Raw genomic sequence first — 72089 nt, 5'->3', positions numbered from 1 at the left:
ATTTTTGATATAAAACAATAACTGAAATCGGAAGACTTCGTTTTGTTGAATTTAAATATCAGTTAAAATTAAAGAATTATAATTTACTAGGAACACAACTCATGCCTGACAAATTCACAAGAATACACTACACGTTGATATAAGCTCTAACATCAGATCACTCTCGACAAAGACAATAGAGGAAGTATACAAAGATACATATTTCAACAATAAGTCACTTCTAATGAAGAGATTAATAAACACAAGTTTCTTTCTGTTCCAACATCTTTTTTAACCATAAATAACAACAGGTTTAGCAGTTGATGTTGCCATTGCTACGATGTTGTGAATATCTGTTGTAACAAAGCAGTTAAACTTAGGTGGAGGTTATTTTATGTTGGTGTACATCAACAAAAAAATAATAAAAATGCTACCTTTGATAACGCTCGAGAGAAGGCTCCAGGCGCAAAAAAAATTGACCAATTATGTAGAAAATATACAACTGTTTTATGATTTCGTTTTAATGGATGATGATATATATAGAACTTGTGTCTGTTTAAGATGAAATGAAAAAACAACAGATAACTTCATAAAGTAAATGGTTTGAGCCAGGAGTATCCTTACATGTTTGTAAATGTAGAACGTCCAGATTGGTATAATCCTAAGAAGGACTGTTTTTGTTGTTGTTGAATGACGTTTTGACAACCTTAGTGGTAGTCATCTTTACAGTCAAATGAGGAGTAAACGTCAGGTTAGCCGTATTCGTTATCTGGTTCTTACGTCAATGCATTGTGTCTTTGCAGCCGTGGTTAAACCAGAGTTGTTGACATACGCGTCTGACGTTGCTTGCAAAACATATGTAGTCGTTAGCAAGTTGTTCGCTCTGTCATCCAAATAATCGTAATAAAGTAAATGGTTTGAAATCGAGAGTATCGTTACATGTTTGTAAATGTAGATCGTCCATTGTTGGCATAGTACAATCACACTAATTCACAATGACAATATACTGTTCACATTCCATTTATATCAGACTTTTCCGACTTGGAAGGTATTTCCTGGAAAGCTTCCTCATAATTTGTAATTATATTATTTTTGAAAAATAATCCATTGAAATGGAAAACTTCCTTTGAAGAATTTAAATATCAGTTATATGTAAAGAATTATAATTTACTAGGAACACAAGTCAAATTTGAAAGATTTATAAAAATACTAAATAGCGGGATGGCTATAGATGACTTTTCAGTAAAGGAAAAACATCTAACAATAACTACAGCCTAACCAGCTGAAAAGAGACCTGCAGACCTTCACTAAATGATATTGTTTGTTTTCCATTAAAAAATTGCAAATATCTAGAAACAATTTATGTGTTTTTAAAGTGGACCATCCATATTTAATTCTGCTTGTTTAACATTTGCCACAGTTACGCGATCTACACCTTGAAGACTGTGAACAAGTTACGGATGTCACTATTCAAGAACTGACAAAAACTGTGGAAAGCTAAGTGAACTTTTCTACGGGCTGACCAAACTATTGACATTGCCATTTAGAAATAATGGCAACAAAACACCATATCCACCGGTCTCAAACCATACAGAACATACAAACTCATCCTCTTCAACAAACAAGGATTCGGAGGTCGAACATGATGGTGTACCAAATGTTATATTGCTCATGTTGAGACCATTTCCAATCTTTCTTCTCCAATCGTTTGTGCGCAAAGTTAGAAATCTTGGTCCACAGAGTGGCATAGCTAATCTCTGTGTTTTTTCTTGGATGTTTTTTCTGTCCTTGGATTTATCTTAAACGGTATTGTTAATCAATTTCGCATAGTTGAAACCATGATGTCTAATTTTGTTATCTCTGTCTTCCGCTTTTAGGAATAAACTTTGGCAATATGCATAAGATCGGCTTGTGGAAGTTCAAAACTTTTCCAATTTTCTTTGCTCAAACATTTGGTGCATTTGAAGGCATTGGAACAGTTTAGTATTTCAAACTTGTTCTTTAAAAAGCCATCGTTGTGCTTTTTGCAGGAAGAAAAGAACCCGCAAGAGTTGGGTTAATTTCGCATTAATACTTTCTTCTCCTTTAGACAAGAAAACACAGAAAACCAAGAACAATAGACTTAGTGGATAACCATATTATAACAGCTGTATTAGTAAAAGACAGTGGGTCAAAACTCTTTTTTCTAGAGCAGAGTATATGTGAATATTTGTATATATTCAAATTTGCTTAACTCGTAAATTCAAATCACGCAAAAACGATCGCACGTAGTGCTCTGTGCAATATTTCCTTACACTGAAGCTCGGTAGATAGAACTTTTATTTTCTCGGCACGAGGAAAAGAAATCTACAAACGACTCTTATGCCGATCATTCAGAGACTGAAACAGTTTATCCCAGAGTTTTTTTGAAACTTAGTAGGTCACTCCTCTTAATTAAAAATCAAACGTTTATAACTTTCACGTTCCATTTGCAGCTACAGATCTGTTCATTTGTTTCAGCATGTGGGTTAATCTTAATTGGTTTCTGCAGTCATTCTAAAACTGACATTTACCACTTCGACGAGTGCCCCGTGGTACTAATATTACTGATTACGAGCAATAAAAAAAAATAATGGATGAAATGAGTAGAAAAATGGAAAAAAATATGGCTGAAATAAATCGAAAGTTTAGTTTGAACGTTGTCAGTATCAGGAAATAAGTTATGAGATGACGGAATTAAAAAAAGAAACAAAAGCTTTTCAACAAAATACTTCTACAGTGAACAAAGAAACAAAAGTCATGATGTATCAATATAATATTGGAAAAGATAAGTGGAAAAGAACTATAAATCCAAAATTTTTCAAAACTGAAGAAGTACTGAACACACTAAGATGTGATATTATGATTTCTAAAGGTATCCCAGCTAATGCTCGGAATGAAAAAAATGGATTGAGGTAAGAACAAGGGAAGTGAAACTCTACTATGCTTCGTCGTTTATTTTTAACGATAAGTTCTTTGATGTCAGAGGTTGTGGATATAATGCAATAGAGAAATTGCACTTAAATCAGATTTCTCTGACTTGGATGGTACTTCCTGGAAAGCTTCCTTATAATTTGTAATTAAATTATTTTTGATATAAAACAATAACTGAAATCGGAAGACTTCGTTTTGTTGAATTTAAATATCAGTTAAAATTAAAGAATTATAATTTACTAGGAACACAACTCATGCCTGACAAATTCACAAGAATACACTACACGTTGATATAAGCTCTAACATCAGATCACTCTCGACAAAGACAATAGAGGAAGTATACAAAGATACATATTTCAACAATAAGTCACTTCTAATGAAGAGATTAATAAACACAAGTTTCTTTCTGTTCCAACATCTTTTTAACCATAAATAACAACAGGTTTAGCAGTTGATGTTGCCATTGCTACGATGTTGTGAATATCTGTTGTAACAAAGCAGTTAAACTTAGGTGGAGGTTATTTTATGTTGGTGTACATCAACAAAAAATAATAAAATGCTACCTTTGATAACGCTCGAGAGAAGGCTCCAGGCGCAAAAAATTGACCAATTATGTAGAAAATATACAACTGTTTTATGATTTCGTTTTAATGGATGATGATATATATAGAACTTGTGTCTGTTTAAGATGAAATGAAAAACAACAGATAACTTCATAAAGTAAATGGTTTGAGCCAGGAGTATCCTTACATGTTTGTAAATGTAGAACGTCCAGATTGGTATAATCCTAAGAAGGACTGTTTTTGTTGTTGTTGAATGACGTTTTGACAACCTTAGTGGTAGTCATCTTTACAGTCAAATGAGGAGTAAACGTCAGGTTAGCCGTATTCGTTATCTGGTTCTTACGTCAATGCATTGTGTCTTTGCAGCCGTGGTTAAACCAGAGTTGTTGACATACGCGTCTGACGTTGCTTGCAAAACATATGTAGTCGTTAGCAAGTTGTTCGCTCTGTCATCCAAATAATCGTAATAAAGTAAATGGTTTGAAATCGAGAGTATCGTTACATGTTTGTAAATGTAGATCGTCCATTGTTGGCATAGTACAATCACACTAATTCACAATGACAATATACTGTTCACATTCCATTTATATCAGACTTTTCCGACTTGGAAGGTATTTCCTGGAAAGCTTCCTCATAATTTGTAATTATATTATTTTTGAAAAAAATAATCCATTGAAATGGAAAACTTCCTTTGAAGAATTTAAATATCAGTTATATGTAAAGAATTATAATTTACTAGGAACACAAGTCAAATTTGAAAGATTTATGTAAAAATACTAAATAGCGGGATGGCTATAGATGACTTTTTCAGTAAAGGAAAAACATCTAACAATAACTACAGCCTAACCAGCTGAAAAGAGACCTGCAGACCTTCACTAAATGATATTGTTTGTTTTCCATTAAAAAAATTGCAAATATCTAGAAACAATTTATGTGTTTTTTTAAAGTGGACCATCCATATTTAATTCTGCTTGTTTAACATTTGCCACAGTTACGCGATCTACACCTTGAAGACTGTGAACAAGTTACGGATGTCACTATTCAAGAACTGACAAAAAACTGTGGAAAGCTAAGTGAACTTTTCTACAGGGCTGACCAAACTATTGACATTGCCATTTAGAAATAATGGCAACAAAACACCATATCCACCGGTCTCAAACCATACAGAACATACAAACTCATCCTCTTCAACAAACAAGGATTCGGAGGTCGAACATGATGGTGTACCAAATGTTATATTGCTCATGTTGAGACCATTTCCAATCTTTCTTCTCCAATCGTTTGTGCGCAAAGTTAGAAATCTTGGTCCACAGAGTGGCATAGCTAATCTCTGTGTTTTTTCTTGGATGTTTTTTTCTGTCCTTGGATTTATCTTAAACGGTATTGTTAATCAATTTCGCATAGTTGCAACCATGATGTCTAATTTTGTTATCTCTGTCTTCCGCTTTTAGGAATAAACTTTGGCAATATGCATAAGATCGGCTTGTGGAAGTTCAAAACTTTTCCAATTTTCTTTGCTCAAACATTTGGTGCATTTGAAGGCATTGAAACAGTTTAGTATTTCAAACTTGTTCTTTAAAAAGCCATCGTTGTGCTTTTTGCAGAAAAAAAAGAACCAGCAAGAGTTGGGTTAATTTCGCATTAATACTTTCTTCTCCTTTAGACAAGAAAACACAGAAAACCAAGAACAATAGACTTAGTGGATAACCATATTATAACAGCTGTATTAGTAAAAGACAGTGGGTCAAAACTCTTTTTTCTAGAGCAGAGTATATGTGAATATTTGTATATATTCAAATTTGCTTAACTCGTAAATTCAAATCACGCAAAACGATCGCACGTAGTGCTCTGTGCAATATTTCCTTACACTGAAGCTCGGTAGATAGAACTTTCATTTCCTCGGCACGAGGAAAAGAAATCTACAAACGACTCTTATGCCGATCATTCAGAGACTGAAACAGTTTATCCCAGAGTTTTTTTTTGAAACTTAGTAGGTCACTCCTCTTAATTAAAAATCAAACGTTTATAACTTTCACGTTCCATTTGCAGCTACAGATCTGTTCATTTGTTTCAGCATGTGGGTTAATCTTAATTGGTTTCTGCAGTCATTCTAAAACTGCCATTTACCACTTCGACGAGTGCCCCGTGGTACTAATATTACTGATTACGAGCAATTAAAAAAAAATAATGGATGAAATGAGTAGAAAAATGGAAAAAAATATGGCTGAAATAAATCAAAAGTTTAGTTTGAACGTTGTCAGTATCAGGAAATAAGTTATGAGATGACGGAATTAAAAAGAAACAAAAGCTTTTCAACAAAATACTTCTACAGTGAACAAAGAAACAAAAGTCATGATGTATCAATATAATATTGGAAAAGATAAGTGGAAAAGAACTATAAATCCAAAATTTTTCAAAACTGAAGAAGTACTGAACACACTAAGATGTGATATTATGATTTCTAAAGGTATCCCAGCTAATGCTCGGAATGAAAAAAATGGATTGAGGTAAGAACAAGGGAAGTGAAACTCTACTATGCTTCGTCGTTTATTTTTAACGATAAGTTCTTTGATGTCAGAGGTTGTGGATATAATGCAATAGAGAAATTGCACTTAAATCAGATTTCTCTGACTTGGATGGTACTTCCTGGAAAGCTTCCTTATAATTTGTAATTAAATTATTTTTGATATAAAACAATAACTGAAATCGGAAGACTTCGTTTTGTTGAATTTAAATATCAGTTAAAATTAAAGAATTATAATTTACTAGGAACACAACTCATGCCTGACAAATTCACAAGAATACACTACACGTTGATATAAGCTCTAACATCAGATCACTCTCGACAAAGACAATAGAGGAAGTATACAAAGATACATATTTCAACAATAAGTCACTTCTAATGAAGAGATTAATAAACACAAGTTTCTTTCTGTTCCAACATCTTTTTAACCATAAATAACAACAGGTTTAGCAGTTGATGTTGCCATTGCTACGATGTTGTGAATATCTGTTGTAACAAAGCAGTTAAACTTAGGTGGAGGTTATTTTATGTTGGTGTACATCAACAAAAAATAATAAAATGCTACCTTTGATAACGCTCGAGAGAAGGCTCCAGGCGCAAAAAAATTGACCAATTATGTAGAAAATATACAACTGTTTTATGATTTCGTTTTAATGGATGATGATATATATAGAACTTGTGTCTGTTTAAGATGAAATGAAAAACAACAGATAACTTCATAAAGTAAATGGTTTGAGCCAGGAGTATCCTTACATGTTTGTAAATGTAGAACGTCCAGATTGGTATAATCCTAAGAAGGACTGTTTTTGTTGTTGTTGAATGACGTTTTGACAACCTTAGTGGTAGTCATCTTTACAGTCAAATGAGGAGTAAACGTCAGGTTAGCCGTATTCGTTATCTGGTTCTTACGTCAATGCATTGTGTCTTTGCAGCCGTGGTTAAACCAGAGTTGTTGACATACGCGTCTGACGTTGCTTGCAAAACATATGTAGTCGTTAGCAAGTTGTTCGCTCTGTCATCCAAATAATCGTAATAAAGTAAATGGTTTGAAATCGAGAGTATCGTTACATGTTTGTAAATGTAGATCGTCCATTGTTGGCATAGTACAATCACACTAATTCACAATGACAATATACTGTTCACATTCCATTTATATCAGACTTTTCCGACTTGGAAGGTATTTCCTGGAAAGCTTCCTCATAATTTGTAATTATATTATTTTGAAAAAATAATCCATTGAAATGGAAAACTTCCTTTTGAAGAATTTAAATATCAGTTATATGTAAAGAATTATAATTTACTAGGAACACAAGTCAAATTTGAAAGATTTATGTAAAAATACTAAATAGCGGGATGGCTATAGATGACTTTTTCAGTAAAGGAAAAACATCTAACAATAACTACAGCCTAACCAGCTGAAAAGAGACCTGCAGACCTTCACTAAATGATATTGTTTGTTTTCCATTAAAAAAATTGCAAATATCTAGAAACAATTTATGTGTTTTTTTAAAGTGGACCATCCATATTTAATTCTGCTTGTTTAACATTTGCCACAGTTACGCGATCTACACCTTGAAGACTGTGAACAAGTTACGGATGTCACTATTCAAGAACTGACAAAAAACTGTGGAAAGCTAAGTGAACTTTTCTACAGGGCTGACCAAACTATTGACATTGCCATTTAGAAATAATGGCAACAAAACACCATATCCACCGGTCTCAAACCATACAGAACATACAAACTCATCCTCTTCAACAAACAAGGATTCGGAGGTCGAACATGATGGTGTACCAAATGTTATATTGCTCATGTTGAGACCATTTCCAATCTTTCTTCTCCAATCGTTTGTGCGCAAAGTTAGAAATCTTGGTCCACAGAGTGGCATAGCTAATCTCTGTGTTTTTCTTGGATGTTTTTCTGTCCTTGGATTTATCTTAAACGGTATTGTTAATCAATTTCGCATAGTTGCAACCATGATGTCTAATTTTGTTATCTCTGTCTTCCGCTTTTAGGAATAAACTTTGGCAATATGCATAAGATCGGCTTGTGGAAGTTCAAAACTTTTCCAATTTTCTTTGCTCAAACATTTGGTGCATTTGAAGGCATTGAAACAGTTTAGTATTTCAAACTTGTTCTTTAAAAGCCATCGTTGTGCTTTTGCAGAAAAAAGAACCAGCAAGAGTTGGGTTAATTTCGCATTAATACTTTCTTCTCCTTTAGACAAGAAAACACAGAAAACCAAGAACAATAGACTTAGTGGATAACCATATTATAACAGCTGTATTAGTAAAAGACAGTGGGTCAAAACTCTTTTTTCTAGAGCAGAGTATATGTGAATATTTGTATATATTCAAATTTGCTTAACTCGTAAATTCAAATCACGCAAAACGATCGCACGTAGTGCTCTGTGCAATATTTCCTTACACTGAAGCTCGGTAGATAGAACTTTCATTTCCTCGGCACGAGGAAAAGAAATCTACAAACGACTCTTATGCCGATCATTCAGAGACTGAAACAGTTTATCCCAGAGTTTTTTTTTGAAACTTAGTAGGTCACTCCTCTTAATTAAAAATCAAACGTTTATAACTTTCACGTTCCATTTGCAGCTACAGATCTGTTCATTTGTTTCAGCATGTGGGTTAATCTTAATTGGTTTCTGCAGTCATTCTAAAACTGCCATTTACCACTTCGACGAGTGCCCCGTGGTACTAATATTACTGATTACGAGCAATTAAAAAAAAATAATGGATGAAATGAGTAGAAAAATGGAAAAAAATATGGCTGAAATAAATCGAAAGTTTAGTTTGAACGTTGTCAGTATCAGGAAATAAGTTATGAGATGACGGAATTAAAAAAAGAAACAAAAGCTTTTCAACAAAATACTTCTACAGTGAACAAAGAAACAAAAGTCATGATGTATCAATATAATATTGGAAAAGATAAGTGGAAAAGAACTATAAATCCAAAATTTTCAAAACTGAAGAAGTACTGAACACACTAAGATGTGATATTATGATTTCTAAAGGTATCCCAGCTAATGCTCGGAATGAAAAAAATCGATTGAGGTAAGAACAAGGGAAGTGAAACTCTACTATGCTTCGTCGTTTATTTTTAACGATAAGTTCTTTGATGTCAGAGGTTGTGGATATAATGCAATAGAGAAATTGCACTTAAATCAGATTTCTCTGACTTGGATGGTACTTCATGGAAAGCTTCCTTATAATTTGTAATGAAATTATTTTTGATATAAAACAATAACTGAAATCGGAAGACTTCGTTTTGTTGAATTTAAATATCAGTTAAAATTAAAGAATTATAATTTACTAGGAACACAACTCATGCCTGACAAATTCACAAGAATACACTACACGTTGATATAAGCTCTAACATCAGATCACTCTCGACAAAGACAATAGAGGAAGTATACAAAGATACATATTTCAACAATAAGTCACTTCTAATGAAGAGATTAATGAACACAAGTTTCTTTCTGTTCCAACATCTTTTTAACCATAAATAACAACAGGTTTAGCAGTTGATGTTGCCATTGCTACGATGTTGTGAATATCTGTTGTAACAAAGCAGTTAAACTTAGGTGGAGGTTATTTTATGTTGGTGTACATCAACAAAAAATAATAAAATGCTACTTTGATAACGCTCGAGAGAAGGCTCCAGGCGCAAAAAAATTGACCAATTATGTAGAAAATATACAACTGTTTTATGATTTCGTTTTAATGGATGATGATATATATAGAACTTGTGTCTGTTTAAGATGAAATGAAAAACAACAGATAACTTCATAAAGTAAATGGTTTGAGCCAGGAGTATCCTTACATGTTTGTAAATGTAGAACGTCCAGATTGGTATAATCCTAAGAAGGACTGTTTTTGTTGTTGTTGAATGACGTTTTGACAACCTTAGTGGTAGTCATCTTTACAGTCAAATGAGGAGTAAACGTCAGGTTAGCCGTATTCGTTATCTGGTTCTTACGTCAATGCATTGTGTCTTTGCAGCCGTGGTTAAACCAGAGTTGTTGACATACGCGTCTGACGTTGCTTGCAAAACATATGTAGTCGTTAGCAAGTTGTTCGCTCTGTCATCCAAATAATCGTAATAAAGTAAATGGTTTGAAACAAAGAGTATCGTTACATGTTTGTAAATGTAGATCGTCCATTGTTGGCATAGTACAATCACACTAATTTACAATGACAATATACTGTTCACATTCCATTTATATCAGACTTTTCCGACTTGGAAGGTATTTCCTGGAAAGCTTCCTCATAATTTGTAATTATATTATTTTTGAAAAAAATAATCTATTGAAATGGAAAACTTCCTTTTGAAGAATTTAAATATCAGTTATATGTAAAGAATTATAATTTACTAGGAACACAAGTCAAATTTGAAAGATTTATGTAAAAATACTAAATAGCGGGATGGCTATAGATGACTTTTTCAGTAAAGGAAAAACATCTAACAATAACTACAGCCTAACCAGCTGAAAAGAGACCTGCAGACCTTCACTAAATGATATTGTTTGTTTTCCATTAAAAAAATTGCAAATATCTAGAAACAATTTATGTGTTTTTTTAAAGTGGACCATCCATATTTAATTCTGCTTGTTTAACATTTGCCACAGTTACGCGATCTACACCTTGAAGACTGTGAACAAGTTACGGATGTCACTATTCAAGAACTGACAAAAAACTGTGGAAAGCTAAGTGAACTTTTCTACAGGGCTGACCAAACTATTGACATTGCCATTTAGAAATAATGGCGACAAAACACCATATCCACCGGTCTCAAACCATACAGAACATACAAACTCATCCTCTTCAACAAACAAGGATTCGGAGGTCGAACATGATGGTGTACCAAATGTTATATTGCTCATGTTGAGACCATTTCCAATCTTTCTTCTCCAATCGTTTGTGCGCAAAGTTAGAAATCTTGGTCCACAGAGTGGCATAGCTAATCTCTGTGTTTTTTCTTGGATGTTTTTTTCTGTCCTTGGATTTATCTTAAACGGTATTGTTAATCAATTTCGCATAGTTGCAACCATGATGTCTAATTTTGTTATCTCTGTCTTCCGCTTTTAGGAATAAACTTTGGCAATATGCATAAGATCGGCTTGTGGAAGTTCAAAACTTTTCCAATTTTCTTTGCTCAAACATTTGGTGCATTTGAAGGCATTGAAACAGTTTAGTATTTCAAACTTGTTCTTTAAAAGCCATCGTTGTGCTTTTGCAGAAAAAAGAACCAGCAAGAGTTGGGTTAATTTCGCATTAATACTTTCTTCTCCTTTAGACAAGAAAACACAGAAAACCAAGAACAATAGACTTAGTGGATAACCATATTATAACAGCTGTATTAGTAAAAGACAGTGGGTCAAAACTCTTTCTAGAGCAGAGTATATGAATATTTGTATATATTCAAATTTGCTTAACTCGTAAATTCAAATCACGCAAAAACGATCGCACGTAGTGCTCTGTGCAATATTTCCTTACACTGAAGCTCGGTAGATAGAACTTTCATTTCCTCGGCACGAGGAAAAGAAATCTACAAACGACTCTTATGCCGATCATTCAGAGACTGAAACAGTTTATCCCAGAGTTTTTTTGAAACTTAGTAGGTCACACCTCTTAATTAAAAATCAAACGTTTATAACTTTCACGTTCCATTTGCTGCTACAGATCTATTCATTTGTTTCAGCATGTGGGTTAATCTTAATTGGTTTCTGCAGTCATTCTAAAACTGCCATTTACCACTTCGACGAGTGCCCCGTGGTACTAATATTACTGATTACGAGCAATTAAAAAAAAATAATGGATGAAATGAGTAGAAAAATGGAAAAAAATATGGCTGAAATAAATCGAAAGTTTAGTTTGAACGTTGTCAGTATCAGGAAATAAGTTATGAGATGACGGAATTAAAAAAAGAAACAAAAGCTTTTCAACAAAATACTTCTACAGTGAACAAACAAACAAAAGTCATGATGTATCAATATAATATTGGAAAAGATAAGTGGAAAAGAACTATAAATCCAAAATTTTTCAAAAACTGAAGAAGTACTGAACACACTAAGATGTGATATTATGATTTCTAAAGGTATCCCAGCTAATGCTCGGAATGAAAAAAATCGATTGAGGTAAGAACAAGGGAAGTGAAACTCTACTATGCTTCGTCGTTTATTTTTAACGATAAGTTCTTTGATGTCAGAGGTTGTGGATATAATGCAATAGAGAAATTGCACTTAAATCAAATTTCTCTGACTTGGATGGTACTTCCTGGAAAGCTTCCTCATAATTTGTAATGAAATTATTTTTGATATAAAACAATAACTGAAATCGGAAGACTTCGTTTTGTTGAATTTAAATATCAGTTAAAATTAAAGAATTATAATTTACTAGGAACACAACTCATGCCTGACAAATTCACAAGAATACACTACACGTTGATATAAGCTCTAACATCAGATCACTCTCGACAAAGACAATAGAGGAAGTATACAAAGATACATATTTCAACAATAAGTCACTTCTAATGAAGAGATTAATGAACACAAGTTTCTTTCTGTTCCAACATCTTTTTTAACCATAAATAACAACAGGTTTAGCAGTTGATGTTGCCATTGCTACGATGTTGTGAATATCTGTTGTAACAAAGCAGTTAAACTTAGGTGGAGGTTATTTTATGTTGGTGTACATCAACAAAAATAATAAAATGCTACCTTTGATAACGCTCGAGAGAAGGCTCCAGGCGCAAAAAATTGACCAATTATGTAGAAAATATACAACTGTTTTATGATTTCGTTTTAATGGATGATGATATATATAGAACTGTGTCTGTTTAAGATGAAATGAAAAACAACAGATAACTTCATAAAGTAAATGGTTTGAGCCAGGAGTATCCTTACATGTTTGTAAATGTAGAACGTCCAGATTGGTATAATCCTAAGAAGGACTGTTTTTGTTGTTGTTGAATGACGTTTTGACAACCTTAGTGGTAGTCATCTTTACAGTCAAATGAGGAGTAAACGTCAGGTTAGCCGTATTCGTTATCTGGTTCTTACGTCAATGCATTGTGTCTTTGCAGCCGTGGTTAAACCAGAGTTGTTGACATACGCGTCTGACGTTGCTTGCAAAACATATGTAGTCGTTAGCAAGTTGTTCGCTCTGTCATCCAAATAATCGTAATAAAGTAAATGGTTTGAAACAAAGAGTATCGTTACATGTTTGTAAATGTAGATCGTCCATTGTTGGCATAGTACAATCACACTAATTTACAATGACAATATACTGTTCACATTCCATTTATATCAGACTTTTCCGACTTGAAGGTATTTCCTGGAAAGCTTCCTCATAATTTGTAATTATATTATTTTTGAAAAAATAATCTATTGAAATGGAAAACTTCCTTTGAAGAATTTAAATATCAGTTATATGTAAAGAATTATAATTTACTAGGAACACAAGTCAAATTTGAAAGATTTATGTAAAAATACTAAATAGCGGGATGGCTATAGATGACTTTTTCAGTAAAGGAAAACATCTAACAATAACTACAGCCTAACCAGCTGAAAAGAGACCTGCAGACCTTCACTAAATGATATTGTTTGTTTTCCATTAAAAATTGCAAATATCTAGAAACAATTTATGTGTTTTTTTAAAGTGGACCATCCATATTTAATTCTGCTTGTTTAACATTTGCCACAGTTACGCGATCTACACCTTGAAGACTGTGAACAAGTTACGGATGTCACTATTCAAGAACTGACAAAAAACTGTGGAAAGCTAAGTGAACTTTTCTACAGGGCTGACCAAACTATTGACATTGCCATTTAGAAATAATGGCGACAAAAACACCATATCCACCGGTCTCAAACCATACAGAACATACAAACTCATCCTCTTCAACAAACAAGGATTCGGAGGTCGAACATGATGGTGTACCAAATGTTATATTGCTCATGTTGAGACCATTTCCAATCTTTCTTCTCCAATCGTTTGTGCGCAAAGTTAGAAATCTTGGTCCACAGAGTGGCATAGCTAATCTCTGTGTTTTTTCTTGGATGTTTTTTCTGTCCTTGGATTTATCTTAAACGGTATTGTTAATCAATTTCGCATAGTTGAAACCATGATGTCTAATTTTGTTATCTCTGTCTTCCGCTTTTAGGAATAAACTTTGGCAATATGCATAAGATCGGCTTGTGGAAGTTCAAAACTTTTCCAATTTTCTTTGCTCAAACATTTGGTGCATTTGAAGGCATTGGAACAGTTTAGTATTTCAAACTTGTTCTTTAAAAGCCATCGTTGTGCTTTTGCAGGAAGAAAAGAACCCGCAAGAGTTGGGTTAATTTCGCATTAATACTTTCTTCTCCTTTAGACAAGAAAACACAGAAAACCAAGAACAATAGACTTAGTGGATAACCATATTATAACAGCTGTATTAGTAAAAGACAGTGGGTCAAAACTCTTTTTTCTAGAGCAGAGTATATGTGAATATTTGTATATATTCAAATTTGCTTAACTCGTAAATTCAAATCACGCAAAAACGATCGCACGTAGTGCTCTGTGCAATATTTCCTTACACTGAAGCTCGGTAGATAGAACTTTTATTTTCTCGGCACGAGGAAAAGAAATCTACAAACGACTCTTATGCCGATCATTCAGAGACTGAAACAGTTTATCCCAGAGTTTTTTTGAAACTTAGTAGGTCACTCCTCTTAATTAAAAATCAAACGTTTATAACTTTCACGTTCCATTTGCAGCTACAGATCTGTTCATTTGTTTCAGCATGTGGGTTAATCTTAATTGGTTTCTGCAGTCATTCTAAAACTGCCATTTACCACTTCGACGAGTGCCCCGTGGTACTAATATTACTGATTACGAGCAATTAAAAAAAAAAATAATGGATGAAATGAGAAGAAAAATGGAAAAAAATATGGCTGAAATAAATCGAAAGTTTAGTTTGAACGTTGTCAGTATCAGGAAATAAGTTATGAGATGACGGAATTAAAAAAAGAAACAAAAGCTTTTCAACAAAATACTTCTACAGTGAACAAAGAAACAAAAGTCATGATGTATCAATATAATATTGGAAAAGATAAGTGGAAAAGAACTATAAATCCAAAATTTTTCAAAAACTGAAGAAGTACTGAACACACTAAGATGTGATATTATGATTTCTAAAGGTATCCCAGCTAATGCTCGGAATGAAAAAAATCGATTGAGGTAAGAACAAGGGAAGTGAAACTCTACTATGCTTCGTCGTTTATTTTTAACGATAAGTTCTTTGATGTCAGAGGTTGTGGATATAATGCAATAGAGAAATTGCACTTAAATCAGATTTCTCTGACTTGGATGGTATTTCCTGGAAAGCTTCCTTATAATTTGTAATTAAATTATTTTTGATATAAAACAATAACTGAAATCGGAAGACTTCGTTTTGTTGAATTTAAATATCAGTTAAAATTAAAGAATTATAATTTACTAGGAACACAACTCATGCCTGACAAATTCACAAGAATACACTACACGTTGATATAAGCTCTAACATCAGATCACTCTCGACAAAGACAATAGAGGAAGTATACAAAGATACATATTTCAACAATAAGTCACTTCTAATGAAGAGATTAATGAACACAAGTTTCTTTCTGTTCCAACCTCTTTTTTAACCATAAATAACAACAGGTTTAGCAGTTGATGTTGCCATTGCTACGATGTTGTGAATATCTGTTGTAACAAAGCAGTTAAACTTAGGTGGAGGTTATTTTATGTTGGTGTACATCAACAAAAAAATAATAAAAATGCTACCTTTGATAACGCTCGAGAGAAGGCTCCAGGCGCAAAAAAAATTGACCAATTATGTAGAAAATATACAACTGTTTTATGATTTCGTTTTAATGGATGATGATATATATAGAATTTGTGTCTGTGTAAGATGAAATGAAAAAACAACAGATAACTTCATAAAGTAAATGGTTTGAGCCAGGGAGTATCCTTACATGTTTGTAAATGTAGAACGTCCAGATTGGTATAATCCTAAGAAGGACTGTTTTTGTTGTTGTTGAATGACGTTTTGACAAACTTAGTGGTAGTCATCTTTACAGTCAAATGAGGAGTAAACGTCAGGTTAGCCGTATTCGTTATCTGGTTCTTACGTCAATGCATTGTGTCTTTGCAGCCGTGGTTAAACCAGAGTTGTTGACATACGCGTCTGACGTTGCTTGCAAAACATATGTAGTCGTTAGCAAGTTGTTCGCTCTGTCATCCAAATAATCGTAATAAAGTAAATGGTTTGAAACCGAGAGTATCGTTACATGTTTGTAAATGTAGATCGTCCATTGTTGGCATAGTACAATCACACTAATTCACAATGACAATACACAGTTCACATTCCATTTATATCAGACTTTTCCGACTTGGAAGGTATTTCCTGGAAAGCTTCCTCATAATTTGTAATTATATTATTTTTGAAAAAAATAATCCATTGAAATTGGAAAACTTCCTTTTGAAGAATTTAAATATCAGTTATATGTAAAGAATTATAATTTACTAGGAACACAAGTCAAATTTGAAAGATTTATGTAAAAATACTAAATAGCGGGATGGCTATAGATGACTTTTTCAGTAAAGGAAAAACATCTAACAATAACTACAGCCTAACCAGCTGAAAAGAGACCTGCAGACCTTCACTAAATGATATTGTTTGTTTTCCATTAAAAAAATTGCAAATATCTAGAAACAATTTATGTGTTTTTTTAAAGTGGACCATCCATATTTAATTCTGCTTGTTTAACATTTGCCACAGTTACGCGATCTACACCTTGAAGACTGTGAACAAGTTACGGATGTCACTATTCAAGAAGTGACAAAAAACTGTGGAAAGCTAAGTGAACTTTTCTACGGGGCTGACCAAACTATTGACATTGCCATTTAGAAATAATGACAACAAAAACACCATATCCACCGGTCTCAAACCATACAGAACATACAAACTCATCCTCTTCAACAAACAAGGATTCGGAGGTCGAACTTGATGGTGTACCAAATGTTATATTGCTCATGTTGAGACCATTTCCAATCTTTCTTCTCCAATCGTTTGTGCGCAAAGTTAGAAATCTTGGTCCACAGAGTGGCATAGCTAATCTCTGTGTTTTTTCTTGGATGTTTTTTTCTGTCCTTGGATTTATCTTAAACGGTATTGTTAATCAATTTCGCATAGTTGCAACCATGATGTCTAATTTTGTTATCTCTGTCTTCCGCTTTTAGGAATAAACTTTGGCAATATGCATAAGATCGGCTTGTGGAAGTTCAAAACTTTTCCAATTTTCTTTGCTCAAACATTTGGTGCATTTGAAGGCATTGGAACAGTTTAGTATTTCAAACTTGTTCTTTAAAAAGCCATCGTTGTGCTTTTTGCAGGAAGAAAAGAACCAGCAAGAGTTGGGTTAATTTCGCATTAATACTTTCTTCTCCTTTAGAAGAAAACACAGAAAACCAAGAACAATAGACTTAGTGGATAACGATATTATAACAGCTGTATTAGTAAAGACAGTGGGTCAAAACTCTTTTTCTAGAGCAGAGTATATGTGAATGTTTGTATATATTCAAATTTGCTTAACTCGTAAATTCAAATCGCAAAAACGATCGCACGTAGTGCTCTGTGCAATATTTCCTTACACTGAAGCTCGGTAGATAGAACTTTCATTTCCTCGGCACAAGGAAAAGAAATCTACAAACGACTCTTATGCCGATCATTCAGCTACTGAAACAGTTTATCCCAGAGTTTTTTTGAAACTTAGTAGGTCACTCCTCTTAATTAAAAATTAAACGTTTATAACTTTCACGTTCCATTTGCAGCTACAGATCTGTTCATTTGTTTCAGCATGTGGGTTAATCCTAATTGGTTTCTGCAGTCATTCTAAAACTGCCATTTACCACTTCGACCAGTGCCCCGTGGTACTAATATTACTGATTACGAACAAGTAAAAAAAAATAATGGATGAAATGAGTAGAAAAATGGAAAAAAATATGGCTGAAATAAATGGAAAGTTTAGTTTGAACGTTGTCAGTATCAGGAAATAAGTTATGAGATGACGGAATTAAAAAAAGAAACAAAAGCTTTTCAACAAAATACTTCTACAGTGAACAAAGAAACAAAAGTCATGATGTATCAATATAATATTGGAAAAGATAAGTGGAAAAGAACTATAACTCCAAAATTTTTCAAAAACTGAAGAAGTACTGAACACACTAAGATGTGATATTATGATTTCTAAAGGTATCCCAGCTAATGCTCGGAATGAAAAAAATGGATTGAGGTAAGAACAAGGGAAATTAAACTCTACTATGCTTCGTCGTTTATTTTAACGATAAGTTCTTTGATGTCAGAGGTTGTGGATATAATGCAATAGAGAAATTGCACTTAAATCAGATTTCTCTGACTTCGATGGTACTTCCTGGAAAGCTTCCTTATAATTTGTAATTAAATTATTTTTGATATAAAACAATAACTGAAATCGGAAGACTTCGTTTTGTTGAATTTAAATATCAGTTAAAATTAAAGAATTATAATTTACTAGGAACACAACTCATGCCTGACGAATTCACAAGAATACACTACACGTTGATATAAGCTCTAACATCAGATCACTCTCGACAAAGACAATAGAGGAAGTATACAAAGATACATATTTCAACAATAAGTCACTTCTAATGAAGAGATTAATGAACACCAGTTTCTTTCTGTTCCAACATCTTTTTTAACCATAAATAACAACAGGTTTAGCAGTTGATGTTGCCATTGCTACGATGCTGTGAATATCTGTTGTAACAAAGCAGTTAAACTTAGGTGGAGGTTATTTTATGTTGGTGTACATCAACAAAAAAATAATAAAAATGCTACCTTTGATAAGGTAGCATTTGCCCCTCAGTTCCATATCGTTTTGGGAAGCGGTGAATATGCACGGATAAAAACTCGCACGAATCCACTAGTGGGAACTGAGGGGCAACCAATTGCAGAAAAAACAAAACTCGGATGGTTTGCCATGAGCCCTGGTGTGGAACCAAACAGTAAAAGGATGTTGCTTACCCAAGTTTCGCAGAAGGATTATGAAGATCTCTGCAGGTTGGATGTGCTGGGCCTAGCAGACACTGCTGAACACGACCAATCAATGGTGTATAACGAATTCAAAGAGCAATTAACGCGATCACCGGAGGGCTGGTACGAGACCGGTCTTCCATGGCGTGGAAATCATCCACCTCTCCCATCAAACAAAACAGGAAGCATCAGAAGGTTGGAATCTTTAGAGCGACGATTACAGCGAAAGAAATTAACTGAAGATTACAACGCAGTAATCCAAGACCAAAAGCACAATGGCATAGTTGAACCAGCAACTAACGTAGCAAAAGGTAATGAATTCTACATACCTCACAAAGAAGTCGTACGCGAGTCAGTGCAGTCCACTAAACGGAGAGTGGTGTACGATGCATCAGCAAAAGCTTCACCAGAAAGTCCTTCTTTAAACGAATGCCTGTACGCGGGACCTTCGCTAAATAACAAGCTGTGGGAAGTCCTGGTAAGAGCGAGAAGTTTTCCTGTTGCAATCACTGGGGATATTCAAAAGGCATTTCTCCAAATTCGTGTACGCGAAAGTGAACGGGATTCTTTAAGATTTCACTGGCGACCAAATCCACAGGCTGATGTAGAAGTACTACGGTTCACGAGAGTATTGTTTGGATTGGTTTCTTCTCCATTCCTACTTGGGGGAGTTCTCGAAACACATTTGGATCACTGGAAAATCAAAGCTCCAGACGCAGTTGAGGCTCTGAGAAGGTGTCTGTACGTTGATGACATCATTTCAGGAGGATGCACTGTGGAGGAAGCACGAAAAAGGAAATTGGAAGCTATTGACATTCTGGGTGACGCAACCTTTACCCTTCATAAGCGGGCATCAAATGCAAAGGAGTTGGATGAAGGTAGTGTTAACAAAAATCATAAAGAGCAAACAGCGGCCAAACAACAATTTGGGGTGCAGCCAACTGAGACGAAGATCCTGGGTACAACGTGGAATAAAGAGAAAGATACGTTAAGTGTACAAATAGGACATTGTGGGAAATCGCCAACGAAGCGCAGCATTTTAAGTCGACTGTCGAAGATCTATGATCCAATAGGAATTGCATCACCTCTGCTTTTGCAAGGCAAACAAATCTATCGAGAGGTGTGTGACCTGAAATTACCCTGGGACGCAGAATTGATTGGTAAATTGAAGCAGAGTCGGAGAAGTGGGAAAACACCTTACCAAGCGAAGTGACCGTGCCAAGAGCGGTTCTGTCGTTCCAAGAACCCGTCTGTAGCTTAGAGATTCATGGATTTGGGGATGCCAACGGTGAAGGTTTGTGCGCAGTCGTCTACACAGTCGCTAAACAACCATCTGGAGTTACTCAGGAATTACTGGCAGCGAAATCAAGACTTGCCAAGAGAGGACTGACTATCCCGAGGTTAGAGCTTTTTGCAAGTCATATGGCCGCAAATTTGGTCTCGAATGGTAGCAATGCGCTGAGACACATTCCACACAGAAAACACTGCTGGTCAGATAGTACTGTAGCTTTATGGTGGATTAAAGGAGAGGGTGATTATAAACAATTCGTGTCGCATCGAGTGGCAAAAAATCCGAGCTTCTAATGAGATCGTGTGGCATCATGTGCCAACAACCGACAATCCGGCCGACCTCGGAAGCAGAGGTGGCAAACTGACCGAGATGTGGATGAAAGGTCCTGCCTGGCTATCAGAGCGTAGTCTTTGGCCACCAGATCTTATAGTCAAACCGTCGACTGACTCCCAAAGTGAAGCAAAGGCGACGAGAGTAGTTTTGAGCACGGCTATCCAGCGGTCAGACTTGGCAATATTCAGTGATATTCTTGGAAAACATCCATTGCGGAAGGCGATTCGTATTGGGGCGTGGGTGAAACGATTTATTGATAATGCTCGACAAAACAGAGATAATAGAAAGCACGGGCCACTGACATCTGAAGAAGTGGAAGAGCAACACATGTCATGGATAAAATGGTACAAGCCGGAGTCGCAGAAAACCCAAAGTCTCAAACGGATCTGATTCAGTTAAATGTACAACCCGACGATGACAAGATTTTAAGATGTCACGGTCGTATACAAGGAGAGTTCCCTATTTACTTGCCTGATGACGCTCTATTCAACGTGAAGTTAGTGGAAGATGCACACTTGGAAACACTCCATGGGGGAGTTATACTTACGATGGCAAAGGTCCGAGAAAGGTATTGGGTTCCTCGGCTTCGTCGATTAGTCAAAAAGCAAAGGAAGAGATGCTACAGATGCAAGAGATTCACGACCAAACCGTATCAAGCTCCAATACCTGCTCCTTTACCAAAGACTCGAACAGAAGGAACCACACCGTATAAAGTCATTGGTGTCGATTTCCCCGGTCCGATTAAGTATAAAGTCAAGAAAAATCAAGAAGGAAAAGCTTATCTAGTGCTCTTTTCCTGTAGTTTGACGCGAGGAGTATATCTTGAATTGTTGAAGAGTCTTGAGACAACTTCTTTCCTGCAAAGTCTAAAGCGGCTCATAGCAAGGCGAGGTCGTCCTTCGCTGATCTATTCGGACAATGCAAAACGTTCCAAGCTGCAGCAGCATGGTTAAAGAGAGCAATGCAAGACGAGAGGTTTCACAGCGAGCTCAGTAAACATAGCATTAAATGGAGATTCAATCTGTCCCGCGCACCCTGGTGGGGAGGCCAATTTGAGCGATTGATCGGTGTATTCAAATCATCATTTTACAAAGTCGTTGGTAAAGGACTTCTGAAATTCGATGAACTGGCAGAAGTTGTTCTGGACGTAGAAATTTGTATAAACAATCGACCATTGAGCTATGTAGAGGATGATGTTGAACTACCCGTACTGACGCCGTCTTCGTTCGTACTGCAACAGACGAACGTCATCCCTGAGGTGGAGAGTCATCACATTAAGGACGGTGAATTACGGAAGCGAGCAAAGTATTTGCACAAAATCAAAACCCAATTGTGGAACAGATGGCAGCGAGAATATTTAACAAGTCTACGCCAACGCAATCAAGTTAACAAATCAGCAACCGAATCTCATCCGAAAGAGGGAGATATCGTTTTAATTAAGGGTGACGAGAAAAACAGAAATATGTGGAAGATCGGAAAGGTAACGATGTTGATCCGTGGAAGGGATGGAGTTGTGAGAGGAGTCAAACTTCAGTGTGGAAAAATATCTCTTGAGAGACTAATCCAACTGATCTATTCTTTAGAACTACAATGCGACGTCAGCAACCATCAAAAGAAGTTGCAAGTGAACGCCGAAGAATTCAGACCAAGACGACAAGCTGCTGTGCATGCAGAGGCGATAAATCAGGAGCTAATGGAACAGGAATGAAATAAACTTCGAGACAAAGTGATATAACATGTGACTCATTCGTAGTCACATGTGGGGGAGGGTGTTGCAAATTATGTTAAAGTCGTGTTGGGTTTTAATTGTACATTCGGGTACGTTGGGGACGATAAAGAACAATATAGGAAACATGAGTGGAACGGAAGTAGAGAGAGCAGAGAACGGAAGTGAGAAGTGAGGCATGCGAGACAAGCGAGACGAAAGAGACAAGGGAGGGAAGCGAGATACTTTAAGAAGTAATAATAAAAATTGTTTATGAAACCAAGTTGTGATAGTGATTATTCTTCGTGTTCCGAATACATTGGGACGGAGGTAAATTTTCGGAATAAAGCTTCAAAATACCATATCATTAGCTTTCCATCGAAATTTCCAGTTGCCAAATGTCGTTGTTCTAAGCTGCTTGCTCCACACTTAAACGACGTTTTTTCTTAATCTATAAATTTTAACACAAGAGAGATTTAAGAAAATTATAACTTGAAATGGTTGAATTTAAACTACTTACATCTGATAAGAGATTCGCATTGCCACGACACACATCATACACCTGAATGGCTCCTGCTCCTCTGGGATGTGAACCAAGAACAACTTTGTACTACAAAGAATCCATTTGATGTCGAATGCAGTGTAATTCAAGCTTTTTGAAATATGTACAACTACTTGAGGCTTTTATAGTGCCTCCATATCAAATATAATAAGTAGAAGTTACTCGTCAAAATAAGCAAATTAAATTTAATTTTAAATAATCTACAAAACTCAAAATTTTCGCCATAGGACTTTCTCTGATATTTTCATTCGCTGTCATACGATGACTGCTACAGCAATCTGGATGATGATTATGAAAGGTTCATGAAAGATTCGAAGGTAAACCGTACTGACAGTGAAATGTCAATAAACCATATTACATGATCGAATCAGACGCTATACCATTGACCATACGGTAATATGACACACTCTACAGACATATATCGTGTAATATGTCTTAAACTCCACAAAAATCATAAAATAAGGGGAGAAACATATCTTGCAACACTGGATACTGCAAATTAAGTGTCAGAATTTGAACTCCTTGTACTTTTTGGCAGATTTCCCGCTATCAGTAGTTTTCTTGCGTTTCTAAAAGTTTAGAAACAAAAATATGTATGCATAAAAAACAACAGACAAAAAATTCATCCTCAAAGTAGGATGTACGATAAGTACCTTCTGCTGTCTGGCAGCATGTTCAGCAACCATGTCACTAAAATCTTCTTTCTGGATATTTTGTTGTTCTCGTAACGTTTCATCATATCTGAAAAAAATATATCAATGCACTGATCAAACATTCAATCTAACCTTGAATTTGTGATTTTAATCTTAAGTCAATGTGTGTATCAAAATATTATTAATGAACTTTTACCTGGCTTGCATTGCGGCTGGATCAAGCTCCAGTTCGCTCGGGTCCAATGCCACCTCAACGCCTTCAGACAAACCTCCCGACTAAATTTAAGCAATATTTATTAAATGTAAAAAATGTCTATTAGTTACGTAAATGTCATAAAATCTGTTTCGAAATTACCCGCTTGGTGCCAGATGGAGCTGCAGCAGCCTAAATTTATGGGAGAAAAGAAACTTTTTACGTTGTAATAACAACAGTAAAGACTGCACAGTTACAGATGTTTCTACATTTTTCACAAACAACTTCTTTAAAAAGGTGACCTCCCAACGTGAATTTTAGGGTAAGTATTCCTTTTTACACGCCAAAATATTAACTCGTAATTAACATGGATGTAAGAAAATCTTACCGTCGCTAGATCATAAACATGTGATGTTCCAATCATCATTACACCAACACCAGCTCTCTTCTCTGGTAACACTGTGTACAATGTCTGCTGTTCATTGCCACTCTCCATAGCATCTTCGATATTCTTCCTTTTACGTAACTCTATCATATCCGAAGTCTCCATTCCAGCTGGTATTGATGTCAAACCGCTGGGCGTGATAAGACCCCTTGAAAATGAAAATAGTATACCAGCTCACTGTGTTATTGCATTGATTTAATTCAATCTACAATAATAAAACTGTATAAGCAAATAAACTAACGTTTCAGCAGGAGTAACAAGACCAGATTGATCCGGAGCTTCCTCTTCAGATTCCTCCTAATTATAAAACATTGATTTCAACAACATGTGAAGCGGCTTGATTTTCAAATTTTGCATAAAAACATTTTCTTGCAAGTTAAACAAAGCAGACAAACCTCAGATTCCTCGGATTCTTCCGACTCAGACTCAAGTTCTCCCCAAAGATTAGAGTTTACCTGTTCATCATGAACAATGTTTATGTCTGTTTGCTGTACACCGAAGACGTCACCATATAAGGGACGTCCATGTTCGTCAACAGGAGGCTTGCCCCAGCCTCCAGCGTGGTAGCCAAATGACGCTCCCTACAATATTACAAAAACAAGATAAACTTAAGAATTTTAGAACATTTGGAGCGGAAATAATTCGACGTACCTCAGGGATTAGTGCGTTGAGTCCTGGTATTTTGAGGTTAGGATAGGATGGTGGTGGACCATAACGTTGCATGGCAATTAACCAAGGTGGTGGTACGAGATTGCTCCCCTGAAATGTACGGTAAAATTACCATCTAAATGTTTGTTTATAGAACTAAGTCAACAAGAACAACAGATTTCTTTTATGACATCTGTAACATTTACATACCTGACGAGTAGGCATGCCTAAAGCTGTTCTTAATTCTTCTGATAGATCACCAGGTTTCTTTTGCTTTAATTTCGTCTCGAACTCTTTGCCCTGTAATCAAATAAGCAGCTACGGATGGTTCTCTTTGTCGCAGTTGATTTCAATAAGTATTTTTTTATTTCTATGAATAAGCGAACATTAGAGAAGTGCAGACGAACGAACCTCGTAGTACAGATCGCCATGAATTGTCATTTTTGGTTTTGTTTGCCATCTTTGAAAAGAAAAATAAGATATCTATTGGTTAGTTGCACAATGAATATGCAAGTCAAAAGTAGCAATTAAACCAACGGGACATCCATGGATGATGAAAAAACACTGACTTTAGACTCTTTTTTTTTCTAAATTAATTCCTATTTAATTTTGATTTATGCAATACGAGTCCACTGACTTCATGGCAAATTGAAGCATTTTTATAGTGTGCAGCAAATATTTAAATCTACTTAGTGTTTACACCTGTTCCTGAGTAGCTGGTTTGCTCGATTTTCCAATTAATTAGAGCAGTTAACTGCGCATAAGCAGCTTACATTAGCATGCGCAGTCCACTCAACCAACTGTTCAAGTTCATAGTCCTGTGAACAGCAAACTGAATCTACTTGCACAACTTTCAGAGGGAATAGCTTGCTCAGTTATTAAAGAAATCATCTAAGCATGCAAAAACGCGAGAAAATCCAAGATCTTTTGCCACATCTATAAAATTTTGCTGCATGTTCTGTGAAAGTTGTATTTATGTAGAAACATCATTGCATTAACAAGAAAATGAATGTCAAAATCCACAACTACTGTTTTCTTCTTATTAATCCTAATATTTTATATAATCAGATCTAATCTGTAATGGGTATTGATACACACGTCTAAATATTTAGCATCAAAGAGTATCACAATTTTGTTTTGTTCACTTACTTGAAAAATGCATCGTGAAGTTTTTGATAATCAATATCAATCTTCCCCATTTTAGGTCGAATCTACAAAAAATATATAAAACTGAGTCCATCTATTCTGTTCAAGATTTAAGTGCATCACTAACGCCGCCGCTCCCCCCCCGCCAAAAAATGAAGGACGTTTTGGTAAAGTATGGAGGAGAATGAGAAAAGCAAGCACCTTTTCTCGCATTTTGGCTTTCATGTTTTTTGCATCTTCTTTCTCTTGCAAAGCCTCTCTCATCTCCATTATTCCCGTTTTCTGTAGGAAAAATAAGATTCATCATTACAACAATTTCTTTCAAAGACAAAAACATCAAAAATGGTCGCAAGTACACGAAAGTGAAACAATTTACCTGTATGAAATCAGGAAGTTGAAATGGTGGTTTAATGATACCACGTTTCCCCTTAAAAAATATACAACATAATAAAGTAAAACGAAAAACTACCAAACACGTTTTAAGGTAAACAATCAAACCTGTAGAAATTTTCTTTTGAAACACCAATGACGTGGGACAGGAACTGTATTTCGACATGCCTGGCGAACAAATGAAAACAGAATCTTTTTTAAAGGGTTTCGTTAACTCAAAATCACATAAAAAAAGATCAAACATACCTTAAGAAAAACAAGTAACTTTGGATCAGGTGCTGTGACGTCATGCATTTCAACAACGTCCGGGCGATGGATTGTCTAAAATAATACCATAGAAATGATATAGATAAAACTAAATATGGCAATAAATTGTTATTCAAACCTGTTTTAATTCAGCAACACTCATTCTGTTTTTCAATTTCAATTTCTTTTTTGACATTTTCTCAACTTTATCTCCTGATTCTTCTTCCTGAAGATTAAACACGTTGTGAAACATGCATTGTCCATCATTATCCTCGTTTCAAATCCATCATTGAACCTAATGTTTCTATTTTGCCTTACACATTACCTTTTTTCTGGTCTTCTTCATCACTGCCCATATCCATTTCATCATCATCATCCTTTTGCATAGTTTCAGCCTGGATTCAATGATGTTTTGAAGTAAAGAACACAAGACAGAAACAAAATTCACTTGTAAAATTTTGTAGCTTTATAAATATAGTATTATATTTTTATTATATATTTTATTTTTAGAATATTCTATCTGAGGATGACTTTGAAATAAAGTCGAAAATGTACAGTTTACTTCTCGTCTTGTTTTGATTCATATTTTGCAATCTCAAGATGTCTTGCTTCTTTGGAATTTCTTTTATATTATATTTTTATTGTTAAGTTTAATTTTTAATCTGAAGATATTCAACATAAAAAAGAGGACAATCTTTTCATGCATAAGAATAACTCTCACACTTTGTAGAATAAACTAATGAAGACATAACTGTTTTTAAAACTAGTGTAGTGCTAGCATGACAATGATTAATAGCCATAAACACTCATTAATAATAAATTTCCAGTACACAACAATAGCAAAAATCAAACTTACATTCTTTGCTTCAGTCTTATTCTTTCTTTCATCTTTTCCAGATTCTGACTTCTCAGTTAACTATAAAAATCATATTAAGTGTACAATTTTTGTCTTCATTAATCAATCCAGCAACATGTAGGGTAACTTATGGGAAAGGCATTTAATTCACTCAAACTAAAACCATGTTTAGTAAAACAGATTATCGGTTTCTAATTTACTGTAAATTATCATAATTAGGGATGCGCATGATGCAAAACAACACATGGCATCACAACTATATAATTCATATCCCTATAGGCACTTGCTGAATCCGAAGTATGATAGAAATCATGAATATTTTTATTTATAACATTTTTAGGGCAATTTAAGAATGGTAAAACTACGTAGGAGGCATTCTAATTTTACAAATACAACTTTTAAGAAAACCATAAGCAACAAGTTTTCTACTAACCTGTAACAAAACAACATTGTCACACTTTTCAACTGGCAGCTGGAAAAGAAAGAACACTGACTATATCTAGAACTACATATAAATCTGACAAAATAGACAAAAAATGAATTTAAACATTGCAATATCACACTGACTGGCATAGCCAGCCCGTAAATTTGGCCTAGCTATGCCAACTATTGTGTGTTTACTCATTGGAAAACAACAAATTTCTAAAGAAATAATGCTGTGAAAATTGCACAGCAGGAGAAAACTGTGAAGGCTGGCTACACTACTGATTATACCACAGAGCATAATTACATAAAAAAGTTTAACATTGAATGAGATAATTTAAAAACCTTTGGTGGAGAGAGAATTGAACCTTACAAAAGAGTATGTCAACATTGGACCTATGCCCATGGGCTTCGCCAAAAAACATAAATTTTCAAACCTTCCAGATGCAATTCAAAAGAAATTGCGTGTTGTCACAAGCATTGTCACGTAGAATTTCATCTTTCTTCTTTCTACGTTCAGTAATAAATACAATGAAAAGTTTATAAGGAAAGACTGTACTACGAGATGGTGTTATTGCTATAAATGTCACAATAAATCAATAGGATTGTGAAGAAGGAAAAACTCACTTGAAGCTACTTTTTTCCACAATATTTATGTCAGTTAATAAAAGGTTTCTAACATCAAATTGAGGTTCGATCAATTTATTTACTTCTGTTGATTTAAATTTCTGTTCATCTTTTGCTTCTGCGGCCGAGATTATGTCCTCTATATTCACAATTGGTGTTTCATTAGATATATGTGTCGCATCCATTTTCTGGCATTTCAACCACGGGGAATCATTGAGTTCTATAAGACCTGGAGGGGAAACGTCAACAAAATTAGTATAAATTATTAGCGCGCGGCCGCGTGGTCAAAAACATGGCGGATTTTGGTTGTCAAAGTCAGCGGAAGACGCGGGCTCATAAAATAAAATTTTTTCGCCCACCCGGATTTGACAACCACAATTGCGATTATATAAAATATCAATGCCAAGCACAAAAACTTTTAGAAATTTTATCTTTAAAACATGCTGCAAACTTGTTTGGTATACGGATGCTGAAGTAATGCCAGAAAAGGAAACATTTCATGATACCGGTAAGCAACGTAAGATTGTTTACTATTTAAAGTGTTCAGTGTTTTGTTTTAAGTCAATACTTGAAGTGTGATGGCATATATTTTGTGAATGTTTTTACTCCTAAGTTGTAATTTAAGTTATGTTTATCCATTCTTATTTGTTCTTTACTTAATCGATTGCTAGACGAGGCAAAGCAACCAGTTCTTCTCGAGATATGCATATCTTAAATCTCCTTGTTTCAACTGAGTTGAAATGGAGGATTTTTTCATGATATTTTTCTGAAAATATGAAGCAAATATTAAGGACAGAGCTGTATTGAAATCAAATGCAGTGCAGGATTAATTAATGAGCTCTTTGGTACATGTCGTACAATAAAAATTACCTGTATTAAACAGCTAGCCTGGACAATTTGACAGATTTGGACAATCATGATGATGGTATGTAAAGGTTTGCTTTATGCTAAAAGTTTTATAAATGCCATATGGTGTTTCTGTAAATGAATTGTTTGTTACACAGTGTACTAAACAGGTTAGTACATCAAAATCAAGATAAAAACTACTTTGTTCAATAATGTGCCAAATTTTGCTCCTACCTTGAAATATTTGCTCAAGAAAAGCTTATCATGACATGCATGAAACATTAAATACAGTACTGCATCATCTGACAAAATCCATACATTTTTCAATTCCAGGTGATTAAAAATTCACATAAGATGCATTGGTTGCAATGAAGTTGAATGTGGAAGAAGCAAAAATTGATGGCAAAGAACTTTTTATGTCTTTTGAAGAATTACAATATAGTCCTCACTCATATTAAATAATTACTACATAGCAAATATAAATACTACACTGAAATGTTACTACCCCCCTCTCATCATTGCACAAATATTTTTTGAAAATTTTTCTCCATTCAATATTTCTCTATTGCTATGTGCTTGTACCTGCTTGAATTGCTTTTTTCATTCTCCTGGTTTTGCACATTAGTGGACACCTATGAAAATAAAAAGACTACTTTCAAAAAATACTCGTGACGAGATGTAATCTAAAGAATTACGAACAACTTTTTCAAACGTTGTTTTCGAGTATGGCAAAAATGAGTGCGACTTAAAAGACATAAACCCACAATTTTGGTGGTGTCCTTCGTATCGTATATCTAATGGCTGGTGAAAATTACTTTTGAAACAACACTTTAATAAGATATTGGAAAGTAAGATAAGTGCTTTTGTCTTTTTACTCTTTTCGGACGGATAAGAAATTTTTTAAACATAAAAGTAATAATTTGAGAGAAGCTTTTTTAAGAAATGACAAGAAAGCAATTCAATAACTTGTCTTACTTGTGCCATTTCATCGCCCACATTAGTAAGATCTATTGTAAATGGTGTAGATTTTTTTGTCTTGCGTCGTCTGGGAGGAGGTAGGGCCTTATGAAAGATTTGATGGTATTTTGTCTCGGTAACCTTTATTTTTTTCACAGGACTCAATCGAAGAGGCAAACCATTTTCTGTGGGAAAGTTTTGTTCAAGAAACTGTTTCAAGCTTTCAGCTCTTTGCACTGCTTCTTGTAGAGTGGTCTCGTTGTCGATCAGGAAGGTCATACTGTGTATTTGGCCCAGTTGTTCTTGCAAGATCTTTCTGAGCCTTTTGGAACTTTTGTTTGAGGTAGTTTCAAACTTAACTGTTTCTTCGTGGGGTATGTCGTGGATATATTTTTGTTATCAGAAGACAACGATTCTTGCAAAACAACGTCTCTTTTGATGGTGCTCCATGATGACGTATTGGCTTCCTCTAGTTCTTCTGGCGTAGTATCTTGTGGCAATCCAAGAGGCTCATTGTCGAGAGTGATGAAAACGCTATTTCGGTAGTCTTCTGGAAGACTTTCGAAATCCCACTCGTCATAGAAAGAAAAAACTGCGTAAAAATGTTTGCAAGGGAAATGGGTAGTGTGCCATATGTTGCAGGTACAACTTGGTTCTCGGAAGTCTATGAAATGTTTCTTTCCAACATTGCTCTCGCTCTTGACATTGAACGTGCCCTTCTTTAAATTAACCGGAGTTATGTTGTCCTGTTTGAAAATGGCTGAAGCGTATCGATTTTGAAGGCAACATTTCAAAAAGTGCGGAGGTCTGTTGTTCAAGTATTCTGGGATTGATGGGTTGTACTTGCAGTAGGCGCTGCTCAGTCGCAGGTTTGCATCCAAATAGTGCTGAAGAACATCGGGAATGAAAGATTCAACCAACATCACCGCAATACCAAACACAGATTTGTCAATACTTTGGGGTAAGTATTCGTATTTAAAGACTCTGTTTTGATCCTCAACGCCATTGTTAGTATTAACAATGTTGGTGACTTGCTGTTTTCGAAAAGCGTGTGCCCATCTGACAGCGCAAGAAAACCACGTACGGTCAACATATTCTCTCATCTTGCTGCATTCTTTATACACTTCGGATTTGCGAGAATCTTTTATTGCCTTGTCGTACTCCTGTTTGGTACTGACATTAGCAATCTTCTTCATTTGCAAAGGAAGTGTTGTTGCTGTTCATATGACAATCCATTCTTGCTTGCTGTAGCCCACCGTTTTAGCGCTTGCAACCTGTGAAATTCGCAAACATAAACCTGTACATCGGGAAAACTTTTTTCTATCGCGCCTATTTCTGCTAATGAGTAATCCACCATAAAATATTTTGGGTTCCATACTGGATTCCATCCTTTTATAATAGCCAGAGCCTCTTCTATGGCTTCTTCGGTCTCCGTCTGGCACTTAAATTCAGCCACAACTTTGTAGCCAACGTTTGAATGAACGCACACAAAGAAAAGCGGTATTGCGTACTTTGTTGTTTTGTACGTGGCGTCCATGAGACACAATTGTTCGCCATAACGAATCAACATTCTTTGTTGCCAATGCTCTTGATGCACAAACAAAAACTTTTTATCCTCCTTTGGAGGAATATCGTTTCTGGAAGCGTTATCTCTTGTGCGGTAGAAAAACTTGCTGCTTGGAGAATTCTGTTTCCAGGTTTCTACCTTCCTGCGCAGGGACTCTTGATCGTCTTTGCAGTCCTTAAGGGACTCTATTGCTTTTGCTACGTGGTTTCGAACATCCTTTTTATTTGGATAGTACCGTTTATTTGTCTTGCGCGGTATAGCCTTTTGTTTGTCTTGTGGAAATAAAGTCTCTTCAACGTATCGATCAAGACACTTTTTGGCTTCTGAGATTTTGATTACATTGCGTTTTACCAAACTATAAACTTTCGTGACCAGTCGGTAATCCATTCGCTGCCCAACTGTTGCCGTGGCACCAAAGGCGTGACTTGAATGAGCACTACTAAGAGGTATTTTTATGTAAAAACGACTGCTGGCGCAAAGCTGTGAGGAGGAATCGTTATCCATTTTTTCCTTAATCTCTCTAAATACTCTCCATTTTGCCATAACCAAGCTGTTTTCTGATGTAAATTGTTTTCGATCGATGTAGTAGTCGAGAAATACTCTGACTTATCTTATTTGCACTTGTGCTGGGCAATCCAGTTTTCTACTGTTCTGTAATCGAATCCGTCCCTTTTCTTCATAATCATGGTCACTTTTTACGTCGTGTCTGCGAGTGCCTCTGCTGTCCTGAGAAGTTTGTTAAAATAAAACAGTGTGGTGTCAAGACAAATTGTGCACAAATAAATCTTAAATATCATAACGAAAAATACATACTTTCGCGCTCTCATGTAAACAATGTCTTGTTTCGTTGCTCACAATCAAAAACGGATTTCCAAAAAACTCAATTGGAATATTTCCCTTCTTGCTTTCAAACACTGGCGGTGCTAGAAAAAATAAATGATATGTTTTTTCAGCATTTTGTTTGTCTTCAAGTAAAACATTCTTATTATGCTAAGCTATGCAGATGTGTTAGATAATAAAATGTATTTAAAAGAGATAGCAAAATAATTGGCGAGTCATTGAACGGTTTTTTCCTAATGAGTTTTTTGCTAATATAGATAGAAATGACTGTTAGATTCGATTCTTCTAACTCCATAATGGAATGTCTTTGCGACTATAAAATGTTAATTGGTCGTGCAATATTAAAGAAGGGGGGGGGGTGTAGCAGGCTTGGCTGCCCAATTTATGCGTTGGTTGAAAATTTCTTGGTGTTTTCTCGCTTTAATTTGGGGTAAGATGCTTGATGCGGTTGAGTTGATTACCTGTAAGTGAAAAACATTTATTGCCCATTGTTTTTGAGTGGTTATCAGCTTTCACAAACGAGATAGAATCAATTACCTAAATTCAAAAACCTCTTTCACTTTTCAAGTATATTAACGCGTGAAATCAATTTATCAAGGTTTATGTATTACGGCCTTTGAAAGTTAACTGTTCAACAATTACAAAAACCTTTTCAAGCCGACAATTTGAAGAAATAAATTATAAAACATACTTCAAAAAACATGATCTTGTTAACTTAGCTATATTAGCTTTATAATGACTATGAAATAATGTCAAAATATTGCTTTTAGATTTTGTTTCTTGCTATTATAACTGAAATTTTGAGTTAACATAATGTTTTTCGGAATATGTTACAAATTGTTTGCAATATGGTGCAACAATTGAAAACAAACTACGAGACCTAAAACTGTTCAAGAAGTTCTTCCATTTGCTCCACCGTTCCATCAATTTATTCTGTGCAGTAATTTTCCAGAATTTGCACACTTGCGAGTTTTTCTCTAAGGAAGTTTACTTGTTTATTTGAGCATTCTGCAGATTCACGCTGAAGAATTGTCTGCGCCATATACTGAGTATGAAACACGAAATTTGTTCCTTAATATATTTTATTCTGTTGAAATGTTTAATAATGAGTTAGAGCAAATACTCGAACGCTTATACGTCTTTATATGAATTTCATTCCACGAGCCAGTAATGTGCCCACTATTTTTTTCACTTTTGATGCGAGGTTTTTATATTTTTTCTTAACTAGTTGGAGTTAAGGCGAGCATTATAAAGCACTTGAAAAACGCAAGTACCTATACGTAAGAATGAAAAGTGCGCAAATATTGAACATATAAATTAAAGACAGGCTATCTAGGTGCAGTTAAGGCGAGACCGATAAAGCACTTGAAAAACGCAAGTACATATACGTAAGAATGAAAAGTGCGTGAATATTCAGCATAATGAGTATAGGCATTGAGGATAGGCCATTTCCTATGATCTAAGTAGTAGCTTCTAGATTTAATCTCTACGTAAATTTAACGTCACAATGCGCGTCTGAAGCAACATTTGTTATAAAAATGACGACAGGTTTTGAGCAGAATACTTAGGATTAGAATACTATTGAGCATCATCAATATCTTATAGAACATATTACAAGCAAGCTCAATAACAAAGAATAATATACTTCACAATGCGCGTTTGCAGTAACATTCGTTATAAAAAGACCGCATATTTTGTAAAAGCCAAATGAACATACAATACAATGTGGGCGCTGTGCTGTATACTTTGTGTTGATTTGTGTTATGAAATTTTATACAAGAAACATATTGTACTTATAGCGATTATTATGTCAAGGCTTTTGCCGCTGACCAGGAATTTAATAGGCGCGTCCCCGATCATTGGGTTATAGCATTCCCTTTCAACCACAAATACCACCATCTAAATGAGGGTCTCCGCTGACCAAAAACGTGCCTACCTCTGACCAAACGACAACTGGACTACTCAAGTAGAAAAGACTCCTAGCTAGACATTGCGCAGTTGTGACACATGACAGAAGTGGCGTTTTATGTACTTACTATAATCATATAACACCATGGTCGAAAAACGCTTTATTACAGAGACACTGTTAGTCTTAGTTTAAACGAGTGACGAGAATGCTAACAGTGTTAAAGTATTTAGAAGAATGTGGTAGAACTATAAAGTATGCCAGTTTGGGGAATATATAACCATGGTCGTAAAAATGTTTTATTACAGAGACACTGTTAGTTTGAGTTTAAACGAGTGACGAGAATGCTAACAGTGTTAGAGTGTTTATAACAATGTGGTAGAAATATAAAGTATGCCAGTTTTCGGCATATATAACCATGGTCGTAAAAACGTATTGTTACTGAGACATTGTTAGTTTAAGTGTAAACGAGTGATGAGAATGCTAACAGTGTTTGAGTGTTTAGAAGAATGTGGTAGAAATATAAAGTATGCCAGTTTTCGGCATATAACCATGGTCGTAAAAACATTTTATTACAGAGACACTGTTAGTTAAAGTTTAAACGAGTGACGAGAATGCTAACAGTGTTAATGTGTTTAGAAGATTGTGGTAGAAATATAAAGTATGCCAGTTTTCGGCCTATATAACCATGGTCGTAAAAACGTTTCATTACAGAGACACTGTTAGTTTGAGTTTAAACGAGTGATTACAATGCTAAGAGTGTTAAAGTATTAGAAGAATGTGATAGAAATATAAAGAGTACCTGTTTTCGGCCTATATAACCATGGTCGAAAAAACGTTTCAGTACAGAGACACTGTTAGTTTGTGTTTAAACGAGTGATTACAATGCTAAGAGTGTTAAAGTATTTAGAAGAATGTGATAGAAATATAAAGTATGCCAGTTTTCGGCATATATAACCTGATAGGTTATGTTCTCATGTGATGTGTATATGTGTATCTTGTAAAGTGTGTGTTAACTTCCTACATGTTTAATTATAGAAATGATTGTAGACGTAATCGATATTATTTGTAACAAGAGCTGAGGAAATAAACTGACCAATCATAGTTTAGCGTCACGTATGTAAATTGCTGTATTATTATGTATATCAGTTAATTGTCGTATGCTAGTCTTTCTTCTATGTGTGGGAATAAATGTAATAAAACCTCCAGACATCAGTGTGATTATTAATCATGGCCACTGCATCAAACCCAACAGGTTATGGGCCCAGGAGAGCAATAATGTTCAACGGAGATGAAAATAAGTATGAGCTTTGGGAAGTAAAGTTCTTGGCGCAAATGAGACTACAAAATTGTATGATGTGTTCGTTCTTGAGAACAGTGAATCCTCACCGAGCGCAGCGAAGAAAGCAGATGCTTGCGCAGAACTAGTCCAGTGTTTAGACGACAGAAGTTTATCCTAGGTGATACGGGAAGCTCGAGATGACGGACCTGAAGCACTCAGAATTCTGCGACAACATTACTAAGGAAAAGGAAATGAAGTAACATTTTGTACAGATAAAACTATTCATAAAAACAAGTTTAAATTTTTCGAAAAACGAAACTATAACACGTTACTAATGAATAACGCGACTAAGAGTGAGAAAATAGTGTTTGTAGGCTATTTCTCTCTCAGGATTGTATTTAACAATGCGCAACATATTCCTGTGCCAAATATGAAGTTTTATAAAAAGAAAAAAGTTATCGTATTCCATGTAAGAAACCATGGAGGCAAGAGGCTTAATACACGAATTGCACTGTTCAGCAGCTTGACTATTGTACATATTGAGCATGGGGTACAATTTCATGTTATATCCTTCGCAGCATCCTACACATAAAGGACAGTTATAAATCAACAAATTTTGTGAGAACATAAAAACGGCCATTTTTGGATCAATAAGTTCGCTTCAAGTAAAATAGGAAGAGTATGGCAGTTTACCTGAATGATTTTTTCCAATGAAACTTATCAACAACAAATTTTGTTTTCTTAAAAAATGCTGGATCTCGGTTCAAACAATACTCGTGCAATCTGCAGGCATTATCGTAAATGACCAACTCTGGCGCTAAAGAAATAAAAATACATATGCATATCATCAGGCACATTCGGTTATGTTACTGCACTGAAAACTCTGTCAGGCGACTAAACCGTCATGCAAGCTGTCTGATTCACTGATAATACTCTGTAGCACCATAAAAGGTACACACATACGTAACTTACCATCAGGAAAACATGTTCGTAAAATGGTAAATGGGATATTTGGTGATTCGTGATCCCTCATTATTTCGAATCCAAAACATATACCTGGAAACAAAAACGAAGGCGCAATGTCACTTACTGCAATAGTAAAACAAATTTTCGTTGGCGCTGTTCATCATGTAAATACCGTGGGGACAAAGAATGCAAAACATTCCAGGGATCAAAGTGCCATGCTTCTTCTTGGGTCTAGTGATTTTGGCACAATCTCCCAGCTGTGTCTTCCTATTGTCAAGAACATAATTCCCTCGATGAACCAGTTCTGGCAGACAAGGTATATATCCAATGGACGAATTTTGAGACACCGCAGGTAAGTTGTGTGGAAAACCCCACTGACCGTCCTTGACCTCGAACGGACTTATAGCCTTTTGTACCAATTCCTTTAGCAGCGGTTGAATAGTAATAGGAATTTCTTCGCTAGTCTCAATGACGTTAAACAGTAGGGGCACTTCTTCATGAAGAAGTTTTAAATCAGTCGAAGGATTGTCTTTGGATTGGCTCCATCAGACATCCTTATCAAGAGGTCCAAAACTTATCCTTTGGGGGCACAATTGCGCATACTGGTTTGTCAGAAGTGAATGCTGCCAATAATCTTCTGCACGAGTTTGGACAACTAGTGATAAATCCTTGTTTCTCTAACCATTCAAGTAGAGTCCTAAGCCCCTTTGAAGATATCTATAAATACGAGAAATTGTAGTATAAAATGAGCTCTGGAGTGGTCATGCAAAATTTTGTACTCGTGGGGTAATAAATTCTTCTTACTTCAGATTTTAATTCTTGAAATTCGTCCCAACTTAGCTTTGAATCACTGTACTTCTTCAATAAAGCTCGCACATTTCTCCTGTTGACGAAATTGCGCATTTCAAACCTAGTATTGGACAAAAGAAAACAGGTTGTTATTTTTATAACTATAAGCTGTGTACAAAAAAAAAGTGAGAGAAGTCACTATCATGCATAAAATGCTTTCTGATACGTAGATGAACACTCGTATTTACTAATTAGCAGACCTGTATATACTATATATTACAGATAAACTTCAAAAATACTTATCTTCCATCTAGCAATCCATTATCAGACTCTCTTAAATTATTTGGTAAGAAATTTTTCTGTATTCCAAGAGTTGTTCCATCCATCACCACCTTTTGGGGAATTCTTCCACATAATTCACAAAAAAACCCATTGTCAAAATCAATATCAAGCAACCTTAAAGTGCTTATATTACGAATTTTAGCCCCCATTTTTTAGGAGCTTAATTGAAAATTTGGATTATTTGAAGAACTATGACATGTCGCTGGACTTAAACAGATAAATATAAGTTCCTTAATTTTGCCTCCAAAGTCGGGTACTATTTGCGAATTTTTTACGACGCCATATTGATACTTGTGACGTAGATAGTTGAACACGTCTTTTTCCGTCAATATAATATTATATTATAGGAGGTGACTTTATTGTCGTTTTTCTTGTCTTAAAAACAAATAATGACAGTATTTTCAATAAAATATTAAAAAACAAGTTTTCCGGAAAGTACGGCCTCAAATCAGTGCTCAGATAATTCGAATTCGATGTCTGAATGCGTATCTGATTCGAGTTCGGAATCCGTGGGTTATGTTGAGCATTTAAACGACTTCGCATATGACGATGAAGCGCTCGCAGGAGATGGTGATGAAGTGCATACTCCAGATGATCCCGATGGAATTCTCCCTGCGACATTAGAACAACGAAGTGATGGCGTAATTCCACTCGGTGAATGGTAAGTTGTTGTATTCTCCTGTTTGTAATAAACATAAAGTTACTTTATAAACCACAATGCTCCCACGTTTCAGGTGTAATTGTCAATGCTGTTATACCGATTTGTTAGAAGGCGCATTAGAGTACAGATGCTGTAAAGAAATAGGACTTGCTATGCAGAAAATGACATTCGATGGCAGCATTGAGAAAATATCATTGGGCCTTTAGTTCATGAGGCTGTCCTTGAAAACGTCAGGCCATTATTGAGAGATAGGAATGGACGTGCTTATCGCCGCCAAGCATTACAATCATTAAATATGTAAGATTGTAAATTGTATGAGAAACAATTTATCATCAACATTGTTTCATCAACAATAATTAGTCCAACCTTTTTATTTACTTCAGATACTTGAGAGCTGTGGCATACAGATGGTTGATGCAATGGTTTTGTGGGTCTATGGGATGGGAGAATACTCAGCCTATACTTGCTTGTGTTTACCACATAAAGTTCTTTTCAACACATTTACCACAATTTTGCTCTACAATGGCCATCGAACCAATGTTTTTAATGTGTACTTTTGGATTTTCAGCCTTGCAGTTAAAGCAAAATTTTTCAAATAACTCAACCAATGAGATGTAAAATACCATAAACATAGGTTGTTCATGCGAGCTTTCTCCTCCATCAATTCTGTAACACGATTAAGAAAATTCATTATTATGAAATACAACAGAGATCTAATTCTTTATAAGATAAAATACCTGACTGTATTACCTGTGGTATCTTCATCTAAATCTTCACTCCGACTAGACTCTTCAAAAGAGGAGTAGTCCATGTATGATTCTCCTTCAAAAAGCTCTTCAGCACTCTCCTGCATTCCATCGTCTATATTAATGCTGGTCACCACGGATGTATTACGATTTTCCCTGATTTCGCTTTGATATTCATTTTGCAACTTCTGGGCCTTTTTCTTCAAAGATGCTTTTGTCTTTTTATACCAGCTTAAAGTCTTTTGTAAAGATGTAAGTTTTTTCTTAAGACGATGGCACGATTCACATGGAGACTGGGATTCACAAATATCTTCACCAACTGCATGCAGTTCTTCTTCAAATGGCGAATCGTTTGCTTCCCCAGTACATACTTCAACATGCTCAGCTCCATCACTAGTAGATGGTACTTCCTCATCGTGAAAACATGTTTCCTTCAGCGATGGCTTATGGAGAGTATGTCGAATAATCTACAAAACTTATATCGAATTTACATATGACAAAAGAAAAATTTACATAAACAAGCGTAAACTTACTTGTCTTCGCTTTCGATCGGTTATTTCGTCCTGTAATGGTTCAGGAATCCCAGCCACGTCAATGGTTGGGATAGCATCTTCTTTCAACCTTCTTTTGAGCTTGACTTGCACGCTCAAATTAAGGTCAAAACAGGAATATTCAAAATGCGCAGAACACAGACACGAGGTAGAGGAAGCCTCAAAGCCCGGTCTATGTTTACGCACAAAATTTACCCATTTTCTATGTCTTTGCGGCTCTGTTTCTTTTTTAGGAAACAGATGCATCGACATTCCTTCGGGTTTTTGAATCATTGGCGCAACTAATTTGATTAGGTCCGCCAGCAACAAAGCGTTTTCCTCTGCGTTTCTTATTAAGATTACAAGTAGAATACGCCATGTTGATATATGTGTTCAACTTTCTACGTCACAAGTCATTAGCATACCGATCAAAAAGTTCGCAAAAAAAATGCTGAAAATCGTGACTTTGAACGTCCGTAAAATCACTTTCACCAATCCAATTTCAATTATAATTGCAGATTTAAAATCACTGAAACAAGTTCGTTCAATTAAGCTCATAAAAAAGGGGGGCTAAAATTCGTAATATAAGCACTTTAATAAGAGAAAATTCAATAACTTAATAAAACAAGCGATCACTATCTCAATGGAATATTCATATTTTACAGCTGAAAATGAAACGATGCTTACCGTATCATGGCAATGCTAGCGAGACGAAACTTGACGTAAGTTATTTCCTTTGGGAAACTAAAATTACCCGAAGACACTTGCCTTTGTACATATGCAACATAATATTTGTACATAGGTAAACTGAACAAGAATAAAAAAGAAAAAACATTCAAAAGAGATAGGGCGAGAAAATTAAATAATGGACAAACGTAGCTACTAATGTTTTGGCAAATTTTCATTAAAAAGTACCTCGACGTTATGAAAAGCCGAATGTAATCTTTTAGCACGGAATGAGATATTGCATATGATCCAAACCATACAATCCTGTTTTAAATGCCATCATAATGCTTTTTCGTAGCACAAGAGGAGCAAGGTCTACAATACACTAAATAATCTATTTAAGTCAAAAAATTATGAAGTGAAGCGTAACCTATAACAAATCAGAACTTACCCTTCACATCATGGATTGAATAAAAGTACGCAACTGAACACAAGTCTACCTACAACCATTCATCTTGAATAGAACGTTTATCCCACTCTGCACCACAAGAACAAATACCACTTTCAGATGGCGCCAAAATATTATGACTATTTTTTTCAGGAAGATCAGTAAAATCGCTTGCATCATTCTCATTGCCTAAAATAATTAAATTGTAATATTTACAAACTGCTAGAAAGTGCTAAATACCATACCGATAGAGGAAATAGTATATGTAAAGCTAAAAGGATGTTCACCATTGCAGATTATCTTGCATACCTGTTTCAAATAAAGAAACCTTTTCTTTGCTAAGTGTAGCCATTTGAAAATGATCTGGCATCTCTGGTGTAATTCCAAAGGAAAACTTAAAAAGTGCTAATGGAGAATCCATTTCATCCTCTTCAACGATTTGCATGGCTTTTGCAAGGGTTGTCACATGAATGCAATAATATGACGAACAGCTGCAACATTTTAACTCGGGCTGGGGCGGCGTTACTTTTGAATACACAAAAGTACAAACCCCCCCCATGTTCTATTCACTGGTTTTACTGCAATCCACTGAGCCTCCCTGCACACTACACTAAACAAGTCCTAAAATATGTAAAATACACACAATCCACTTAATATTGTAGAATTCACTGGTCTATTCTAATGGGGGTTTGCTATAACCCGGGCGATGATCGGGGACGCGCCTATTAACTTCCTGGTCAGCGGCAAATTCCTTGACATAATAATCGCTATAAGTACAATATGTTTCTTGTATAAAATTTCATAACACAAATCAACACAAAGTATACAGCACGGCGCCCACATTGTATTATATGTTCATTTGGCTTTTACAAAATATGCGGTCTTTTTTATAACGAATGTTACTGCAAACGCGCATTGTGAAGTATATTGTTCTTTGTTATTGAGCTTGCTTGTAATATGTTCTATAAGATATTGATGATGCTCAATAGTATTCTAATCCTAAGTATTCTGCTCAAAACCTGTCGTCATTTTATAACAAATGTTGCTTCAGACGCGCATTGTGACGTTAAATTTACGTAGAGATTAAATCTAGAAGCTACTACTTAGATCATAGGAAATGGCCTATCCTCAATGCCTATACTCATTATGCTGAATATTCACGCACTTTTCATTCTTACGTATATGTACTTGCGTTTTCAAGTGCTTTATCGGTCTCGCCTTAACTGCACCTAGATAGCCTATCCTTAATTTATATGTTCAATATTCACGCACTTTTCATTCTTACGTATATGTACTTGCGTTTTCAAGTGCTTTATCGGTCTCGCCTTAACTGCACCTAGATAGCCTATCTTTAATTTATATGTTCAATATTCGCGCACTTTTCATTCTTACGTATAGGTACTTGCGTTTTTCAAGTGCTTTATCGGTCTCGCCTTAACTCCAACTAGTTAAGAAAAAATATAAAAAACTCGCATCAAAAGTGAAAAAAATAGTGGGCACATTACTGGCTCGTGGAATGAAATTCATATAAAGACGTATAAGCGTTCGAGTATTTGCTCTAACTCATTATTAAACATTTCAACAGAATAAAATATATTAAGGAACAAATTTCGTGTTTCATACTCAGTATATGGCGCAGACAATTCTTCAGCGTGAATCTGCAGAATGCTCAAATAAACAAGTAAACTTCCTTAGAGAAAAACTCGCAAGTGTGCAAATTCTGGAAAATTACTGCACAGGATACATTGATGGAACGGTGGAGCAAATGGAAGAACTTCTTGAACAGTTTCAGCTCGTAGTTTGTTTTCAATTGTTGCACCATACTGCAAACAATTTGTAACATATTCCGAAAAACATCATCATGTAAACTCAAAGTTATAATAGCAAGAAACAAAATCTAAAAGCAATATTTTGACATTATTTCAAAGTCATTATAAAGCTAATATAGCTAAGTTTACAAGATCATGTTTTTTGAAGTATGTTTTATAATTTATTTCTTCAAATTGTCGGCTTGAAAAGGTTTTTGTAATTGTTGAACAGTTAACTTTCAAAGGCCGTAATACGTAAACCTTGATAAATTGATTTCACGCGTTAATATATTTGAAAAGTGAAAGAGGTTTTGAATTTAGGTAATTGATTCTATCTCGTTTGTGAAAGCTGACAACCACTCAAAAACAAGGGCAATAAACGTTTTTCAGTCACAGGTAATCAACTCAACCGCATCAAGCATCTTACCCCAAACTAAAGCGAGAAAACACCAAGAAATTTTCAACCGACGCATGAATTGGGCAGCCAAGCCTACTACATTCCCTCCCCTTCTTTAATATTGCATGACCAATTAACATTTTATAGTCGCAAAGACATTCCATTATGGAGTTAGAAGAATCGAATCTAACAGTCATTTCTATCTATATTAGCAAAAACTCATTAGGAAAAACCGTTCAATGACTCGCCAATTATTTTGCTATCTTTTTAAATACATTTTATTATCTAACACATCTGCATAGCTTAGCATAATAAGAATGTTTTACTTGAAGACAAACAAAATGCTGAAAAACATATCATTTATTTTTCTAGCACCGCCAGTGTTTGAAAGCAAGAAGAAATATTCCAATTGAGTTTTGGAAATCCGTTTTGATTGTGAGCAACGAAACAAGACATTGTTTACATGAGAGCGCGAAAGTATGTATTTTTCGTTATGATATTTAAGATTTATTTGTGCACAATTTGTCTTGACACCACACTGTTTTATTTTAACAAACTTCTCAGGACAGCAGAGGCACTCGCAGACACGACGTAAAAAGTGACCATGATTATGAAGAAAAGGGACGGATTCGATTACAGAACAGTAGAAAACTGGATTGCCCAGCACAAGTGCAAATAAGATAAGTCAGAGTATTTCTCGACTACTACATCGATCGAAAACAATTTACATCAGAAAACAGCTTGGTTATGGCAAAATGGAGAGTATTTAGAGATTAAGGAAAAATGGATAACGATTCCTCCTCACAGCTTTGCGCCAGCAGTCGTTTTACATAAAATACCTCTTAGTAGTGCTCATTCAAGTCACGCCTTTGGTGCCACGGCAACAGTTGGGCAGCGAATGGATTACCGACTGGTCACGAAAGTTTATAGTTTGGTAAAACGCAATGTAATCAAAATCTCAGAAGTCAAAAGTGTCTTGATCGATACGTTGAAGAGACTTTATTTCCACAAGACGGACAAAAGGCTATACCGCGCAAGACAAATAAACGGTACTATCCAAATAAAAGGATGTTTGAAACCACGTAGCAAAAGCAATAGAGTCCCTTAAGGACTGCAAAGACGATCAAGAGTCCCTGCGCAGGAAGGTAGAAACCTGGAAACAGAATTCTCCAAGCAGCAAGTTTTTCTACCGCACAAGAGATAACGCTTCCAGAAACGATATTCCTCCAAAGAAGGATAAAAAGTTTTTGTTTGTGCATCAAGAGCATTGGCAACAACGAATGTTGATTCGTTATGGCGAACAATTGTGTCTCATGGACGCCACGTACAAAACAACAAGGTACGCATTACCGCTTTTCTTTGTGTGCGTTCATTCAAACGTTGGCTACAAAGTTGTGGCTGAATTTATGTGCCAGACGGAGACCGAAGAAGCCATAGAAGAGGCTCTGGCTATTATAAAAGGATGGAATCCAGTATGGAACCCAAAATATTTTATGGTGGATTACTCATTAGCAGAAATAGGCGCGATAGAAAAAAGTTTTCCCGATGTACAGGTTTATGTTTGCGACTTTCACAGGTTGCAAGCGCTAAAACGGTGGGCTTCAGCAAGCAAGAATGGATTGTCATATGAACAGCAACAACACTTCCTTTTGCAAATGAAGAAGATTGCTAATGTCAGTACCAAACAGGAGTACGACAAGGCAATAAAAGATTCTCGAAACCCAAAGTGTATAAAGAATGCAGCAAGATGAGAGAATATGTTGACCGTACGTGGTTTTCTTGCGCTGTCAGATGGGCACACGCTTTTCGAAAACAGCAAGTCACCAACATTGTTAATACTAACAATGGCGTTGAGGATCAAAACAGAGTCTTTAAATACGAATACTTACCCCAAAGTATTGACAAATCTGTGTTTGGTATTGCGGTGATGTTGGTTGAATCTTTCATTCCCGATGTTCTTCAGCACTATTTGGATGCAAACCTGCGACTGAGCAGCGCCTACTGCAAGTACAACCCATCAATCCCAGAATACTTGAACAACAGACCTCCGCACTTTTTGAAATGTTGCCTTAAAATCGATACGCTTCAGCCATTTTCAAACAGGACGACATAACTCCGGTTAATTTAAAGAAGGGCACGTTCAATGTCAAGAGCGAGAGCAATGTTGGAAAGAAACATTTCATAGACTTCCGAGAACCAAGTTGTACCTGCAACATATGGCACACTACCCATTTCCCTTGCAAACATTTTTTCGCAGTTTTTTCTTTCTATGACGAGTGGGATTTCGAAAGTCTTCCAGAAGACTACCGAAATAGCGTTTTCATCACTCTCGACAATGAACCTCTTGGATTGCCACAAGATACTACGCCAGAAGAACTAGAGGAAGCCAATACGTCATCATGGAGCACCATCAAAAGAGACGTTGTTTTGCAAGAATCGTTGTCTTCTGATAACAAAAAATATATCCACGACATACCCCACGAAGAAACAGTTAAGTTTGAAACTACCTCAAACAAAAGTTCCAAAAGGCTCAGAAAGATCTTGCAAGAACAACTGGGCCAAATACACAGTATGACCTTCCTGATCGACAACGAGACCACTCTACAAGAAGCAGTGCAAAGAGCTGAAAGCTTGAAACAGTTTCTTGAACAAAACTTTCCCACAGAAAATGGTTTGCCTCTTCGATTGAGTCCTGTGAAAAAAAAAAATAAAGGTTACCGAGACAAAATACCATCAAATCTTTCATAAGGCCCTACCTCCTCCCAGACGACGCAAGACAAAAAAATCTACACCATTTCAAATAGATCTTACTAATGTGGGCGATGAAATGGCACAAGTAAGACAAGTTATTGAATTGCTTTCTTGTCATTTCTTAAAAAAGCTTCTCTCAAATGATTACTTTTATGTTTAAAAAATTTCTTATTCCTCAGAAAAGAGTAAAAAGACAAACGCACTTACCTTACTTTCCAATATATTATTAAAGTATTGTTTCAAAAGTAATTTTCACCAGCCATTAGATATACGATATGAAGGACATCACCAAAATTGTGGGTTTATGTCTCCTAAATCGCACTCATTTTTGCCATACTCGAAAACAACGTTTGAAAAAGTTGTTCGTAATTCTTTAGATTACATCTCGTCACGAGTATTTTCTGAAAGTAGTGTTTTTATTTTCATAGGTATCCACTAATGTGCAAAACCAGGAGAATGAAAAAAGAAATTCAAGCAGGTACAAACATATAGCAATAGAGAAATATTGAATGGAGAAAAATTTTCCAAAAATATTTGTGTAATGATGAGAGGGGGGGTAGTAACATTTCAGTGTAGTATTTATATTTACTACGTAGTAATTATTTAATATGAGTGAGGACTATACCATTACACATAGTCCATTTTTCTTTTCCTAAATGGCAACTGTAGTATTGACGTCTCAGCTGAGCACAAGGCAAATCCACTGGATCGCTTACTGAATGCCTCTCTAAATGGAATTAAGTTAGGTGATCAAATGCTAGAATTTGGACCAAACAAAGTTACTCTTCAGGATTTATGGACCCTCATTCCACCAAATGAGATGACTAAATATGCTGCCACACTAATTGAAAATAAAACTGTGGCACCTGGATGGCTTAGTGATACAGTAAGTCAAGTGATTAAACACTCTACAGCTTACATATGATTATCATGCATCAGAGACAAATGATGAAATGGTAATTGAGCCTGATTGTTATAGGTTATCAACGCTTTCTTATGGAAACTTTCATGTGAATATCCTGGTGTCCTACCAGCAGAATCATATGTATGTCAGTTGGTGCAACGAGGATCTAGTACACGTCGACTGTGGGCAGATCAAAATTTCATGGCAATTGACACAATAATATTTCCTCTCAATATGTCTGGGAGCCATTGGACACTTTTGGTAAATACAATATGGATGCAACATAGCTAAGACCAGGCAACAAATTTTTATTATTTTCAATATTGTCACTTTTAAAGGTAATCGACAAACAAAAAGAGATGGTATACTACCTTGATCCTATGGAAGGTCATGTAGAAGAAGTTATCAGTGAGGCAACAAGAGTTGAACTTTCACAGTTTATCAAAAGCATTTGGTAAGTATATACATTACTTCCTTGACAAATACCAGTATTTGAAATTCTAATTCAATGAATCACTTCAATGTCTTGAATACACACAGCAACATTGATATAGTGCAGTTGATAATATAATCCCTTTGTTTATACAAGCCCTTGTTGATCTAAAAGTGGGTGGAACACATCAACTTGGTCTATTATTCAGCCTTCACACTATGTGCAAGAGGATGGGTTTAACTGTGGAATAATTATTTGCCTGGTAGTTGTTTTGACATTGTGTTCTAAGAAATAACAATTTAAAAAAAATCTCTTTTATTTTTATCATTTCAGTTTGCTGAATATCTGAGTCAAAATCTTGACATAAATGCAAAGTTTGACATGAGAAAAGTGAGGCAGCACGTGACTTCAACGATTATGGGTTCTTGCTATGATGACATTTATGAGTAATAACAAAAAAATTATATTTTTTTAAACATTTTAATAAAAGGGGCAAATTATAGATTTTATTTAATTGACAAAAACATAAAACTAGACAAAAACTTTAAAGTCGTGATTTATTTGTTGGAATTATCGATAAAATCAATCTGACATTTGTAATGTTATAAATTGTGTGCTTCTTTACTATACCATAAGTAAAATGTGTAAAATTTATTTTATTAGGAGAAATTGTTTGGTATGCAAGATTTGCAAGATAGATTATGGTGAAGACTGGTTGGGATGTGATTCATGTGGGTAGTACTTTCATGCAAGTTGTTTGAATGTTGACTTTGGACAAACTCTGACAGAGTACTTTGCTTGCCCATAATCAGACATGACAATTGTATAATAATACAAAACATAAATTGTAAGATTTAAAAGTGCCGAATAAAAAAGACTTACCGATTAGAATACTTTTGAGCATGATCAATATCTTTTAGAACATATTACAAGCAAGCTCAATAACAAAGAATAATATACTTCACAATGCGCGTTTGCAGTAACATTCGTTATAAAAAAGACCGCATATTTTGTAAAAGCCAAATGAACATATAATACAATGTGGGCGCTGTGCTGTATACTTTGTGTTGATTTGTGTTAGGAAATTTTATACAAGAAACATATTGTATTAAAGCGATTATTATGTCAAGGCTTTTGCCGCTGACCAGGAAGTAAATAGGCGCGTCTACGATCATCGCCCGGGTTATAGCCATAGATATAGTAGGACTAGATTGCTCACGAGTGTGACGTAATATAAGCTTATGAATGTTTATATAAGCTTATTAAGAGGGTCGGCACTAGATCATGGTCAACTAACGTACGCGCCCACATATTACTCTTATTATGTCAGCGGTAAGTAACAATTGACGAATATTCATGTATTCATTATACGAATGATTTTACTGCACTACATATTGCGTTTGCATACGGCAATAAGGCAAATTGGCAATAGAAAGCAAGAAAAGATTACAAAGATTTCAATTCAATTTTGGTCAGATGTATGTTCTTTGAAATGTCTGCCTTGCAGAAGTAATGGATTGATAGTACTTTACAATATAATAACCGCACTTGCAGATTTACTGGACTTAAGGACAACAATGTAATGTTATAAAGTAGAAATGGACTATATTTGTATTATAGATATGATATTAAATATTTTCCTGTTATTTGTAGTACTAATAAAAGTTATTATAGATACAACATACATGATAAACACACCCATCTAGATTCGTATCTTCAAATTTTTTTCCAAACTTCCTGCATAATAATATAAAATTTGTGTGTTTAATGTGTTTGACTGTTTGGCCATACTTGCTTGTAATTTTCCGATTTGAGTTAATGCACAGGTGTGGCAACTTTTTTAACTTTGTTAAAGTTATTGTCAGGAAATTTTGAAAACTCATTGTCTCCAGCAGTGCCATCCACACAGTGAACCACAATCTAACTTAAGTGCTCATTAAATGAAATGGGTGGTTTTCAATTGAGCATATTGATTTATCACGAAAAAATTAATAGGTGATCTTAGTACAGGTGCAGCCAGATAAGATGTTGAGTTGTGATATCAATCACAGTAGCTAATTCAGGTATGTTCCTGAAAATACTTTACAACAAGAAATGGTAACAATATATCTTAACATGTAACACTGGGTATTCTCTACATTCATCTCTGGCAAAAATTTTCACATTGAATCTCTGAGCACCAAAATACATTCTAATATGGAAAACAGATTGTTCAGAAAAACCTTTGAGCATATGATTCCTTCCATTGTCAAAGGATTTTTCGAACAGTTTAAAAACTCCCACCTGCTTTTGTTATGCTTGTGGCATAGACCCAGTGCTGTAGAACATAACTTGCCTTAGATGCAACTCTTTCGAATAGTGAAATGTAATTGTAAAAAGTCATTGCATGATGTCATAGTGTTTGCAAACAATATTATTACTTAATATGAACAAGTTTCTTTATCAATTTTGTAAACTAAAAATCTTTGTCAGGTTGGGGTGCTCCGTGCTCTGCAATGACTATCCATAATTTCATGAAGAATGCTCGATTTCCATGCACCCACCTCCCTAACAGCATTGAATGCACCATTTCTTGATTTTATGGTCATATGAGAAGATACAATGCATTTGGCTAAATGTTTTTCGAGCAACAAAAAATTCATATTTTCCAACATGGTAAAATTGCAACTTGCCATACGTATATTCTATGAGAATCTAAACATAAAAAGCGCGGGAAATCATCACGGAATTGTTGCCAAATGCTAGTTCGAAAATGGAGTTTCCAATGAAGTATGCGGCGAGTGAAGCAAAAAACAAAAGCAATTTAGACGAAGGTATTGTAATATGCAATTCCAAAGAAGAAATGCTGGAAGTATTCATTGATTATAAAAAACGAACTCGCAGTGGGTGGCGCTGTCTAAACAGAAATAAGTTGATAGGTATATATTATACAATAACTTCAATGCAGAAAGCATATGCTTGTCCAGAGATATACTACTTTTTGGTTATTGTGCAGTGGTGAAGAAAGAAACTTCACAAAATTATATATATATATTAAAGCAGAACTTTTGTTTAAATTTTAAATATTAAAGTATGATAACATGTATGAACCAAATACTTAATGATGACATGTATGAACCAAGTACTTAATGATGACATGTATGAACCGAATATTTAATGATGACATGAATGAACCAACTATTTAATGATGACATGTATGAACCAACTATTTAATGATGACATGTGTGAACCAACTATTTAATGATGACATGTATGAACCAACTATTTAATGATGACATGTATGAACCAAATACTTAATGATGACATGTGTGAACCGAATATTTAATCATGACATGAATGAACCAAAGACTTGATGATGACATGTATGAACCAACTATTTAATGATGACATGTATGAACCAAATACTTAATGATGACATGAATGAACTGATGTAAGTGTTTAATAGACAAGACTACAGACGAAATACTCGCTGAGAAAGGTTCATTTGAAAGAATTCGATGGAGCACAACTGCAAAAACTTGCGGGGTTTCCTTATCTTTCGACGGAATGCCATTCATATCTGCCGGTGGCCTGCATTATCAGTGTCACTAATTTGAAGATATTGATTAACACACAAAGCTAAATAGACAGAGAGCTATAGAAATGAAAGAGGTATAAAATTAATGCATATATTAGTGCAACAGTGCAACATGATGATAATTCTGTTTACGTAAAATAAAAAAATATTTTCAGAATCGTGATCACACCTTTCGGAAACATCGTAAGCTATTACAGTCTTCAAAAAAACTAGGATGTCCCAGCAAAGTCGTAGTTTTAAGAATTCTGAAATTTCCCGAGTATGCGGTAAGAATTTTTTGTTATATGCATTGTAAGGCGTTTTATAACTCTAAAACAAATGCTCTCTCAGATAAGTAGGTCATTTTGTCCATTTTTGTGACAATTCCCGGTGGAAGTAAGTGGCGATGGAAAAACAGACAGGAAAATGAGAACGGCAAGTTCTATTTTAAAAATGATCTGTCAGCTGGCAAGAAAGTCAATGTAATGGATATCTTTCTGCTAAAACTTCCTGGAGTAAACAGTCATATGTTTCATGTAACACACGGCGAGGTACAGTGCGAGATTCACTTTTTGCCTAGCAATACCATTTCCATTCTCTACTAAAGAATTAAAGTGGGTTGATAATGTCAATTTTGCGTGAGAAAATTGCTAATAAGAAATTGAATAATTATTGTGACTTTTTATAGGAAGCAGAATTTCGCGAGCCAATCCTTCCTCAAATTGTAATTAAAGTAAGAGAAATGGATGTTATGGGGTTCGAAGTGTCGCAGAAGTCCGACGTCATTTGAGAAATTTTGTCAAATCGGAATTGTTTCGCGGGCAAGAACCACCATCTGAATTAAGTCGACGGTATTATCCAACAGATAATGATATACGAAATATATTAAACACTTCACGTATTGGAAAAAAAAAGGCAGAGGATGATCAATTAAATTTGCAAATAAAATGCGATGAATGGAGTGAAGCTTTCCCAAAAGATTTTATATTTTGTCAGGTAACATCAAAGTTGAACTTTTAAAGGGTAAGGTATTATGGAAATTATTAACCCTGCATGGGTTCAAAAAACGATATAAACAGTTTCACAGCTATTTTTCCTTTGAATGCCTCTGTTTCAAATAAACTATGCTGACATATACTTATTCTCTTGTTTTTTTTTTAGCTTTTGAAAGAAAATGGTCTGGAGAAGAGGAAGTTTCTTTTCGTATATCAGTCTTGTTGGATGAAGCGCTTATTATTGCGTTATGGGAACGAAATGTGTTTAATGGATGCCACTTATCGCACATGTAGGTAATACAAAATACCTTATTTTCTTGTCACTTGGAAAGTTAATGTTATAAAGTTTTCCAATTTGCATCTTTTGAGGTATGCACTACCGTTGTTTTTCTTATGTGTCCGATCAAATGTTTGTTACATCGTTGTTGCTGTCTTCATATCCCAAAATGAGGACATGGATTCCATATCAGAAGTCCTGAACATCATCAGTCAAGAGAATCCACTGTGGAAACCTAAAACATAATGGTTGATTTTTCATTAGCTGAAATTGGAGCAATCAAACAGTGTTTTCCAAGTAAGACGAAACAAAGCAATAGCCGTTTTTGAAGAAAATGTTTTTGACGAACTTACTTACTTAATGAATGGGGTTTTTTGGGGTTAGAAACACACATTCATGTTTGCGATTTTCATCGAGAGAAGGCGTGGAACGAATGGATTAATAAGCGCAGTAATGGAACGTATCTTTACAAACATGAGCTATTACAACTGCTGCGAAATATTGTAAATAGCACAAGTCAAATCGCATTACAGAAAAACATTGATGCATTGAAAAACAGCCATCTGTGGAAAGAATCGCTGCAACTGCAGAAAAACTTTGATGAATTTTGGGGATTACACTTGCAGGTATTAATCTCTTCTATTTTATGCGTTTTAATATCAGTACGCTAAACTGCTCAAAACTGATACTACCTATCTAACCTATGTGTGTCTATATAAATATATACATTACTTTTCAAGAAATGGGTCCGTTTTTACAGGGATGAATCGTTGCGCGTTGCCATTTATACAAACAACGGAGTGGAAAGGCAAAATAACTGGTTAAAGCATTCATATTTAGAGGACAGACGAAATCATTCGATAAGTGATCTCGTCAATATATTACTAACACAGCTCCTGCCTGATAACTACAAAAAGTATTGTGCATACTGTTTTTTTTATAAGATGTTTGCAATCAGTGAGCTTTAACGATAGTCAAAAAAGTATAAGTGTACTTACAATTTTCTCTTTATAGATATAAGGAACAGAATATCAAATCATCCGATTCATACAAGTCCTACAGCAAACAAATCCCAAAGTTCCTGCACAATAGACCAAAGTATGTTGTTTCTCATATTATTCAACGGATGGAATCTGACATTCCAAGTAAAAACATCAAGATAGAAAAGACAAAACATTTCACTGTCACAAGCTCATCATCCACATATCAAGTTTTTTTGGGATCAAACGACCAAATGCCTTTCTGCCAATGTCTTGATTACAGGAGTCCAAAGATGCCTTGTAAACACATCTGTGCTGTTGTTCAACAACCAAATGTTGGGTGGGAATCAATTGGAGTGAAGTTTTCCAATCATCCCCTATTTACTTTAGATCCCCATATAATTCAACCAAAAGCCAGTATAAGCCCAAATCAGACTGATATCAAACCCCACTCTCTGCCAGGAAACTTTGCGCAATGTCCTAATTATGAAAAAGCTCATTCTTCTGACTGTTTTCTTACCACAACAGATTATTGCTCCAACTCAATCCAAAATGTTAGAAATAAGTGTGTTCAAAAAGTCAAACAAATTCAGGATGAGCTTTACATTTTGGATGATGAGAAAGTTTTGGACAAAACCCTGGAGATGTTACAAGAGGTAATACAATACACAAGAAAAAGTCATCCTGAGGAAAATGGAATTTCATTGAAAAACAAGTCCTTATCTCCAAAAAAGAAACAAATTTCAAAGTGTAGGTCACAATCTGCTTTGCCAAAACGAAAATGCAAGAGGTGTCCAGGTAAACGAGTGGGAAAAGCAGCTGATTTAAAAAGTGAAAAGATTGAAGTATTTGAAGAGAAGCTTGAAAAGAAGATAAGCATGAGAAACGCAAATTACAAGTAATTGAAGAGCAACTAGCAAAAAAGATGAAAATGAACAACAATAAGAAAATTGAAAATTCTGAGGAGTGTTGGGTAGATATTCAAGGAATAAAGTTGTCATATGCTCAGAAAGACGTGCTTCTAAATCTAAATGGATGGCTTTCAGATGACCATATTGATGCAGCACAGAAATTAATAGGTGACTTGGTACCGGAGTGGGAGCTCTGAACACAGTCGTAGCAGTCACATACAGTAACAAACTCATAAATATTCCTGAAAATATGACCCAAGCAATTCAATGTCATAATATTGGTCACCACTGTGTGGTTTCTACATCCAGAACTGGTGAAATAGTAGTCTTTGAATCTATGAGTACCAACCTTAATTCATCATTAAAAAGGCAACTCCAGAATGTTTACAAAAACCTTCAAAAACAGTATGGTTCTTTATACGTCAAAGTGATTCTCCAAAAACATCAAAAAGGATCATCAGATTGTTTTCTTTTTGCTGTGGCAAATGCTGTTGCTTTGGCTAATGGTGTGAACCCTTGCTCTGTTACCTGGCTGCAGGAGAAGATGCGAGTGCATCTGGTCAAATGCTTTGAAGAACAAAAAATCGAGATGTTTCCCCACATTGAGAATGCAATGCAAACCTGCCATTCAGAAAATTATATTCTGTGAGAAAATAGTAATTGTAAGCATCTAACATAAAAATAATCATGTATCGCTTCACTTTTGCTTGCAAACATGTACACTGTAATTGCTCAAATTGGAACCCCTTGACAAATCATGTATGTATATATCTGTAAATAATATTAAACAAAATTAACGTTTTCTATTTGTGAATCATGGACATGGTATTTATTTTTACAACTTACTGGGGACATATAACTAATACTGTCTACAAAATGTAGAAATAATAAATTTACCTTATAAATTTTGCACAGTTGTGTAGTGAGCCCGGAAGATAATTTGGTCGTGGTATGTAAATTTGATATTATTATCAATAAACATTTCTTTAGAAATCTGTTGTTTTTACAGTTAGTGAACAAAGAAATAAGTGTATAGCAGAGCTAAATAAAACGGGCTGGATACGCCACAGTTACGTTCATTGTATATTGTTCATTGCTTCGAGTATCGTTATGATGATTTAAAATCGTTAAGCATATGACAATATATGTAAAATACAAAGAATTCAAAACAATAGATGTGTAAAAAAGTAAAACTGTCCAAACCTGAAATCGAAAAAAGAATTCTTCGCGTCAATTAGCCGCATATCGGTTGAATACGCATATGAAACTTGTTATTCTCAATGGTTATTCTATATTTTAGTGGTTTGTCACAGCTTATAGGTAATTACCAATGTTAATTACATATACATGACTATTTGTCAATTGTTACTTACCGCTGACATAATAAGAATAATATGTCGGCGCGTACGTTAGTTGACCATGATCTAGTGCCGACCATTGAGTTCTATAATAACTAGAGCGGCTAACTTTACTGGGGCGAGAATGCCAAAAATGGCGCCAAAGGACGTATTTCCGCTGAAATGATCGCTTTGCAGAAAATAATATTTCTACCTCCCCTGGTGTCTATAGTAAATTAGAAAGAATTTTTCAAAACAAACACGATATCACAGAATATGGATATCGTTAGTTCCAGATTCTGTGACGATATCTTTTTGCCATTTTTATGATGCCAACACTTCAATCGTTCAATTGTTGGATGTCATAGTTTCCACAAAAAGGAACATATCGCTTCTCACAGGTGAGGTAGTTGTTTGTTTTTTTAGTCTATCAACGATTGAAAAGCAATTATACATGCACTTGAAAAGCCATAAAATACATATTAAAGACTCACTTGAACGCCAAATATACTGATGTTTTCCTGTTTTTTGTTTATAAAATTCTGCATACTTTTCTGTCATTTGTTAATGCATGAAATAGTAATTTACCCATTTATTTGCAAAATAGTTTCCTAAAGCAAAAGACCCTGCACACATTTTGCTCTGTGAGTAAGTATCAAAAGAAATGATCAGCCCCAACGGTACCCATGATTTGGAGCAGAGCTTGTTATGTTCTATTTGCTGACAACATGCAGGGAAGATCAAGGAGTAAAGATGACTGGAAGATGTTATTGACCTGGCAGAGTCTTAAAAAATGATAATGCTGTAAAGATAATTGATTTATTGTCTGCCCTATCCGGAGTTATTTAATTGGATCGTGGTCAAATTCTATGGATGGAGACAATGGATTCACTAAGGATGCCTTGAATGCTTTGAAGTTAATGTTCATGATCCAAAGAAAGATGGCAAGAAGGTTGTATGTGTTTTGATGCTTATTGAAATGTCAATTCACAAACATGTAAAATGGAAGGCCATAAAGTTTGTGTCTATGTAAACATTTGTACTGAGATTGATGATGACTCAATGCAGATGTGAAGCTTCAAACTGTATAAGCCATTAGGTTGTATGTAACTTAATGTTTAAATCATGTCATATCTTTATCAAAATATTCTAGTTGAGTGTTGTTTGAATGTTACTAATATTTAATGCACTATACTGAAGCATTAAAGATTCAGTGATGAAACCTTTAAAGTTACTGTACTGTATATTTCTTATATATTTCTTATATTTCTTTAAGAAAAATTTGAGCTTATTTACCTATTAGAGTACAGAATGGAGAGTTATCATATACATTATTGCTGCTTTTTTAAAGAAAAGTTTTTCACTTTTCAAAGCTTTTCTAAAAATTTTTTGCTTCTTATTTCTTATCATGAAATTGATGATATAGAGGTAATATAATACAATAATATTCTAATTTCTAAAAAGCTTTTAAGCTTCTAGCATAAAAGTACACTATAGTTATGTAATTCATTTGGTTTTATTGCCTTGCTATGACATCCACTTGCACTTCATCATTCTTGTATGAACAAAATACCAGATGTGGATACTCAGAGAACAAAATGCACTACCAACTGCTTATGAAATTTATTATTGAGGTGAAAACTGTGTTAATCATTCAAATTATAGTGCACTTTTATTGCAAATGTAGGAAAAACAAAACATAGTGAAAAAGAAGGGTGGAAGTATTAAAACTACAAATGAATTAGAAACACCATTAAGAGCATAATTGTTTTGATGATTATTTGCATTTTGCCCAATTCATATATCAATACAACAAAATCAAATGTGCTACAACTTTACAAGTATTTGATGCAGTTGCACTTCAGAACATCACAAAAAGGTTACTTAAAGTAATTTCTATACAATATTGTTTATTTTCATTTACCAAACCTATGCAGACTTGAGTCATTTTGAAATTTCATATGAAACTCAATTACAGAAAATCCGTAAATATCCAGAGATTTAATATGTACTTTTTTAAAGAAACAAGTAAAAATCCTACAATTAAGGCGAAAAAAGCCATTGCCGATTGCATGAAAAGAAGCAAAATAGCAATGATAATAAATAAGCTAACTTCTCTCTCGTGAACCGTGGAGATGAACTATGATATACTTTTTTGTATAGACTAAAGAGTTTAATCGATCAAACAAGTTTGACGCTGTTAAGAAAACGACCCACATCTGCATTCATACATGTGTAGCCGAGATATAGCTCTTTCGTCGATAGTTATAAATGCATCCTCGTAGGAGCAGATAACTGACAACCACAGTTGACTCGCTGTTATGAATTTAAGGTTTTTACCTTGATTTTCATCAAAAAATTGCTTGCAGAATCCCAAATAACAAACATACATTTTCCTCACTCTTTCCTCAGGAAGGAGTGGGAAATTGTGAAATTTTCGGAAAAGCGGTCAATTTCGGTAAATCTCAGCGGCAAAGGACGAAATCCGCCATTTTTTTGGCATCATCAGATATCTAAGGCTGCGCTTGAGATAGCCGCTCCAGTTATTATAGAACTCAATGGTGCCGACCGAAAGACGCCAGCGTGACATTCATGATAAATCCAAGATGGCGCGGGAACCGGGCAAAAAACTTAGGGCTACTATTAGGCAATTGTTGTTTTTTGCAGTTTACTTCGTTTCAGTGTTTTCAAACTCCTCCAATGAAGTTTTATTGGAAACAAAGTGTTATTAATAATGTTTTGAAGCCATATTGGACAATTATTATTGGAATACGTGCGAAAATATCGCTTGCGAAGTGTTGTGTAAATTGGTCGTTTGGTTGTCTCGAGCCTTTTGTCTACCATAATAAACGGATTTCGTCTGCTTTAGCTCCCATACTGGTTCGTCCACGTTGAAATACATCATATTGAATACATACAAAAAGATGGGAAAATTAATCTTCATATTTTTTACATAAATTTCACTTCAAGATGCTATTCGTTCTTTCAATCTTCCAATGTGTGTTGACACTTAACAGACAGAGTCTTAATCATTTCCAAAAAGGATGAGTTTTGTCAGCTTTTGCCGCTTAGATGGAGCTCCTTTACGAACGATTCTCTCGGAGTACACTTTGGAAAACTGGTGTACAAATATCTTACTGTACATGTATGCTAATTTTCTGATGAGGATGGCGATATGGTCATTGCAAAAGCTCTCATCTAGTGCATGAGTTTCCTTAGAATGCTGCATTAGCGATTGAAATACATTTGGCTTAGTTTCTTGCAGGACATCTCGTTGCATAACTTGGATTGTTTTTTCTGACAACTGACTCCACTTGTTGACCATTTTGCGAAGGGCTTTATCTGCTGCTTTTACTACTTTTACCAATGAGGAGGATGGACTTGTAAGCTTGCCATAGGTCTTGAAATATGTTTAGCTTGACTTTAATGAACCTTCATGACAGAATGAGTGGTCAGGTATGAGAGGTTGGTCATCATTCTCTATGGTTAAGGCAGTTGCACATTCAGCACACTTGATGCAACTTGTAATTTTCTTGGCTATGTATCCACTGATATAGGTCAGTACATCATCATGCCAAAGAGTGGAAGTGTTTAGTAATGCTGCAACTCTCCTATCAACATTTTGTGTCTCTTCAGCTAGCTTGCTTTCATTTACAACAGAGCAGTTGGCAGTTGCTGGGGCTGTCACTTCATTCTTTTGTAACAGTGCTCGGAGTGCGCACTTAAACTGTAGAGCATTTGGATTGTTATTCCATCCCGTACGACTTCTTATCTTGCTAAAGAACATTTCAAGCTGATCTTGGGTGAAACGGTAGGTTAATAAATATTCAAAATTGTTGTAGTTTCTGTTTAACTGATGTTTAGCTAGTGCTAAGATTGACTTTGATGAAATTGAAAATCCTATGATAAATGTTTTTCTTGGTCCTTTAAATAGTTCGATTCCATCATTGTCCTTTAAACCTTTCAGGTAACTTATGATATCATTTATGTCAATCTGCAGTTCATCCAGGTTACCTCGTGTGATTGGGCTCTTGTAATTTTTACCAAATTTACTTTTGGAATCTAGAATATCAAATATGTTGTTTATTTTCAGAAGGAATTCAGCTGTTGCTTCACTGTTTTCAAACTGCTTCAACTTGAGCTGTTGAAGGTACATTAAACCAGCTGCAACTGAATGACTTAAGCTTTGTGCTGCAATTGCCACATTCATTTTTTGATTATGCCATTTGATGTGCTTGGTTTTCAGTTTATTGCCAAGATGTAAAACATCTCTAGTTTGTACATTATGCAGCTCTGTCATATACTTCCAATTGATTTCATCCCCCTTCTCTGTGTAAAAAACTTTTTTGTCACCCAAGCAATTTCGTGCAAGTTTTAACATGTGACATGCATCCAAAATAATGTACAGTGTTTTGTTAGGCCTTATTGGGTGTTTGAATGATCCATCAAGTTTTCTAAAGTTGCATCCTAGGACTTTAGCTGTTGCCAGATTTTTTGCACAACCATCAACTGTAACACCATGCACATCAAGTCCTGCTTCAGTTAACAAATTGATAGCCTCTTTGATTATCTGGCCTTGCATTTCAGCTGTGACACGGCCCACCAAGAAATATGCTATGGGGTGATACCATTGTTTTTTGAGCCCTGCAGCCATGACAACTAAAGCATTTGTTGCAATGCTATCCTGTTCTTCTGCAAGGATGGGGCCATAATCTGTATTGCCAGCAAATTTCTTGTTTTTCACATCCCAAATTACTTCTTTTTTTATGGCCATTTCATCTACTATTAGGATACAATCTTTGCAGTTGTCTTCAAGACCATTCTGCAAATGTTCAAAGGCATTGCTTAAGAAACCATGCTCACAGTCAATGACAGCTGCCCATGTTCGGATAGTTGATGGACATGGTAAGTGAAGTACTCGTCTTACAAAATTGTATGCCCTAGGACTGTAAAAATGCAAGGGGGTAGCAAATTGCTTCATGGTATCACTGTATTTTGAATTCTTTGACTTGCTGGCATTTTTTCTTTCGTTCTCAAACAGGTTCTTAGTCATATGTCCAAAGTTGGAGTTTAGGGTTTGACTTTGCTCCTTTGACAAGTGTTGCGTGCATTCCAGCTTTTTTAATAGTCCTTTTATTGTTTTCTCTTAGCGAAGATTTTTGCTTGTCAGTGCTCTTATCTTTCTTTTTCTTTTTCCTAGACACTTTTTCATTTTGGGGATGACTTTTCTTGGGGACATGCTGTATGCATGATCTTGTATATCTGGATGATCAGAGTGCGAAAAACATCAATTGCGAAAAACATCAATTGCCCTATAGTGACTCTATGTTTTTTGCCGGTTCCCACGCCATCTTGGATTTATCATGGATGTCACGCAATATGGCGGCTCGTCAGCAATCTAGTCCTACTATATCTATGGTTATAGCAAACCCATTGAGTTCTATAATAACTGCTAACTTTACTGGGGCGAGGACGCCAAAAAAATGGCGGCCAAAGGACGTATTTCCGCTGAAATGATCGCTTTGCAGAAAAATAATATTCTCGACCTCCCCCTGGTGTCTATAGTAAATTAGAAAGAATTTTTCAAAAACAAACACGATATCACAGAATATGGATATCGTTAGTTCCATATTCTGTGACGATTCTTTTTTGGCATTTCTTTTATAATGTCAACACTTCAATCGTTCATTTGTTGATGTCTTAGTTTCCACAAAAAGGAACATATCGCTTTTGACAGGTGAGGTAGTTGTTTGTTTTGTTAGTCCGTCAACGATTGAAAAGCAATTATACATGCACTTGAAAAGCCATAAAGTACATATTAAAGATCGTATTTTTTAAGACTGACTTGAACGCCAAATATACTGATGTTTTCCTGTTTTTGTTTATAAAATTCTGTATAGTTTTCTGTCATTTGTTAATGGATGAAATCGTAAATTTACCCACTTATTTGCAAAATAGTTTCCCTAAAGCAAAAAAGACCCTGCACACATTTTGCTCTGTGATTAAGTATCAAAAAAGGTTTAATCAGCCCCAATGGTACCCATGATTTGGAGCAGAGCTTGTTATGTTCTATTTGCTGACAACATGCAGGGAAGATCAAGGAGTAAAGATGACTGGAAGATGTTATTGACCTGGCAGAGTCTTAAAAAATGATAATGCTGTAAAGATAATTGATTTATTGTCCGCCCTATCCAGAGTTATTTAATTTGATCGTGGTCAAATTCTATGGATGGAGACAATGGATTCACTAAGGATGGCTTGAATGCTTTGAAGTTAAAGTTCATGATCCAAAGAAAGATGGCAAGAAGGTTGTGTGTGTTTTGATGCTTAATGAAATGTCAATTACAAACATGTAAAATGGAAGGCCATAAAGTTTGTGTCTATGTAAACATTTTTACTGAGATTGATGATGACTCGATGAAGATGTGAAGCTTCAAACTGTATAAGCCCTTGGGTTTTATGTAACTTAATGTTTAAATCATGTCATATCTTTATCAAAATATTTTAGTTGAGTGTTGTTTGAATGTTACTAATATCTAATGCACTATACTGAAGCATTAAAGATTCAGTGATGAAACCTTTAAAGTTACTGTACTGTATATTTCTTATATATTTCTTATATTTCTTTAAGAAAAATTTGAGCTTATTTACCTATTAGAGTACAGAATGGAGATTTATCATATGCATTATTGCTGCTTTTTAAAGAAAAGTTTTTCACTTTTCAAAGCTTTTCTAAAAATTTTTTGCTTCTTATTTCTTATCATGAAATTGATGATATAGAGGTAATATAATACAATAATATTCTAATTTCTAAAAAGCTTTTAAGCTTCTAGCATAAAAGTACACTATAGTTATTTAATTCATTTGGTTTTATTGCCTTGCTATGACATATCTACTTGCACTTCATCATTCTTGTATGAACAAAACACCAGATGTGGATACTCAGAGAACAAAATGCACTACCATCTGCTTATGAAATTTATTATTGAGGTGAAAACTGTGTTAATCATTCAGATTATAGTGCACTTTTATTGCAAATATAGGAAAAACAAAACAAAGTGAAAAAGAAAGGTAGAAGTATTAAAACTACAAATGAATTATAAACACCATTGGAAGCATAAGTGTTTTGATGATTATTTGCATTTTGCCCGATTCATATATCAATACCACAAAATCAAAATGTGCTACAACTTTACAAATATTTGATGCAGTTGCACTTCAGAACATCACAAAAAGGTTACTTATAGTAATTTCTATACAATATTGTTTGTTTTCATTTACCTAACCTATGCAGACTTGAGTCTTTTTACAATTTCATATGAAACTCAATTACAGATAATCCGTAAATATCCAGAGATTTAATATGTACTTTTTTAAAGAAACAAGTAAAAATCCTACAATTGTGACGAAAAAAGCCATTGCATGAAAAGAAGCGAAATAGCAATGATAACAAATAAGCTAACTTCTCTCGTGAACCGTGGAGATGAACTATGATATACATTTTTTGTATAGACTAAAGAGTTTAATCGATCAAACAAGTTTGACGCTGGTAAGAAAACGACGCACATCTGCATTCATACATGTGTAGCCGACATATCGGTCTTTCGTCGATAGTTATAAATGCATCCTCGTAGGAGCAGATAACTGACAACCACAGTTCACTCGCTGTTATGAATTTAAGGTTTTTACCTTCATTTTCATCAAAAAATTGCTTGCCGAATCCCAAATACATACATACATTTTCCTCACTCTTTCCTCAGGAGGGAGTGGGAAATTGTGAAATTTTCGAAAAAGCGGTCAATTTCGGTAAATCTCAGCGGCAAAGGACGAAATCCGCCATTCATCAGATATCTAAGGCCGCGCTTGAGATAGCCGCTCTAGTTATTATATAACTCAATAGCCTGGACCCCGTGGTCAAAAACATGGCGGTAATGGCGGATTTTGGTTGTCAAAACTTCCACTTTGAGAAAAATTTTTAACATTCGCTCCCTCCCGAATCCGGAACTCTATTACTGCTTATATCAATGACAACCAGCGAAAACAACCACGATACCGTAAGCACAAAATATTGAAAATAATGCTTCAGGTTTTTGTGAAATAGACACACACATTTAAATGAGGTAAATCTACTGTAAAATAACGTATATTTGTCAAGTAATGCTTTAGCTATGTTAGAAATAAATATCAAACGGCATTCTTTACACTATCAATGTGTCGTTAAGCTTTAATGCATAATACCATACGCAATACTTGTGTTTTTGACTATTTGTTAACAGCTTCGTGCAACGGTCTTTCTTGAATAAATGGGTAAATCTTAGTTAAAATGTCCAAAAAGGAGTTAGAAAAAGTTAGCTTACCCTACGACTTAAGTCTACTGGAAATATATTATAAGTAGGTATGTATTTTTTTGATATTTTTGGTAGGATTGATTCTGGGTGTCTTATAAGGTATTATGATATTCTGATAAATCTACTGAGAACTTATGAAGAAAATATCTTGAACTAGGAGAGCAAAAGAACGAAATTCAGAAATTCTATAATCATGTTGCTGGTTCTGTTTTGAGCCAAGATATTAGAAACTGGATTGTCATTGACAACCATGGATCTACTACTGAACAGAACTACATTAATTTCCCATTGAAAATACGATTTCTTAAATTAAAGTGCATTGGTTTCTCTGACATAACACTTTTCTTATTGCTGCATGAAGGCAAACCTGTTTAAATAATTATAATGTAGGTGAAGATATTTAGCATGTTGTATAATTGTTATTATACAGACATTATTTATAATATTATGGCCTTGTGTAATGTATGTCAAGAACTTATTAATTCTCAAAATGCTAACCTTCTTGCACTACTTTCTCTTGTGTCCTTACAAATTACAGTTACCTATACTAATTTTTCTAGGTTCAAACAACTTGACAAATTTTTGAATTTTACATTATGCCTTTGAATTTTTCTTTTTGTCTTTTGGTAAAATATCAGTAAATGACTTAAAATAAAGTTTATCTAAAATAGTATTTTGTACAAAGTAACTATACATAATTGGAAAAGTCTCATGTTGAAGGAAGATGTGGCTTCTTTTACTAGATTGCTACTCTTATTCTTTTAAATGATATCGTAATTCTTCAAAAGACATAAAAAGTTCTTTGTCATCAATTTTTGCTTCTTCCACATTCAACTTCATTGCAACCAATGCATCTTACGTGAATTTTTAATCACCTGGAATTGAAAAACATATGGACTTTGTCAGATGATGCAGTACTGTATTTAATGTTTCATGCATGTCATGATAAGCTTTTCTTGAACAAATATTTCAAGGTAGGAGCAAAATTTGGCACATTATTGAACAAAGTAGTTTTTATCTTGATTTTGATGTACTAACCTGTTTACTACACTGTGTAACAAACAATTCATTTACAGAAACACAAGATGGCATTTATGAAACTTTTAGCATAAAGCAAACCTTTACACACCATCATCATGATTGTCCATAATCTGTCAAATTGTCCAGGCTAGCTGTTTAATACTGGTATTTTTTATTGTACGACATGTACCAAAGAGCTCATTAATTAATCCTGCACTGCATTTGATTTCAATACAGCTCTGTCCTTAATATTTGCTTCATATTTTCAGAAAAATATCATGAAAAATCCACCATTTCAACTCAGTTGAAACAAGGAGTTTTAAGATATGCATATCTCGAGAAGAACTGGTTGCTTTGCCTCGTCTAGCAAGCGATTAAGTAAAGAACAAATAAGAATGGATAAACATAACTTAAATTACAACTTAGGAGTAAAAACATTCACAAAATATATACCATCACACTTCAAGTATTGACTTAAAACAAAACACTGAACACTTTAAATGGTAAACAATCTTACGTTGCTTACCGGTATCATGAAATGTTTCCTTTTCTGGCATTACTTCAGCATCCGTCTACCAAACAAGTTTGCAGCATGTTTTAAAGATAAAATTTCTAAAAGTTTTTGTGCTTGGCATTGATATTTTATATAATCGCTATTGTGGTTGTCAAATCCGGGTGGGCGAAAAAAAATTTCATTTTATGAGCCCGCGTCTTTCCGCTGACTTTGACAACCAAAATCCGCCATGTTTTTCACCACGCGGCCGTGCGCTAATAATTTATAGTAATTCGGTTGACATTTCCCCTTCAGGTCTTATAGAACTCAATGGTATATATCTATTCTGTGGTGTTGTCAAAAATGGATAGCAGTGGTGGGATGGGGATCAAAAATATTCCTACATCTCGTTATCACCAATTATCCCACAGTATTTCTTTCTCATAATCAATGTTCACAATATTATCTTTTCAACATGGCGACTTCAGTAGAAATTCCTTTAAGAGATACTGACGAAGTAAGTTATCACTTGTTGATGGAATTCTCATACTTATATTATTTAACTGGTGTATTTTATAATATGAACAGTAAATTTGCTAGTCTTTGGTACATGCTACATGAAACATTTTTTAAATTCTTCTCAACTTCTCTCAACTCAACTTCTCAACTGTCTATCACTAATGCTTTATAAAGAACCTGATGTTTTATAAATAAATATAATTCTTACGTAATTACGGAGAGAAGCAGAGAGTTTTTTTATTTACTAACAATTTTAGTCGTGGTTTGTGCAGTAGCACGGTATAAAATAACAAATACGAATAGAAATGATTTTGATTTGTATTTTTGAAACATGTTCTTGTTCGAATTCGTACTCAGAGAATTGTCGTTATGCTGTATTTTTGTTTACCTATATGCGAGAAGCATAAGTGTTAACGTTTGAGTAGTTTTCTAGACTTTTTTACAAATGTTATGAATTCAAAAAGGGAGCTATTGTGGAGACAACCTGCTGCTGGGTTTATATGGGTGGATTAGATTTTTAAAGACAATTGTGCAATGTTTCACAAGTGTGTGAATGTAACCTCTAATCAAAATGCAACTTTAAATTTGGCTATTCCCAAATTATAAGGATAGATCCTTGATTGTTTTATAAGGAAATGGTATTGTAGTTTGGTGGTTTCTAGTTGTCATACCATGTCAGAAATTTTTGAAAGTTTTATCCATTGAAACATTATTCAAAATTGCTTTTTCTAATTGGGAATTGGCACTTTTTTTCTCTCCCCTAAATCTAATTTTGCTTAGTTGCATAATGTACATGTTGTATGTATTTTTAATTGTGGGTTGGGTTTAACTATGTCAATATTATGATTGAGTGTGGGCTTATTAACATTAGACATCTTTGATCCATAGAGTGGTCTAGATATTCAAAGGATCTCTGAATGATATATTGGTGTTTTTCAAGATACAACGCATCTAAATGATAATTTTTCATTAGGTGATAGAATTACAATTTGATCAGTTACCAGAAGGCGATGAAGTTTTGAATATATTAAAACAAGAAAATGCTCAGTTGAAAATATGGAATGTTCTTGCAGTAAGAACTTTTGCGTGTTTTTTTTAATGTTTCTAGTTTTCTTTTTGGGCATATTACATGTGTGTTACATGCTTGTTTCATGTGTGTTACATGTGTGTTACTTATTTGTTACAAGCATGTTAAAGGTGTGTTACAATGCTTTTTATGTAAAGTGTATCTGTAATAATTTTCTGTTTAGATCCAGTATTTCAAAGAAGGCAGAACAAGTGATTTTGTTCAGTTGTTGGAAGCAGCTAAGACAGGTTATTTTTCTTAGTTGGAATAGATAATATAAGTTACGGTGAAGTTAGAGATTGTTTAATTTGAAGAGCTCATTAAACATTGATCAAATAAGTTTCAACCAAATTATGATTTGTGTAAACACAAATTTTTATATGTTGAAGTATGTCACAATTAAGTTGGCTTTTCAGAAATCACAATAATTTTTTTCTAAACTTTAACAAAAAACACAATGTAAAATTATTGATTCTTAAACTAGTATTAGACTAAGAAGATTAAAAATTTTGCATTTTAACTAAAGTTACTGCTGCAGGTTGTATACCAAAAAATATCTTGTATGTATGTTTGGTTTTATTTTTATCTTGTTTTTGCTCCAACCATGATTATATTGAGCTGTTTAAAAATAATACACATTACACAATCTATACAATATATTTCATCTGTAGTTTCAATTTCCAACTATAAATGTTGTCAAAATCTATAGTTTGTGTCCATATGAAAGTATTATTGTCCAATAGGATTGTTACCAAATGATTTTTATTTTGATAATGGTCCATACTGTAATGATTTGTCTTGCATTCTTTACTCACAGAAGGAAACATCAATTACACAAACAGTGATCGTGACAGAATGATATGTTTGGACACATGCATATTATGCATATTAAGAAAAAAAGAAAAAATAAAGAAAAGAAGAAGGAAATGTTTACTAAGGTTAAACTCTTTGAAACATTAAAGAATATTCATTCTTTATATTTCTTGGACTTTTGTATTTTTCTTTTGTCAAATATTTTTCATAATTTATTTTTTATTTTCAACAGGCAACACAACTTTTCACTTCTGCTGACAAAATTATTATGTATGATCAGGTATGAATGGCATTTCTCCCATCACATATGTGACATTCACAATGCATTTGATGCTATTTTTATTCTTGCCTCCAAGCATATGCAAGACCTTACAAAGTTGCTGAAGTTTACGTACAATATTTTATAATGTTTATAGAGTAAACTATCAGTTTTAACAAAATGATTTCATCTTGGAATTATAAATGTCTATTAATGTTTTGTAATCTCAGGGTCGAGTCCCTTACAAGCAGTATACCTTAATATGATGTTTGGATTTCTAATTAGAAAGAGCAGAAAAATGAAGATGTGTTTGGTTTAATGAGAAAGATTGCTTTAAAAAGGATTTTATGAGTATAAACTCATTCTTTAGTGGGCTGCTTAATTGAATGCCATCTCCCTCTTGGAGCATAAGTTTGTATTAGAGTTTGTGTTAGACATCCATCTCTAATAGATGCCCACATATTGCTGTTATAATAATATTATAGTGGTTACTTATAGTGGCCAAGAAATCATGTATTCAATGACCCTAGAATTGTTAGATTTTGTTTATAATGCCCCAGTGCATCTATTAGATGATTTACGGTACATAAATTTAATTAATGCTTGCTGATAAAGTCATGTTTATAAAGAAGTTGTTTGTAAGTTGTTAAAGAATGATGTCTGTGATTGTGTTTTAATGTAAAGTAGAGTATTAGAGTATAGTACTTGTATTTGAATTTTAACAATGTAAATGCATTACTATGACAGTAGCCAAAGCCGTAAAATATTTTATGACTTTTGCAAACCATATTTTATTATCGTTGAAAACAACATATTTCTGTTTTAGAAACATCTTCTTGGTCGGGCATATTTTTGTTTGTTAGAAGGAGATAAAATAGATCAAGCTGACGCACAGTTTAATTTTGTTTTAGCTCAGGTAAGTTTGACAACTTTCAGCTTTTCTTGTCTAAAGCATTTGAAAATAATGAAATATCATAAAAAATAATACAAATTGAAAACTCATTTTATCCAAATTTTAGAACGTGATTTTACGAATAAAATTTTAAAACCAATTACCGTTGTTTCGTAAAATAAGCGCATGCGTTAGGTTAACTTTACTGAATTATATTTAAACAATATTTGAATCAAATGATTATGATTTTATGGTAAATACATGTAATATAAAAATTTGATAATTTAGAACTGTGATTTTTTTAATGTTTTGAGGCTTAAAGTTGGAAATTTCGACCATTTTTCGCCCAACTAATTTGTCAGTTTTGGAAGTCGTCTGTGTATTTTATTACGAGATAGATTTTACTGGACATCTACGATACAAGATGTTGCAAAGGTGTAAAATAATACGTACAGTGTGACCATATGTTCGTTAGCAAGTTTTACTAAACCTTTGATCAAATTTTACTAAATGGGCCAAAATTTTACTAGGTTATGATTTCTCGCGCTTTACCCCCGATTTTATGTAGCATGGGAGAATGGTTACCCCTGAGAATGCTTGAAACATAAAACTTGAATGAACATGTTGGTTGCAAACTGTTTTACAAGGATTACATTTGATTTTGCTGGCTAAATTATCATCATAGTCTGAATACCAAGTTTTCTAATCCTCGTCAAACTCTCTTATAGGAACTATCCCAAAATCTTGAATTTCGAAAAATTGTACCAAAAAATTACTAAACATTTTTGTACTAGACTTCTATCAAGTTTGTCAAAATTTTACCAAGAGTAAAAAGATAAACAGAGTATAATCACATTCCATACGTATGTTTGCTAAAAACGACTTTGGCTGCAGAAAAATTACAAAAATAAATCCTGGATTTATCAATATATTGCAAATGTGTTTTAAAATATTATATACTATGTAAAGGCCCATAGTTTGCAAAAGACTCTTTTGTACTTTTTATATTTCTTTGATTTGTTTTTAGTCTGGCAACAATATTCCAGCGTTGTTGGGTAAGGAAATTTACACGTTTTCTGTACATATTCGTTTTATCTCCATGAAACTTTTATTGTCGTTTTCCTTTAGGAAAGGCTTGTATTTCGTTTAATAAAAAAGATTATAAAGGAGCGTTAGCATATTATAAAAAAGCGTTGAGAACAAATTCTAACTGTCCAGGTATTTCTCCTTATATTACATTTTGACTTTTAAGTTTTTGGGGTCAACCCCCCTGTTCATCGAACGATGGGTTTGATGCATCAAACATTTGTATTGTTATGCATGGGGACAACCCTGTTCATCGAACGATGGGTTTGATGCATCAAGCATTTGTATTGTTATATATGGGGACAACCCCCCTGTTCATCGAACGATGGGTTTGATGCATCAAGCATTTGTATTGTTATGCATGGGGACAACCCCGTGTTCATCGAACGATGTGTTTGATGCATCAAACATTTGTATTGTTATACATAGGGACAACCCCCCTGTTCATCGAACGATGGGTTTGATGCATCAAACATTTGTATTGTTATGCATGGGGACAACCCCCCTGTTCATCGAACGATGGGTTTGATGCATCAAACATTTGTATTGTTATGCATGGGGACAACCCCCCTGTTCATCGAACGATGGGTTTGATGCATCAAACATTTGTATTGTTATGCATGGCATTAATTAGTTTATTTTCTTTTTGGTTTTAAAATTAAATTGTAACGCTGAATAACTTTTTCATGTTCACATTACTTTTAAGTTTTATTTAGAAATTTAAATGTTATTTCTGATAATCTTATACATATATACTTTATAGCTGCTGTCCGTCTTGGTATGGGTCATTGTTTTGCAAAACTTGGAAAACATGAAAAGCAAAGCTTGCATTTGAAAGAGCCTTACAACTCGATCCATATTGTACTGGAGCGATGGTTGGTCTTGCTATTATGGAACTGAGCTCAAAAAAAGTGAGATAATCATTTGGACATAAATTTTACTCATTTATTAGCTTTGCGTATTGTCTTAGACTTGCCAGAGGTATGAATTAAATCTTGTATAAATTAGCGTGTTGTTTTAACCATCTTGCTATGTTTTTATAAATACTTTTCTAATTTCTAGAGAAACAAAATGTTTCTTATTAAATTCAAAAAACACATTTATGTTTGCCAAACTTCTCCCAAATGGTTCATGTTTGCCAACTTTATATTTAGCCTGATGCCATCAAAACTGGTGTTCAATTGCTTTCTAAAGCCTACTCAATTGACAACTCCAATCCAATGGTTTTGAATCACTTGTCAAACCATTTCTTTTTTAAAAAGGTTTGTGTTTTCAATTTTTTATTTAGTAGACGATGACTTTTAACGAATACTATCATTAGAAGAAGCCGTCTCTCTTCTCTTGTTATTTTCATTAGTTTTTCCTGGTCTCTTGTGAAATCTGACCTAAATTCTCATGAGAAATCATACTTATCTTTTGTCTTATTACCAGGATTACACAAAAGTTCAGCATCTTGCTTTACATGCTTTTCATGGTACTGAGGTTGAGTCAATGCAAGCAGAAAGCTGTTATCAAATGGCAAGAGCTTTTCATTCTCAGGTATTAAATATAAATAAACCATAAGTATTTATGAATGTATAAAGATAGTTTAACAATTGACCACTGTTTTTCGTTTATACTTTTGATTATTTAGAACGACTACGATCAGGCTTTTCAATATTATTACCAAGCCACACAGTTTGCTTCTGCTGGATTTATCTTGCCATATTTTGGACTAGGACAAATGTACATAGCTCGTGGGGATAGAAACAACGTATGACGTTCGAATGCGTATTTCTTGATAACCTAACACTTTAACCTTAACTGACTTGTTCAACATTATGAATTAATAACCACTAGCTGCAATTTTCAATTATGAATTGGTTTTAATTTGTTTCGGTAGATTGTACTTAAAGTGCTTTCTGACGATTTTTGATTATCTTTTTATCTGCGCTTCGATAACGAATTGTGTATTTATTAAGTTATATTTTATTTGATCGTCGTTTTGTCTCTTGTTATGTTTTGTTTGTTCTTTATTTCTCTTTTCGTTTATTAAGGCTGCGCAATGTTTTGAA

At 34.6% G+C, this 72089-nt stretch overlaps 4 protein-coding genes and 4 long non-coding RNA genes across 10 annotated transcripts in view; 4 read left to right on the top strand and 4 right to left on the bottom strand.

Moving 5' to 3' along the window:
- Window positions 1-23188: 23188 nt before the first annotated feature.
- LOC124458161 (splicing factor 3B subunit 2-like) lies at window positions 23189-28901 on the bottom strand. Of its 2 annotated transcripts, XM_047008235.1 has the most exons (21): window positions 28645-28901; window positions 28455-28527; window positions 28028-28066; window positions 27595-27654; window positions 27065-27133; window positions 26878-26967; window positions 26739-26813; window positions 26601-26660; window positions 26479-26529; window positions 26304-26384; window positions 26106-26167; window positions 25368-25416; window positions 25167-25256; window positions 24960-25067; window positions 24704-24889; window positions 24550-24605; window positions 24252-24456; window positions 24026-24055; window positions 23867-23946; window positions 23671-23758; window positions 23189-23586 (listed from the first exon to the last, which is right to left on the bottom strand). In XM_047008235.1, the coding sequence occupies exons 1-21, from the start codon at window positions 28827-28829 to the stop codon at window positions 23524-23526; spliced, it is 1800 nt and encodes a 599-aa protein (XP_046864191.1). In that variant the 5' UTR covers window positions 28830-28901; the 3' UTR covers window positions 23189-23523. The 2 variants fall into 2 exon arrangements, with proteins under 2 accessions (XP_046864191.1, XP_046864192.1); XM_047008236.1 differs by lacking the exon at window positions 28645-28901 and having other exon boundaries at window positions 26878-26964; window positions 27064-27133; window positions 28455-28505.
- Window positions 28902-37983: 9082 nt separating this feature from the next.
- LOC124457756 lies at window positions 37984-40778 on the bottom strand. Of its 2 annotated transcripts, none has more exons than XR_006952770.1 (2): window positions 40764-40778; window positions 37984-38253 (listed from the first exon to the last, which is right to left on the bottom strand). It is a non-coding gene; the product is annotated as an uncharacterized LOC124457756 (long non-coding RNA). The 2 variants fall into 2 exon arrangements; XR_006952769.1 differs by having other exon boundaries at window positions 40669-40768.
- LOC124457757 lies at window positions 38104-40917 on the top strand. The gene is made up of 2 exons (XR_006952771.1): window positions 38104-38143; window positions 40742-40917. It is a non-coding gene; the product is annotated as an uncharacterized LOC124457757 (long non-coding RNA).
- A 119-nt stretch (window positions 40918-41036) lies between these two features.
- On the bottom strand, window positions 41037-41541 carry LOC124457755. The gene is made up of 3 exons (XR_006952768.1): window positions 41500-41541; window positions 41194-41379; window positions 41037-41127 (listed from the first exon to the last, which is right to left on the bottom strand). It is a non-coding gene; the product is annotated as an uncharacterized LOC124457755 (long non-coding RNA).
- Window positions 41542-44475: 2934 nt separating this feature from the next.
- Window positions 44476-46143, top strand: LOC124457125. The gene is given in 3 exon segments (XM_047007411.1): window positions 44476-45119; window positions 45122-45464; window positions 45467-46143. Coding segments are annotated over 3 exon segments (1464 nt in total). The 5' UTR covers window positions 44476-44675.
- Window positions 46144-46823: 680 nt separating this feature from the next.
- Window positions 46824-48374, top strand: LOC124458141. The gene is made up of 5 exons (XM_047008221.1): window positions 46824-47032; window positions 47126-47311; window positions 47389-47504; window positions 47817-47929; window positions 48147-48374. Exons 1-4 carry the CDS (start codon window positions 46901-46903, stop codon window positions 47830-47832), a joined length of 450 nt encoding a protein of 149 aa, XP_046864177.1. The 5' UTR covers window positions 46824-46900; the 3' UTR covers window positions 47833-47929; window positions 48147-48374.
- A 3895-nt stretch (window positions 48375-52269) lies between these two features.
- LOC124458301 lies at window positions 52270-53466 on the bottom strand. Its single transcript, XR_006953123.1, has 2 exons — window positions 53310-53466; window positions 52270-52546 (listed from the first exon to the last, which is right to left on the bottom strand). It is a non-coding gene; the product is annotated as an uncharacterized LOC124458301 (long non-coding RNA).
- A 12274-nt stretch (window positions 53467-65740) lies between these two features.
- The window catches only part of LOC124458094 (RNA polymerase-associated protein CTR9 homolog), an 11422-nt gene continuing 5073 nt past the window's right edge, over window positions 65741-72089 (top strand). The window contains 15 exon segments of the mRNA XM_047008189.1: window positions 65741-65917; window positions 66893-66991; window positions 67170-67233; window positions 67803-67856; window positions 67859-67923; window positions 68031-68078; window positions 68884-68973; window positions 69977-70004; window positions 70078-70167; window positions 70799-70852; window positions 70855-70946; window positions 71190-71297; window positions 71467-71574; window positions 71669-71788; window positions 72072-72089. The exon segment at window positions 72072-72089 is cut by the window's right edge and continues 99 nt beyond it. Coding sequence (XP_046864145.1) covers window positions 65876-65917; window positions 66893-66991; window positions 67170-67233; window positions 67803-67856; window positions 67859-67923; window positions 68031-68078; window positions 68884-68973; window positions 69977-70004; window positions 70078-70167; window positions 70799-70852; window positions 70855-70946; window positions 71190-71297; window positions 71467-71574; window positions 71669-71788; window positions 72072-72089 — 1080 coding nt within the window. The 5' untranslated portion in view covers window positions 65741-65875.

Source organism: Xenia sp. Carnegie-2017, unplaced genomic scaffold (genome assembly GCF_021976095.1).
Source record: "Xenia sp. Carnegie-2017 unplaced genomic scaffold, XeniaSp_v1 HiC_scaffold_6, whole genome shotgun sequence".
Lineage (NCBI taxonomy): Eukaryota > Metazoa > Cnidaria > Anthozoa > Malacalcyonacea > Xeniidae > Xenia > Xenia sp. Carnegie-2017.
The sequence above is the reverse complement of the archived record's forward strand: the minus strand, read 5'-3'. Positions and strand labels throughout refer to the sequence as shown.

Excerpts from the sequence above, each read along its gene's own strand:
- LOC124458161 (XM_047008235.1), bottom strand. The coding sequence starts at position 28,829 with ATGGATGCGACACATATATCTAATGAAACACCAATTGTGAATATAGAG. Across the intron at positions 26,814-26,877 it reads GTGTTGCTGAATTAAAACAG|ACAATCCATCGCCCGGACGT; the intron begins GTTTGAATAACA and ends GTATTATTTTAG. Across the intron at positions 26,661-26,738 it reads AGTTACTTGTTTTTCTTAAG|GCATGTCGAAATACAGTTCC; the intron begins GTATGTTTGATC and ends TTTGTTCGCCAG.
- LOC124458141 (XM_047008221.1), top strand. The coding sequence starts at position 46,901 with ATGCTAGAATTTGGACCAAACAAAGTTACTCTTCAGGATTTATGGACC. Across the intron at positions 47,033-47,125 it reads CTGGATGGCTTAGTGATACA|GTTATCAACGCTTTCTTATG; the intron begins GTAAGTCAAGTG and ends TGATTGTTATAG. Across the intron at positions 47,312-47,388 it reads GGAGCCATTGGACACTTTTG|GTAATCGACAAACAAAAAGA; the intron begins GTAAATACAATA and ends TCACTTTTAAAG.